Source organism: Apium graveolens, chromosome 10, assembly GCF_009905375.1.
Source record: "Apium graveolens cultivar Ventura chromosome 10, ASM990537v1, whole genome shotgun sequence".
Taxonomy (NCBI): Eukaryota; Viridiplantae; Streptophyta; class Magnoliopsida; order Apiales; family Apiaceae; genus Apium; species Apium graveolens.
The window spans coordinates 206664063-206722121 of NC_133656.1; the positions used below are offsets into that span (position 1 = coordinate 206664063).

At 38.5% G+C, this 58059-nt stretch overlaps 1 protein-coding gene and 1 non-coding gene across 2 annotated transcripts; both read right to left on the minus strand.

Annotated features, from left to right (window-relative positions):
• Positions 1–3774: 3774 nt before the first annotated feature.
• On the minus strand, positions 3775–30425 carry LOC141691720 (uncharacterized). The gene is made up of 8 exons (XM_074496478.1): positions 30362–30425; positions 7561–7647; positions 7355–7479; positions 7014–7154; positions 6764–6921; positions 6196–6490; positions 4463–6109; positions 3775–4365 (listed from the first exon to the last, which is right to left on the minus strand). The coding sequence occupies exons 1-7, from the start codon at positions 30423–30425 to the stop codon at positions 5981–5983; spliced, it is 999 nt and encodes a 332-aa protein (XP_074352579.1). The 3' UTR covers positions 3775–4365; positions 4463–5980.
• Positions 16165–16271, minus strand: LOC141694614 (small nucleolar RNA R71). Its single transcript, XR_012563903.1, has one exon. It is a non-coding gene; the product is annotated as a small nucleolar RNA R71 (small nucleolar RNA).
• Positions 30426–58059: the final 27634 nt, after the last annotated feature.

A 58059-nucleotide genomic window follows, 5' to 3' on the forward strand; every position in this document is an offset into this window, starting at 1 on the left:
GAGGAGATACATAAAAAGTTTGAACTTGTCAAGGAGCCAGTTAAGTCAGGCATCCATCACTCTCAAGTCAAGCAAATCAGTGTGAATGAGATGAGCATGAATTATCTGGAAAGAGGACAATCTTCCTGCATCAAGTCTACAAAGACTGAAATAATTCTTAAACCAAGGGCAAACTATCCAAAATCATCTTTGAAGAACCCCTTGGACACTGTGTATGAGACACCCAAGCCTGATGTGAAGAAGCTTCTATCAAGATCAATCGTCTTCTATAAAGATCCAGCTGATTCAGCCTCAAAAAGGAGAATTACTAAGATATTCAGAAATAGAAAGGAAATTTGTGTGGTAGCTGGACATCCACAATTTGCTCAAGCAAAAAAAGAAGAAAAAGCCAGATTAAAGCAGGAAAAGAAGCAAACTGCTCTAAATGCAAAGAAGACTAAATAAAAGAAAAAGCAGATTGCTATCTTGGCCAAGCTACAGGCTGTGAATTCATCTCAACAAATTTCCTCTCAACCATCTGAAGTTGCTGAATCAAAGAAGCAAATTGAAGAACAGAAGAAATCTCCAAGAAAGAAAGAATTAGCTAGAAGAACAAAAAGGAAACTGGATATTGTTGACAAAGGATTGGAAGATCAATTTCCTAAGGTACCCACACCAGCTACAACTCAAGCATCAAAACCCTCTGTGGTATTTGAAGATATAAGGGTGGTGGATCCCTACAGGAATATTCATGGTGAACCTATTGTGCCCAAGGATGAGCCAATAGAGTGGGATAACATACCAATTCCTGACTTCAGTTTACCAATCCTTAGCAATCCAAAAAGGACAAAGTCAAGGGCAGTGAAGAAAGTGAAGTTGTCACCTCTCAAATCCAAATCAGTAGTTAAAGCTCAACCCAAAGTCAACAGGGGAGACTACTTGTACTAGTGTGACATCAAAGAGTTTTCAGATCTAAATCTTTATCTGGATGAACTAGATGAAGTGAGGGGAATTGATGCATACAGGAACCTACCTGAAAGGTTAGTGTTCAAGTACAAAGGAGGAAAGGAGATTGTGTGGCCACTTCACAGGATTCTTCAAGAGAGCCAAGCTGTACTGATTAAAGTTTATTCATCCTTCAAGAAGAACTTTGGGTTCAATGTAACTGCAAGAAGACTAGTATTGAAGAAGATTGAAGAACTTAGGAGTATTAGAGCTAAAGATGCACTCCCAATGACTCTAATCATCCCATACACAGGAAGAAGAGTGCATCTAAGGCCCTACTGGCTGATGGAGTTCATGGATGATAAAGGTGTGAGAAGATTCTTCTGGTTAGAAGACCAATTGAGTATCTCTAGCAATGAGACTCTCTTGGAAATACAAGAAAAGCTAGATCTCTCAGAATCTGATGAACTGGAATTCCACAGGCAGCTCTAAAATCAGATTGATGAAAATAATAGGAAGCTTGGAAGAAGATCCAGACCTTCAAGAAACTAAAAAAATCTGCTCAGGCTAAAGGAGCATCTTGAAATGACTGTGAGCCAAAATTTGTACATTTTGATTATTTGAAGCACTTTCAGTATTATCTACTTGTCATTAAAGCTGTATGTTTAGGATGTTTTGTTATCATCAAGTATCTCTTAATTTATGCCTACAATTCCAGTAGACATAAATTGGGGGAGATTGTTGTGCATATGTTGTGTACTTGCTGATTTCATAAACAAAACATCTAAGTAGATTTTACTTAGTGAAATAATGTAGCACTCGACGGATAAGAATTATAGTCCCGACGGATAACTCATTATAGTCCCGACGGATGTTGACTTATTATCCATCGAGTGAGTAGCTTATGTAATAATGAGTCTGTAGCACAGTTCTGTATACATCTTTGTATAAATTCTGTAGTAGCCTATAAGTCATGTTGACTTTAACTAGATATGCAGAATAGGTTGATTAATTGTATATAAATGATGTCTTGTAATTCTGCATAAGTGAAATGAAGTCAAGTTCCAAAATAGCTACCGACGGATGATTAACAAAGCCATCGACGGATGATCAAATGACTATCAACGGATGATCAATGAAGCCATCAACGGATGTTCATAAAGTCGATGGATGATCATATATCCAACGGAGGTTCATAAAGTCCAACGGATGATCACATAAAGAATTCAAACAGCAGTTGAACAGTGAAAGCTGAGCACAGCCGTCGAGATGTATACAAATCTGCTGTGGAAGCCCATTAACTGGGTAATAGACGATGAAAAGTAGTAAAGCTTAAGACTGTTAGTTTTTATATTTATTCAGTCTTTTTGACTTTGTAATCTTGGTAATATATAAACCAAGAACGTAGCAAATAGATTGAAGTGAGCTGAGATACAAAAACAGAGAAATTTTTGTAAGCAGAATCTTTAGCATTTCCCTGTATTCTCAGTAGTTCAATTTATAAGCAGCTGTGAGCATTCTTGCACAAAAAGTCCTCTCGATATATAATATATATCTCTGGTGGAATTGTTTAAATCCACCAGAAAGTTTTTAAAGACTCTTGTTTTTAATTACTTATGTTTTGATTCAATTAAGTTTCTATTCCGCATTGTGCTAATCAAAACACTTATATTTATATTCGAGTTGAACATTTTTATTTCGAGAAAAAGGTTCAAGAATTCCATTCAACCCCCTTCTGTAATTCTTGCTATATTGTTAAGGGACTAACAAAAATCATTGTTAGGTGGAATAAATGTCTCCATTGGCTCTACCTATCTTATTTACTGCCTAAAGATGTAAGGCCAAGTAGACCAAATACTATGCTAACAATTCCTCCTGGGCTGGAACAGAGAAACAGGGAAGAAGCAGATAAACCGGTTTCAGTTACTCAAAATTCTAGAGAGCATATAAATTATAATCCCATTTATAAAAAAAATATAACATTTCTAAATCATGAGTAATCAGATTTAAATAACATTTTTTTTGTTAATTATTGCATGTAATTAGCCAAGCTATCATGATATAAACTGTGGCACATAATTTATTAGAATATACATAATTCATTAGCATGCTATTTTTAATATTTAACCTTAATTTTAAAAAGGTGGTTGTATTTTTTCATATTTTATAAAGGTAAAAGGGTAACCAGCATCCATTTTTAAGTTTATTTTTTACTTTAATATTTTACCTAAAGTATAATTTTTTATTAGATCATAGATAATCTGATTTTAATATATTAACATGATTCTAATGTATGGAAGTCTTGATTAATAAAAATTTAAGGCCTTTTTAGTGTTGTATATAAGCCATACCATCCTGACATGAAATATGTTTTATAATTTAATACGAAAATACATTTCAACGTATGAAATAAGGATTACAACAAATAAAACGTAATTTAAAATACAAATTAGATGAAAATGTAATATGAGCTGAATTATCAATTTAGTCTGATAAATTAAATCGACTGTAATTTAAATGAAAATACTATTATATATATATATATTTATTTAAAGTTTAATTATAATCACATTAATTGTTATTAAATTTATATTTAAAATAATTTATTTAATTACGGATTTCTTCTGATTGAATTTAGGGAGTGATTATACATGGGATAATTAGCACGTCCTATAGGACCTATACAAGCACACTCCCTCTATTTATAATTTCAGGACTATATAAATAAACAACACAGAAGCACATTGGCCATTGGTGAAGGTATTCTTGATCCAAAGTTCCTCAAAAAGTGATAATATTTAAACATCCGAAAGACATAAAGGGGGAAGAGAATGGAGAGAGATGGTGAAATGAAGCTATCAAAATTTAGGAGGACTTGTGTTTTATTGAACCAGTCAAAGATGTACTATAAACAAAACCGGAGCAGAGGCTAAAGAACTGCCACAATAGATATTTTTTCATTTTTAAAGAGGTCAATGGCCATTGGTGAAGGTGTTCTTGATCCATAGTTCCTCAAAGAAGGAGCGGCCCAAGGAGTGCGAGCTTGCATATAGGATTTAGCCACATCCACATGTGAGAGCTTGTTGACCTGGGCAAGTTGCATCAAGGCATCAACTTTAAATGCTTCTCACAAACCAAATCGTCACCAGAATAATAATGACAGTAAAAATACACATAAAAGAACTGTGGAGTCTACTTGACAACAATACTAACACGCACACACATATACATATCAACCAACAACAAGATACTGCAAACATTCCAAGGAAGCTGCTTGTTGTTATATAGCAATTGTAGCTTCAGAGTTACCGACATGCTGCATTGGATCATAGCCAAAATCAGAGTCCATTATCAGATGAAACCTGGAACCTGAGCCTGTTTTCTTTTCTTCAAACCAATATTTTGCTCCTATGGCCGCTTTACCGCATTGATCAGGAGCATCTGCAATATGAAAGATGTGAGAATATCTAGGAACAATATTCTGGAAACATGTTATACACTTTGTTGTTTATATTCTCACAAGTCCAAGAAGCAATACCATCAACATAACTTCTTCTGGGTGCCTCCATTAAACCAGCACCATGTCCCTCTTCCATAGTAGACTTAATAATCTCTATTAGTTTGTCAGGCTCTCCTCTGATCAAAGATTTTAAAAGTACAATAATTTGATTAATCATTAAAAGATCAGAAAGCTACCAATGACACAAGGGCAGCATTGGGAATATGCTAGACCAAAGATCTTTAGTATAAGGTGCAAGAGGAATGGTGCAAATCAAATCAATTCGTGTATATAGATGTGCACCCTTTAGCTAATTTTATTGCCTAGCAAATCTGAGCTCAACTAAGACAACGCACAGTTTTATATCCTCGAAGTTTTAAGTGGAAGCTTGGATGAGCGGAGAGGTGTAATAGTTAAGTGCTAATAAGCCACCATATTAGTCACATTCATTTATTTCACCTAACCTTCTCTCCAAGGCTTGGTGTGCTCTCTCAAACCTTAGTGTAGGATACATAGATTCAAGGAAATTCACATTTAGACCTTTACATTTCTTACATTTATCATTGCGAATAATAAGGCCAGCCCCTTATGGAAACACAAACTATATTACGCCAAAATGCCATATGATTGCATAAAAAATCATGTGTGCAAAAGAATAACCGGCAACCAATCATGCGCCTATAAAAAACGAACAACTGATTTCTGGAAAAATTATTTTTTTGAGTCCTGAATGCCACTGCCAACCAAAACGCATTGGATATGGCTTAAAGTGAATGGAAGGCTAAAAAATAACATAATATTAAAAATTTAACGCTAGTAAATTTGCCAATCCTGATAAATTTCCAGTTTGAGAACACATGAAATGAGGTGTTCAATAAGTTTACAGGGGTTGATAGCTTCACAAGTTCAGTATACAAAGAAATATCATAGTAAGGGAAGTAGCCACTCACAATTTACAATCACGATGGGAAGTAAACAAAGAATCAGAACAAAGCTTTCTAAAGAACTACGAGAACGCTGAAATAAGGGTAAAGATGCATAAAAGTCCTACCACTACCAGAGGATGAAACTGTGCACACTTATTTGTAACATGGTAGTATGAAGTACATTAATAAGAAAGTTTAGAAAAGGTTAGCAAGGTATGTCTTAATGAGATAAATGTAAGGTAGGCGACAAGTTCAGGAACAAACACTCAGAATATATAATATACAGAAACTGCTAAATATTAAACAACATTATAAATCTGCTAAAAAAAGAGCAGAAAGACCTAGAACTATACTGTATGCATCATTTTGCAGCAGAAGGGGAATAAATGATAAGGGGCCAAAATATTCAATTTAAATAGGCCAACACAATTTCCAAGGAAGTACTAAAATTCGAAAACAAATAAAAATATTACAAGCAAACCAGTCTTTATCATTGAATTAGTGGAGCATTAAAAGGTTCAATCCATCACAATACTAAAACAAAGAGGTGCGAGCAGCTATTAATTGGAAAAGGAAAAGCAGTTTTTTTTTTAAATGTTAGCTCCTCGCAGCAAGCATAGTGGGACCTGGGCTAAGGGGAGCCATTGTTGCCTTCCTCGGAAGCTTGAGAAGCTTCAATAACAGTGGACAACTTCCTCTTACGTTCACTGCCACCGATTGGTGTAGAGCTAGTGGAAGAGCCCTCAAGATTAGAAGAAGCCTGCAACATATGACAGTTAGAAACACTGGAAGTTGTTGGAACTGCATATAATTGTGGTTTAAGTAAGAAGGTAACGACAGACTGACCTGTGCTTGATCCTTCTTTTCATAAGCAACTTCCAGATCTTCAATTGGTGTGAAAACCGTTGATACACCATAGTCTTGCAGGCCTTCAATCAGATTATACTTGTTCAATTTCATCTTGTACATAAATTCTTTGCTCACAAGGGCTTGCAGCTCCAGGGGTATAGAAGTATCTCCTTCTGGCATTTTATTAATCAGTTTCTTGGCTGAGACGTCAAGTAATCGTTCGGCAGTAGAGTTCAGTAAAACAACAGTTGTAGTTCCGGTGTGATCCTCGACCTGAAGATTAATACAAAACCTGAAAGGGAGAGGAGGGCCACACACTTAGCACTATAAAAAATATCTGCCATTTAAGTCTAAAATTGTAGTATTTGGATGTACAAATGCATAAATGAATTCTTATGTCTATATTTAAGGTCTTTATATTAAAAGAAAGAGTGAGACAAAATATTGGTTAAATATTTAATTTCTTAACACTAAAAATGTGGTGCAATTAAGAACCCATGGAATGCGTAGATTATTGACACAACATAAACAAAATAATTAAGCTGTCAAACCTCATGCTACTTACATGGCCAGAGGTAACTCAATTGGTTTCTTGCAATTATTGCAGATATAGACCCCATCCCGGAGAGTGCCCCTCTTCACGCATGACTTGCACGATATATAATACCATCCAAAGCGATTGTTGATAGCAGTTATGGTGGCCTTTAAGGTCACTACTTCAACCTGCCACAATTTAAGGTTAAAAAGCTCTTGTAAGAACATGGTACATCTCATTCTAATTAATGCAGACTGATGTTAGATTGTTTGGCACATACCTGTAGTTCACCAGCACATGTAGCCCCGACCAGGGATTCAACAGTCATCTGATTAATGAACATTGCCTCTTCAGGGGTAACTTGGCAAAACTGTGCCCTTTGATAGTCACGACTTTTGGGGGTAAGGCCGAGAACCTCTCCCTTATGGAAGAGACATGATCAACTTTTGGGTTCACATAAATTTTTCTAGCGCTTATTGTAGCAAAGGTTAGAGCACCTGCGCATCTTAGTAAGGCTTTACAACTGCTCTATAACTATTGAGAAATTTAACATAAAATGCAAAAGAAACTTTTTTTGTGAGCTGACCATGCATTTTTACTACTTAGGAACAGAGTTCTTACGCTGATAGGTCTTGACTGTGACAGAGGAGACCACAATAACATACGGCGCATTATCCCCAGTATATAATGCGGGATCAAACTGCTCACCCAGTTTACCCCACAGGGTGACAGTGCTGGTGACAGAGCTAGTATAATAATAAGGAGTTAAACATGTCAGGATGATTAATTGAAAATAATAAAATTTGTGATTTGCAAGCGCTACTTACTACTCTGTGAAAATTCTAATATCCCTTTTTTGAATCCAGCTCCGACAACTTCAACCTCACCATAACCGCAAAAACACCCCACAATGTCTGCAATAAGAAAAAGGTATTAATTACAGTATGGTTTGTGTATCAGCAACATGGGTATTTCAATAAAATGAGTTACAATGAAGCCAATGCAGAATTTTATTGGAATATTCCTTATCTTTGCATTTTTAAAAAAATGAAATCTAAGTTTCAGCTTAAATAGTTAAATTAAGTATGATGATCTAATTTAAATTTTAAAAATACAAACTTCAAAACTAAATCCATTTAAATAGACCCTATATTGAAATAGTTCCATATTTTTTGAACTTTAGCACAACTCTATATTCTGCTAGGATGCTTCCAATATAACATAAGAACTAAAGTACATGTAGCATATCATGAGCTACACTAAGCTACATTTAAGCTGGATGAATCCACCTTTTCAAGGTTGGTAAGTGAGTTAGGTATCCTTAATTATTCTTAAATCTATATGAGATAATTTTCAAGTTGATACGCAGCCAGAAATTTAATTGATTTTTCAATCTTGGATGAAATTTTGGCTAAGTCAAAATTTACATCTCGACGGATGATCTTTATCCGTCGAGTTTGATCATCCGTCGGTATACTATTTGCCAATAAAAATCAATTATTTTTTTGAAATATTTTATGACTTGACGGATAACAGTCTATCCTCATTCGTCGAATTGTCTTAATCTCAGCCATTAATTCCCTGAACATTATCCATCGAGTATACTTATAGTTTGTAAGCATAACACGACGGATAATGGGTGGAATTTTTTCAGTTTAATTTTAAACGGCTATTTTAGGTAATTTTAATTGGTTACTTTATTTTACTTTATTATTTTTAGCAGTTATTTTTGAGAGAGTATAAAAGCTTATTTCATTTTAATTGCTTTTCTTTTATCATTCTCAAATCAACTGCTCAAATTTCTTTCTCTTTCAAAGCACTTACTCTTTCTCTTCAAGCTCTCATTCTCTAATAATGGCGCCCGTTGTCAAGATTATGTCTCAAACTGGGTTTATTTATGAGAAGAACAATTTCACTGCACTAGTAAACAAGGGCATTCTGCAATCTGGTGACTATCACAAGATGATGGACTTTGTGAAGAATTGCAAGCTTAGCTATGCCATGCTGGAATCACCCACAATCTTTTGTGAAGTTGTTGAAGAGATGTGGACCACTGCTACATACAACTCAACAGATAAGACCATCACTCTAACCATTAAAGGTAAATAATTATGTATCAACAGTGATGTTATAAAAGCATGTTTCAAGATTCCTAATAACACTAAGACCTCACCACACACTGACACTGATATAATCAATATGCTTAATTCCATGAACTATGCTCTTTCTACTTTTAAGTTAAGTGACATTAGGAGATTGGGTCTTAGGAAGGAATAAAGTTTTGTGTGTGATGTAGTGACAAATTTATTTTCGGGTAAAGTTAGTAATTTTGATTCAGTCAATATCTCCATGCTTAACATGCTCTACATGCTAGTTACAGATAAGTTCTATAATTTCAGTGACCTTGTTTTGTTTGAGTTGGGTTTCAAACTAGGAGAGTTAAATAAGAGAGGTAAGAATGTGTATTATGCTAGATTCTTTATGATGTTAGCTAACCATCTCTCTGAGGGTATTGTGCTTGAGAACCCTAACAACAAATTAGATTGTTGGGTTCAAGAGAGAAGGCTCATTGCAAATTTGAACAGGGCCAATCATCACAAGGAGGTGCCACTGTTCTATTTCCCTGTAATGGAAGCACCTCAGGTAGGTGAGGTAAGTTCATCTATTCCTACCACTATTCCAACCTCATTAATTTATTTGAGTTCTAGTGTGGCTATGGCAACTGTGTCAATGACCCAACAGTTGCCTACCCAAGCTACCAAACCTGCAAATATTTCAAAATCCAAATCAACGAAAGCCCCCTCTGGTATCTCTCAAAAGATGCCAGTTGCAAAATCCACCAAAACCAAAGAGGGGAGTGTGCAGGTGGGTAAGACAGGTGAGGGAAGGGGTGAACATAAAAGAAACCCTAAGGATAAGGATGGAAAGTTGAGTGTTTTCCAGTCTAGCCACACTGCAGTTTCCCAACAAAATGCAGTGCTTAAAAAGGATAAAAGCTCATTTCTAGCTGCATCCTCCCAAAAGGATGTAGTTATTGAACAAAGCTCTCAAGCAAGAGCACATGCCAAGAGGGTTAGGGACACAAGCTCACCCCAAACTTATGCCAGAAAGAAGAAATCTAAAACCCTTGGGGATGCACAGGGTACACACACTGTGCAAACTGGTGCTAAAGACACAGTCACTGCACCTTCACAAATTCAGTTTGATGTGACTCCAATAAATGTGGAGTCACAGCCAAAATCTCTAGTAATAAAAGCACCTCAAACACCAAACTCACCCACAAACTCACTGGATGTGGATACGATAAACACATCAATTCTTGATTCCCCTTCTTTAACTTTGTCGGGGAAGCCAAAATCTAGTGCAAGTGAGCATCATCTTTTAGATGATTGATAAGTGGATTTTATATCCACTTGGAATGCTTTATTACAAGCTTATATTGGTGTTTTGGACTCAAGTTGTTGGTATTTTGATGTATTTTTGTGTTATTGCATTTCAGGTATCAGTTAAATGAAGAAAAGAGCTTTTAAAGGAAATATGATGAAAAGTGATCAGAATTGGAATCCAAGGCCATTGTCAAGTTGTAGAGAATCTCAATAGCTTCGCGTGGGCAGTTGAATCGCCTAATTCTGACGAGTAGAACTCAAGTTATGGTCAAAACAAGATTCATCAGAATATTTTTCCAGTCAGTAGCTGAGCGCCCGCTCAGCAGAGCTGAGCGCCCGCTCAGGAGAGCTGAGCGGCCGCTCAGGGCGCGGCTGATCGCTGATTTCGCTGAAAAAGCCTTTTTTGAGTAGAATTTGACGATTTTAAGGGTCCAGGTCCACTAGGGGCGTATATATACTTAAAAAAAGGGTTTTCATCATCCAGGAAGATTGGGATACCAAGGAGAAGACCTAGAAGCACAGAACAACTCCGAAAAAGAAGATCTTGTTTTCAACTTGTGATTCTTTGAATTAGTTGTAACTTTGGATGCTCGTTTTCGTTCTTGTTGAACCTAGATCTCGTTTATTCGTACTTTGATTATTATTTAGTTTATTAAGACCTTGTTTATACCATGCTTTCATTGGAACCCATGGTGACGATGAGTTCGATTATGGGCTAATCGTTATCATGGGATTCTAGCGGATTTACTTATGGATTTCAATAGTTAATTGTTTCGATATCTTGGTGTGTGGTGATTGATTGATATCCTAGTATGGTTGTGCTTATTCGTCTTATGTGAGTAGCTATCATATAAGATAACGTGTTAATCTCTATTGAAGCGACAGTGAATATAGAGGTTTAGAACTTGCCATGCTAGCATAGGTTCATGTATTTGTTATATATGATTCGTAGGTAACTCTAACCGTTTTACTTGCCCTATGTAATCAAGATAGATAACTTGTTCTTAAACCGTTATGTTGTCAAATTCTATAGACATATAGGGTCTCAATATAATTGGTGCCTATTTAGCTTCTATCTCTTTTGTGGATGTCTGGTAGAATGGTACTCGTGCAATGAAAGTTGGCGTTTATCAGTTTCGTGTTATCTGATTAGTGTCATCACCATCACATGCTAAGGTTAAGAACAATAAGGCTATTGAATGAAGTATTTAATGAAGTTAGGATCCCATGTTTGTCATATATAGTAATTCAACTTCAATTCTCTTAGTTAATGTTATTTAGTATAATCTCTTAGTTTAATAAAAACCCAATTTGTTATTTGTCTTAGCATTGAGCGATAACCATACATTGTTGTATAGGTGCATAAATTGAACTTAACCTAAACCAGTCTCTGTGGGAACGAATCTGATTTATATCTTATACTACAAAAACTTGTTAGGGCGAAAACACGTACTAATATTCACGCAAGTATACGCGTTCGCAAGTAGTATAAGATATAAATCAGATTCGTTCCCACAGAGACTGGTTTAGGTTAAGTTCAATTTATGCACCTATGCAACAATGTATGGTTATCGCTCAATGCTAAGACAAATAACAAATTGGGTTTTTATTAAACTAAGAGATTATACTAAATAACATTAACTAAGAGAATTGAAGTTGAATTACTATATATGACAAACATGGGATCCTAACTTCATTAAATACTTCATTCAATAGCCTTATTGTTCTTAACCTTAGCATGTGATGGTGATGACACTAATCAGATAACACGAAACTGATAAACGCCAACTTTCATTGCACGAGTATCATTCTACCAGACATCCACAAAAGAGATAGAAGCTGAATAGGCACCAATTATATTGAGACCCTATATGTCTATAGAATTTGACAACATAACGGTTTAAGAACAAGTTATCTATCTTGATTACATAGGGCAAGTAAAATGGTTAGAGTTACCTACGAATCATATATAACAAATACATGAACCTATACTAGCATGGCAAGTTCTAAACCTCTATATTCACTGTCGCTTTAATAGAGATTAACACGCTATCTTATATGCTAGCTACTCACATAAGACGAATAAGCACAACCATACTAGGATATCAATCAATCACCACACACCAAGATATCGAAACAATTAACTATTGAAATCCATAAGTAAATCCGCTAGAATCCCATGACAACGATTAGCCCATAATCGAACTCATCGTCACCATGGGTTCTAATGAAAGCATGGTATAAACAAGGTCTTAATAAACTAAATAATAATCAAAGTACGAATAAACGAGATCTAGGTTCAACAAGAACGAAAACGAGCATCCAAAGTTACAACTAATTCAAAGAATCACAAGTTGAAAATAAGATCTTCTTTTTCGGAGTTGTTCTGTGCTTCTAGGTCTTCTCCTTGGTATCCCAATCTTCCCGGATGATGAAAACCCTTTTTTTTAAGTATATATACGCCCCTAGTGGACCTGGACCCTTAAAATCGTCAAATTCTACTCAAAAAAGGCTTTTACAGCGAAATCAGCGACCAACCGTGCCCTGAGCGGCCGCTCAGCTCTCCTGAGCGGGCGCTCAGCTCTCTGAGCGGGCGCTCAGCTCTGCTGAGCGGGCGCTCAGCTACTGATTGGGAAAAATATTCTGATGAATCTTGTTTTGGCCATAACTTGATTTCTACTCGTCAGAATTAGGCGATTCAACTGCCCACGCGAAGCTATTGAGATTCTCTACAACTTGACAATGGCCTTGGCTTCCAATTCTGATCACTTTTAATCATATTTCCTTTAAAAGCTCTTTTCTTCATTTAACTGATACCTGAAATGCATTAACACAAAAACACATCAAAATACCAACAACTTGAGTCCAAAACACCAATTTAAGCTTGTAATAAAGCATTCCAAGTGGATATAAAATCCACTTATCATACCCCCAAACTTGAATCGATGCTTGTCCTCAAGCATAAACAGACTCAAAACTACAAAACAAACCTAATACATGAATGCAACTATGTGAATGCAACTAAATGATAATGCAATCGATCCCCTCAGAATAACCATAACCAAATGAATAAGCCAATGCCTCTAAGAATGCAATAACTTGAAACAGAGTTTGAATAAATCCCACAAACCAACTCACAAACCAGAAACGTGCTTGTGTGGATGCTTAACAGATATACTCTCAATACTAGATCAATAACCCTAACTTATCTATCATTGAAACAATCAAAAGTTTATAAACAGAATAGATAATAAACGCATTATGACTCACAACACCTCCTTTCTACTAGAGTTATACAAGGATTCACACTATTATTGAACACATAGCAAAGATGCTTATTTAACCGTGCAATGAATGAGGTCCCAAAAGACTTATGCAATAATACCCATGTAGCGAGCGTTAGGTTAGTGGATCCCAGACTATAAAAGCCTTAGGTCACTAGGCACAAAGTCCCCTAAAACTTAATAACTCAAGTATTAAAGAGCTCACTCTTGATCAATTATGAATAAACACATACTTTTTTCTTTCTTTTTTTTCTTTTTTTTTCTCTTTTCTTTTTTTTTTCAATAATTTGTGAATGAGTGTGTTTCGCTCCATCTCATTCAACCCTAGACTACTCATAAAAATATGAGCCGGCTACTAGCCATTTGACACCTAGCCTTACAACAACTAGCAATGAAATCCAAGTTTTTCTCCAGATAAAAAGAATCAGTGTTTTTACGTCACTACGAGAAGATCACAAATTCTAAATATAACCAAGTGATTAAATCTCAACAACAAACAAGTATGATCATGATCTAGATCAAAAGCAACCCTATAAGACTTTGTGAAAATATTTGTTTCTGGCATGCAAATCAATTCATTAGGACTTAAACATCCCTCTATTCGTCATCACCACACTGAAATCAACATCAACTTATCAAATATCATAGTTCATCTTAAGGGATCATGCTAAATATGCATGAAAATGCACTATATGAAATTACATAAAAACAAACAAATATGTCCTAAATGAACAATCATACAAAAATATGAATGAACTACAACTAAACATGCAACATGAATCTATATGAATCTATATGGACACACACTACTAATCCTTACATTATCACCCCCAAACTTAAAATTTTCAATGTCCTCATTGAAGGTAATAATAAGGATTTCAGGCATACCTAGTCGTCGGAAAGATCACCCTCTTCGGGTGGAGGATCAGGTGGCCAATCAACCTCGCCACCAGTGTCTCGAACAACAGTACTGAAAGCATGTGTCAAATCTGCAGCAAAATGACGGTGAATGTCGTGCATGGCCTCCATACGCCTAGTTACTCGCCTGTACTGCTCATCACCAACACCAGTCCTATCAACTATACGCACTAATATTTGACATATAGGGTCTCAATATAATTGGTGCCTATTCAGCTTCTATCTCTTTTGTGGATGTCTGGTAGAATGGTACTCGTGCAATGAAAGTTGGCGTTTATCAGTTTCGTGTTATCTGATTAGTGTCATCACCATCACATGCTAAGGTTAAGAACAATAAGGCTATTGAATGAAGTATTTAATGAAGTTAGGATCCCATGTTTGTCATATATAGTAATTCAACTTCAATTCTTTTAGTTAATGTTATTTAGTATAATCTCTTAGTTTAATAAAAACCCAATTTGTTATTTGTCTTAGCATTGAGCGATAACCATACATTGTTGTATAGGTGCATAAATTGAACTTAACCTAAACCAGTCTCTGTGGGAACGAATCTGATTTATATCTTATACTACAAAAACTTGTTAGGGCGAAAACACGCGCTAATATTCACGCAAGTATACGCGTTCGCAAGTAGTATAAGATATAAATCAGATTCGTTCCCACAGAGACTGGTTTAGGTTAAGTTCAATTTATGCACCTATGCAACAATGTATGGTTATCGCTCAATGCTAAGACAAATAACAAATTGGGTTTTTATTAAACTAAGAGATTATACTAAATAACATTAACTAAGAGAATTGAAGTTGAATTACTATATATGACAAACATGGGATCCTAACTTCATTAAATACTTCATTCAATAGCCTTATTGTTCTTAACCTTAGCATGTGATGGTGATGACACTAATCAGATAACACGAAACTGATAAATGCCAACTTTCATTGCACGAGTACCATTCTACCAGACATCCACAAAAGAGATAGAAGCTGAATAGGCACCAATTATATTGAGACCCTATATGTCTATAGAATTTGACAACATAATGGTTTAAGAACAAGTTATCTATCTTGATTACATAGGGCAAGTAAAACGGTTAGAGTTACCTACGAATCATATATAATAAATACATGAACCTATGCTAGCATGGCAAGTTCTAAACCTCTATATTCACTGTCGCTTCAATAGAGATTAACACGCTATCTTATATGCTAGCTACTCACATAAGACGAATAAGCACAACCATACTAGAATATTATCTTATACTACTTGCGAACGCGTATACTTGCGTGAATATTAGCGCGTGTTTTCGCCCTAACAAGTTTTTGGCGCCGCTGCCGGGGACTCGGTGTTAATTTTTAGTTTATGTGCTTGTCATCAGTGGTCGTTAAAGTTCACTGACTCGGATTCTTTTACTTTCACGGTTTATTTGTTTGTGTTTCAGGTACTCATTACAATGGGAGATCCAGCAGCACGAACGAAAGCCTTGATGGATTTTTCTCAACCCAAGATCAATGACATTCAATCTAGCATTGTCCGGCCAGCTATCACAGCTAATACCTTTGAGATCAAGCCTGGCATAATTCAATGGGTACAGACTTCAGTCCAGTTTGGGGGTTCTCCAACGGAAGATCCCAATACACACATTAGGGATTTCATTGAAATATGCGACACCTTCAAGTTCAACGGTGTTTCTGAAGATGCTGTGAAGCTGAGACTGTTCACATTCTCTCTGAAGGACAAGGCTAAGAGCTGGTTACACTCTCTACCAGCTGGTTCGATTACTACTTGGGAAGATCTTGCTCAGAAGTTTCTTACTAAATTCTTCCCTATGGCGAAGACAGCTGCACTTAGGAATGCTATTACTCAATTTGCGCAGCAAATGGGAGAATCGCTAAGTGAAGCTTGGGAGTGCTACAAGGAGATGCTTAGGAAGTGTCCTCATCATGGAATTCCTGATTGGATGATTATCACTTGTTTTTACAATGGGTTGGGAGTACAGTCCAGACCCATGCTCGATGCAGCATCAGGCGGAGCATTATGGGCAAAGAGCTATAAGGAAGCTTATGATCTAATTGAACTGATGGCTGCTAATGAATATCAGTATCCAACCCAGAGATATCCACAGGGCAAGGTAGCAGGAGTTCTTAAAGTGGATACAGCTACAGCTATCACTGCTCAACTAAAGGCGTTGTCTATGAAGATCGATTCTCTGGCTAACTATGGTGTTAAGCAGATAATTAGTGTTTGTGAGCTGTGTGCAGGTCCGCATGCGACAGAACAATGCGCTATATCTAGCGACTCAGCTCAGTTTGTGAGCAACTTTCAGAGATTGCAGCAACCAGTTCCAGACACTTATCATCTTGACAACTGGAATCATCCTAACTTCAGCTTGAGCAACAATCAGAATGCGATGCAACAGCCATTCCAGCAGTTTGCAAATAAGCTATTTAACCCTCCTGGTTTTCAGAAACAATTTACACCAAGACAACAACTCCAACTTCAACAACAAACTAATGATGCAGGTCTATCTTCGAATGAAAAATATGAATTGGAGGAGTTGAGGCTTATGTACAAAAACCAGGCTCTTATATGCCAAAGCCAAGCTGTTTCTATCCAGAATCTGGAGAACCAAATAGGGCAAATTGCTAATGCTTTAGTTGAATCGACCACCATGAACGCTTCCTAGTGATACAGAAACAAATCCAGGCAAGAGGGAAGTTGAAGAACATGTGAACGCCATCACCTTAAGGTCTGAAAAGGTCGCAAGCCCCCAAGTTCAGCAAGACGAAGAGCCAGAAAAATCTCAAGATTCAGAAAATGCAGTTGTGGCTGAAGAAGATGTGCAGAAGGAAGTAGAGGTGGAACCAAGGAAGACTACTGTGGAACACACTCCTCCTGAGGGTAATACAGGGGAGAAACAGATTTATCCTCCACCTCCTTTTCCTAAAAGGTTGCAGAAGAAAAAGCTGGATAAGCAGTTTGAGAAGTTTCTGGAGGTGTTCAAGAAACTTCATATCAACATACCTTTTGCTGAAGCACTTGAACAGATGCCTAGCTATGCGAGGTTTATGAAAGGTATTCTCTCTCGGAAAGTGAAGCTCGATGACTTAGAGACCGTTGCTCTCACGGAGGAATGCAGTGTTGTGCTGCAACAGAAGTTGCCTCTGAAGCTTAAAGATCCTGGAAGCTTCACTATTCCTCGCACCATCGGAAACTTGTCATTCGACAAGTGTTTATGTGATTTAGGAGCTAGCATCAATCTGACGCCCTTATCTATCTTCAAGAAGCTTGGTCTGCCTGATCCGAAACCAACATACATGTCATTGCAACTAGCTGACCGTTCCATCGCTTATCCACGAGGTATAGTGGAGGATGTCTTGGTCAAGGTGGATAAACTCTTCTTCCCTGCTGACTTTGTAATTCTTGATTTCGAGGAAGATAAGAAGATTCCCATCATCTGGGGAAGACCATTCTTGGCTACAGGCCGAACTATGATTGATGTGAAAAAAGGAGAGCTTACGATGAAGGTTCACGATCAAAAGGTTTTGAATGCACCTCTGTGGAAGAGGAAGTTGGATGTGCCATTCGATTCTCTTGGGTTAGCAGAGCTGAAAATTTCTCAGGATCGTCTCGAGTCGTCTATTGAAGATGCTCCTACACTTGACCTCAACCCACTACCAAATCACTTGAGTTATTCATTCTTAGGTGCACCCCCTGACAAGGGGTTGGGATATATCTTTGATGATGTAGAGGGTAGTCGAACGGATCCTCCAGTGCCTATAGAGGGTTCTTCTCATGTGCAGCAGGTAGTTTATAGGACCGGTGTTGGTGACGAGCAGTACAGGCGAGTAATTAGGCGTATGGAGGCCATGCACGACATTCACCGTCAGTTTACTGAAGATTTGACACACACTTTCGATACTATTTTCCGAGACACTAGTGGCGAGGTTGATTGGCCACCTGATCCTCCACCCGAAGAGGGTGATCTTTCCGACGACTAGGTATGCCTGAAATCCTTATTATTACCTTCAATGAGGACATTGAAAATTTTAAGTTTGGGGGTGATAATGTAAGGATTAGTAGTGTGTGTCCATATAGATTCATATAGATTTATGTTGCATGTTTAGTTGTAGTTCATTCATATTTTTGCATAATTGTTCATTTAGGACATATTTGTTTGTTTTTATGTAATTTCATATAGTTACATTTGCATACATATTTAGCATGATCCCTTAAGATGAACTATGATATTGGATAAGTTGATGTTGATTTGAGTGTGGTGATGAGGAATAGAGGGATGTTTAAGTCTTAATGAATTGATTTGCATGCCAGAAATAAATATTTTCACAAAGTCTTATAGGGTTGCTTTTGATCTAGATCATGATCATACTTGTTTGTTGTTGAGATTTAATCACTTGGTTATATTTAGAATTTATGATATTCTCGTAATGACGTAAAAACACTGATTTTTTTTTATCTGGAGAAAAACTTGGATTTCATTGCTAGTTGTTGTAAGGCTAGGTGTCAAATGGCTAGTAGCCGGCTCATATTTTTATGAGTAGTCTAGGGTTGAATGAGATGGAGCGAAACGCACTCATTCAGAAATTGTTGAAAAAAAAAAGAAAAGAGAAAAAAAAAGAAAGAAAAAAAGTATGTGTTTATGCATAATTGATCAAGAGTGTGCTCTTTAATACTCGAGTTATTAAGTTCTAGGGGACTTTGTGCCTAGTGACCTAAGGCTTTTATAGTCTGGGATCCGCTAACCTAACGCTCGCTACATGGGTATTATTGTATAAGTCTTTTGGGACCTCGTTCATTGTACGATCAAATAAGCATCTTTGTTATGTGTTCAATAATAGTGTGAATCCTTGTATAACTCTAGTAGAAAGGAGGTGTTGTGAGTCATAATGCGTTTATTGTCTATTCTGTTTATAAATTTTTGATTGTTTCAATGATAGATAAGTTAGGGTTATTGATCTAGTATCGAGAGTATATCTGTTAAGCATCCACACACGCACGTTTCTGGTTTGTGAGTTGGTTTGTGGGATTTATTCGAACTCTGTTTCAAGTTATTGCATTCTTGGAGGCATTGGTTTATTCATTTGGTTATGGTTATTCTGAGGGGATCGATTGCATTATCATTTAGTTGCATTCACATAGTTGCATTCATGCATTAGGTTTGTTTTGTAGTTTTGAGTTTGTTTATGCTTGAGGACAAGTATCGATTCAAGTTTGGGGGTGTGATAAGTGGATTTTATATCCACTTGGAATGCTTTATTACAAGCTTAAATTGGTGTTTTGGACTCAAGTTGTTGGTATTTTGATGTGTTTTTGTGTTATTGCATTTCAGGTATCAGTTAAATGAAGAAAAGAGCTTTTAAAGGAAATATGATGAAAAGTGATCAGAATTGGAAGCCAAGGCCATTGTCAAGTTGTAGAGAATCTCAATAGCTTCGCGTGGGCAGTTGAATCGCCTAATTCTGACGAGTAGAACTCAAGTTATGGTCAAAACAAGATTCATCAGAATATTTTTCCAGTCAGTAGCTGAGCGCCCGCTCAGCAGAGCTGAGCGCCCGCTCAGAGAGCTTAGCGCCCACTCAGGAGAGCTGAGCGGCCGCTCAGGGCGCGGCTGATCGCTGATTTCGCTGAAAAAGCCTTTTTTGTGTAGAATTTGACGATTTTAAGGGTCCAGGTCCACTAGGGGCGTATATATACTTAAAAAAAAGGGTTTTCATCATCCGGGAAGATTGGGATACCAAGGAGAAGACCTAGAAGCACAGAACAACTCCGAAAAAGAATATCTTATTTTCAACTTGTGATTCTTTGAATTAGTTGTAACTTTGGATGCTCGTTTTCGTTCTTGTTGAACCTAGATCTCGTTTATTCGTACTTTGATTATTATTTAGTTTATTAAGACCTTGTTTATACCATGCTTTCATTGGAACCCATGGTGACGATGAGTTCGATTATGGGCTAATCGTTGTCATGGGATTCTAGCAGATTTACTTATGTATTTCAATAGTTAATTGTTTCGATATCTTGGTGTGTGGTGATTGATTGATATCCTAGTATGTTGTGCTTATTCGTCTTATGTGAGTAGCTAGCATATAAGATAGCGTGTTAATCTCTATTGAAGCGACCGTGAATATAAAGGTTTAGAACTTGTCATGCTAGCATAGGTTCATGTATTTGTTATATATGATTCGTAGGTAACTCTAACCGTTTTACTTGCCCTATGTAATCAAGATAGATAACTTGTTCTTAAACCGTTATGTTGTCAAATTCTATAGACATATAGGGTCTCAATATAATTGGTGCCTATTCAGCTTCTATCTCTTTTGTGGATGTCTGGTAGAATGGTACTCGTGCAATGAAAGTTGGCGTTTATCAGTTTCGTGTTATTTGATTAGTGTCATCACCATCACATGCTAAGGTTAAGAACAATAAGGCTATTGAATGAAGTATTTAATGAAGTTAGGATCCCATGTTTGTCATATATAGTAATTCAACTTCAATTCTCTTAGTTAATGTTATTTAGTATAATCTCTTAGTTTAATAAAAACCCAATTTGTTATTTGTCTTAGCATTGAGCGATAACCATACATTGTTGCATAGGTGCATAAATTGAACTTAACCTAAACCAGTCTCTGTGGGAACGAATCTGATTTATATCTTATACTACTTGCGAACGCGTATACTTGCGTGAATATTAGCGCGTGTTTTCGCCCTAACAATGATTTGTTGGCTCACTTGCCCATTCTTTCAGGAACTGTTGAATCATCTGTGCCCAAAATATCTTCAATCAGCATAGAGTCCACAATAGTTTCCATTCCTAGTTCATTTATTTCTACTCTCTCGATGGATATTGCTCATCCGCCGAGTAGTGATTGTATCCCGATGGATAAACTTAACAACAGTTATCTGTCGGATAGCAAAACCACTCACCCGATGGATATCACTCATCCTTCGAGTATCTCTGCACAACTTTAAATTCATTTATTTCAAGTGTAGAAGAATTAGTGGTGGTGCAGTCACTATTAGGATTGAGAGAGAAGAGTGTTTTGAGTGAGAGTCTGGGTTGCTCCCAGGAAAAAGGAGAGGAAATGAGTGAAATTATGCAATCCATTTCTTCAGGTTTGGCAAAAGAAAGTGAGAGGAGTCCCACCTTAGAAGGTGAAGGTGAGGGTGTGAGGGTGGGGAGTCAGGGTGAGACCCTGATGCAACAAAAGAGAGAAAACGAGAGAAATGCTGGTACTGGAGCTATAAGGATGGATGTCATTGCTAGTGAGTCAATGAATGTCCAGGATGCAGACATGGAGGGACTATCTCAGCAACCTAAAGTTGTTATAGATTCCACCTCCCTTGATGCTGAGGCATTTACTCACCCTGTTCCAGCTTATCAACTTCTAGCTGAACAGGGCAATGACAATGCAGAAAGGATGATCAATCTGGTGCATACCACATAGTCTATGATAAGAGCTAAGGATGCCATCACAGCTTTGCCCTCTACAGCTGGTGATGTGGATTATGAGACTTGTGGCTCAGCTGATTTCTTTGGTGATGAAAGTGGGGATAGTGAAGATGAAGCAATGGACATAGGGGGAGAAGCAGGTTCCAGTTCAAGATCAGGTATGCCATCATGGGCATTTTCAAAGCACTGTGATGAGCACTACTTCAAGACAACCCTAATCTAACTAATCAATCAGACAAATACTGCTCTTCAAACCACTTCAAATGCCAGCACCAAGAAGCTCCTTCAGGCACATCTAGCCTCTCTGCAACTTCAACAAATTCAAGGCTTCCAACATACTAGGGATGTAAACACCATCAAGGGTGATATTGAGGAGATGAAGAAGGCCATTTCAGACAAGATGGATTTTAAGCTTCCAGAAGCTACAATGCTTGACATCAAGAGGCAATTAAGGAAAAATTCTGATCTTGCAACCAAGATAGATGCCTTGGATACAAGAATGTCAGCCCTGGAAGCATCTTTAACAGCCATTCATCTTCATCAAGCCCAACAGACAGATTTACTTCAAAAACTGGTGGCTGCTCAAACCCCCTCCTCTACTCAACTTGATGATAACAAAAAGGGGGAGAAAGGACCAAGTGAGGGGGAGAAGCTTCAAATTCAAATCAGTAAAGTAATTGTGCCTTCAATTACTATCTCAAAGCCACCAGTTATAGACAGTATAGATCTGATAAATGTAGCAGCAGCCAACATCAGAGCAGCTGAAGTGAAGCAGTTGAAGCCAATCAACTGGGAGAAGATTGATGAGGATATACAAAAGAAGTTTGGACTAGTCAAGGAGCCAGTAAAGTCAGCCATCCATCACTCTCAAGTCAACCAATTTTTTGTGAATGAGATGAGCATGAACTATCTGGAAAGGGGACAGTCATCCTGCATCAAATCTCCAAAGGCTAAAATAATTCTGAAACCAAGGGTAAACTATCCAAAATCATCATTGAAGAACCCTTTGGATACTGTGTATGAGACACCCAAGCCTGGTGAAAAGAAGCTTCTGTCAAGGTCAATTGCTTTCTACAAATATCCAGCTGATTCAGCTTTGAAAAAGAGAATTGCTAAAGTTTTCAGGAATGGGAAAGAAATTTGTGTAGTGGCTGGACACCCTCAATTTCTAGAAGCAAATAGAGAAGAAAAGGCCAGATTAAAGCAGGAAAAGAAGCAAGCTCCTCTAGATGCTAAAAAGGCTAAATAAAAAAAGAGCAAATTATTATCTTGGCCAAGCTACATGCTGTAAATTCATTACAACAAATTCCTGCCCAGCCATCTGAAATCATTGAATCTCAAGATCCAAAGAAGCAAGTTGAACAACAGAAGAAGTCTCCAAGAATCAAGGAATTAACTAAAAGAACCAAAGAAAACTGGACATTGTTGATAAGGAATTGGAGAATCAGTTTCCCAAGAAATCCACTCCAACTACAACTCAAGCATCAAAACTCTCTGTGGTATTTGAAGATATCAAGGTGGTGGATCCTTACAGGAACATTCATGGTGAACCTATTGTGCCTAAGGATGAGCCAATAGAATGGGAGAACATACCAATTCCTGAATTCAATCTGCCAATCCTTAGCAAGCCAAAGAGAACAAAGTCAAGAGCATTCAAGAAAGTGAAGTTATCACCTCTCAAATCCAAATCTCTAGTCAAAGCTCAATCTAAAGTCAATAAAGGAGATTATATGTACTTGTGTGACATCAAGGAGTTTTCTGATCTAAACCTCCATCTAGATGAACTAGATGAAGTGAGAGGAATTGATGCATACAGAAACTTACCTGAAAGGTTAGTGTTCAAGTACAAGGGAGGAAAGGAGATTCAGTGGCCACTTCACAGGATCGAAAGCCAAGTTGTACTGATTAAGGTTTACTCATTTTTCAAGAAGAACTTTGGGTTCAATGTTACTGCAAGAAGATTGCACTGAAGAAGATTGAAGAACTAAGGAGTGTTAGAGCTAAAGATGCACTCCCAAAGACTCTAATCATCCCTTATAGAGGGAGAAGAGTGCATCTAAGGCCCTACTGGCTGATGGAGTTCATGGATGACAAAGGAGTGAGAAGATTTTTTAAATTAGAAGACCAATTGAGCATCTCTAGCAATGAGACTCTCTTGGAAATGTAAGAAAAGCTAAATCTCTTAGAATCTGATGAACTGGAGTTCCACAGGAAGCTCCAAATTCAGATTGAAGAAAATAACAGAAAGCTTGGAAAGAGATCCAGACCTTCAAGGAACTAGATAAATCTGCTTAGGCTAGAGGAGCATCTTGAAAATGACTGTGAGCAAAATTTTGTATATTTTGTTAATTGAAGCACTTTTCAGTATTATCTACTTTCTTTTAAAGTTGTATTTTTAGGGTGTTTTGTTATCATCAAGTATCTATTAATTTATGGCTACAATTCCAGTAGACATAAATTGGGGGAGATTGTTGTGTATATGTTGTGTACTTGATGATTTCATGAACAAAATACCTTGGTAGATTTTACTTAGTGAAAATGTAGCACTCGACGGATAAGGATTATAGTCCCGATGGATAACTCATTTTAGTCCCGACAGATAATGACTTATTATCCATCGAGTGATTAGCTTATGTAACTATAAGTCTGTAGCACATTTCTACATACACATTATTTAGAATCTGTATTAGTACCTAAGTCATGTTGACTGTAACTAGATATGCAGAATAGGTTGATTAATTGTACATATATGATGTCTTGTAATTCTGCATAAATGAAATGGAGTCAAGTGCCTGATTAATACCCGACAGATAAACAACAATGAATTCGACGGATGATCAACAACCCGACGAATGATCATTAACTCAACGGATGATCATAAACCCGACGGATAAAGAATTCAAATATCTGTTGACAGTGACAACACAGTCACATGCGTCGAGTGTATGCAAATGGAATGTGGTAGCCTATTCAACTGGGTTTTCGAGAATAAAGAAGCATTACCATTTCCATGCTATTATGAAGATATTCAAAGATGCTGGAATAGAGTAATGAAGTAGCATTGTATTAGACTTGATAATTTTTATTTTATTATTCTGTCTTATTACTTTGTAATCTTGGTGATATATAAACCAAGAAGCACCAATAGAATAGTAACTAAGGAACTAAGCAACCAAGAGAGAAACATTTGTAAGCTGTATACTTAGCATTTCTCTCATTCTTAGTTGTTATCATTTTGTAAGCAGCTGTGAGTTTTTTGCACACAGAGTTCTCTCAATATATATTATATATCTCTGGTGGAATCATTCAAATCCATCAGAAAGTTTTTAAAGACACTTGTTTTTAATTACTTGTGTTTTGATTCATTTCAAGTAACTATTCCGCATTCTGCTAATTAATTCACACTTATATATATTTGAGTTAGAACATTTTTATTCAAGAAAAAGTTTCAAGAATTCCATTCAACCCCCCTTCTGTAATTCTTGTTACATTGTTAAGGGACTAACAAAGAGCACGCCACATGTCCCAACAAACCATATTTTAACAAATCCTTCATTTTAGTATTTTCAAGATAGATTTAAATCACTACTTTGTTGCTGAACATCTAGTCCCACGGTATCTAAGAGTAATTCTTCCGAAAGCAATGAAGATTTTTTATTGATAGTTCCTCTTCTTGCTTTATCTTCCCGCCTGCATAATGTACAAAGATTACGTTCTTTGAGTAATTGCTATGTAGTGTTGACGGAGGAATCTGGTAACAACAGAGATTGAGGTTTTCTCGCTGAAAGTAAGATCTATGACGGTGGTTCTTTGCCGGAAAATCAAGCGGTGTGTGGTGGTTTGGGGTTATTTTAGGCTGAGATTGATCAGAGTAAGTAGTGGCTGCCTTATCAGCTCTCAACTTCTTACCCCTCTCAATGTGACTACGTACCCTTTATATAGGGATCAAGTCTGACGTAGTTCTTGGGGAACAAGAAATCTAATGGGATTAGACTTCTTATTCCTAGGCCCAATAGAAACCCATCCAGAGTCCATCTTCCACTAGCTTTAGGAATGTCCAACTATGAGGCCCAACCGCGAAGGCCCAAGGCTCGTCTGTAATCGTAAGACTTCACGGATAGTGCATCTCCCTGCGCAAGGATAACACCCCGCTACAGCTATCTCCCTTGATTTACGAACGCAGGTATAGCCACGGTTCACCCCAAATGTCAAACGCGTCCCTGTCCCCCGAATGAGGATAACCCACCAAATAACATGACAGATGATCCCAAGCTCTTGGGTGCAAAGTGCAGGATGACTCCAAAGTTCTCCAACGAGGACACCCGTTGAATACAAGAACATAGTTCCTAAAGCACACACCAAAGTTAACCCAGCATCCCCAACGAGGACACCCGTTGAATACAGGAGGAGGCCTTCAATCATCAGGCATACCCCTAGAGGCCTTCATGCTTTTCATGGGCATCCCCCTCATTGATCATCTCAAGGAGGGAATTCTTCAAAGAGTACCTGCAACAAATACGTTAGTAAAAATAATCTCCACTGCTCCTTTCCATGCATGTTTTGTCCTGAGGTCACCCTTGAGAATGTATTGACCAAACACAAGACGCGTCCTAAGACCCTGGGTACGTCCTCACCTTTATGAAGCCTGTATTGTTTCCTCAACAACCGCCTCTCACAGCATTCCACACTGACATGACGCGTCCTAAGCAGGACATGCGCGTCCTCCAGCTTCTGTTAGGGCGAAAATACGCGCTAATATTCACGCAAGTATACGCGTTCGCAAGTAGTATAAGATATAAATCTGATTCGTTCCCACAGAGACTGGTTTAGGTTAAGTTCAAATTATGCACCTATGCAACAATGTATGGTTATCGCTCAATGTTAAGACAAATAAAAAATTGGGTTTTTATTAAACTAAGAGATTATATTAAATAACATTAACTAAGAGAATTGAGGTTGAATTACTATATATGACAAACATGGGATTCTAACTTCATTACTACTTCATTCCAAGTCATTGTTCTTAACCTTAGCATGTGATGGTGATGACACTAATCAGATAAAATGAAACTAGTAAATGCCAACTTTCGTTGTACGAATATCCTATTACCAAGCATCCACAAAAGAGATAGAAGTTGAATAGACACCAATTATGCTTAGTCCTTATATGTCTATAAGAATTGAAAACATAACGGTTTAATGCGCAAGTTATCTATCGTGATTACATAGGGCAAGTAAGATGGTTAAAATTACCTACGAATCATGCATAACAGATATATGAACCTATGCTAGAATGGCAAGTTCTAAACCTCTATATTCACTGTCGCTTCAATAGAGATTAACACGCTATCTTATATGTTAGCTACGCACATAAGACGAATAAGCACAACCAATACCAGGATATCAATCAATCACCACACACTAAGGTATCGGAACAAATTAACTAAAGAATTTCATAGTAAATCCGCTAGAATCCCATGATCACGATTAGCCCATAATAGAACTCATCGTCACCATGGGTTCATATGAAAGCATGATAATAACATAACGATATAAGGCTGAAAAATACTTAATAAATAATGAAGTACGTCACAAGAGTATTAAGGTTCAAAGCATAAAGAAAACTAGCATCCACTGTTACAACGAATTAAAAGAATCACGAGATAAAATAATGCTTCCTCTTCTTCATTGTTGCGTGCTAAAACGGTCTTCTCAATCTTCTTGCCTTTGCTCCTGTTTTTTAGAAAACGTCTTCCCATAAGGTTTATATAAGAGTCCAGGAGTCACCGCGCCAATAGAAGCCCAAACAGAATTGAAAACAAACAAACCAGAATCTGAAATTCCGCATGCACGCGGTCGCATGCTCCTAGCGCGCGGTCGCATGCTACCCTTCTGGAAAATTCTTCAATTTGCTCCTGTTTATGCTGATTTCTTTGCTCATCACCCCTAGACTAATTCCAAACACTTCCTTAAGCTTTATTTGATGAAAACTACCTATCTAAGCAAGTTATACCCTGAAATGCAAAAACACTAGAAAATGCGTTAAATACACAAAATACTTGAGTCCAAGACACCAATTCAAGTTGTTATGAGATGCTCTAAGTGGTATAAAATGCCACTTATCAGCTTCCATTGCCAAAAGACCACAATTGCCCGATACTTTCACCATGGTGGACGCGTCCACAATGCCTGGGCGCGTTCTGCCCTAATCATGTACCTTCAAGCTTTCTTATCATAAAGCCATCCTCTACAAAACACACTCTCAAAGTTGGGCGCGTCCTGTATGCCTTGACGCGTCCTCACCTTCTACAACGCAATACCGAGTTTGACCGTAATTAGTCCATGTTTGACCCGCATCAATCAAATGCCAAATTTTGGGTATAACAAATACCCCTCAAATTCCATTTGCAGTTGAAAAAAAATTGGAATTTTACTTAAAACCATAAGCAAAATTTGGATTGACCCATTTGTAATACATGAGGACGGGCGTCCTGTTTCCTGAACGCGTCAAACCTTTAGACATTCAATATCGACCGTTGCATGACAGCTGGTGTACACGTCATCATCCTTCTCTCTATAGATATCCTAAAACACTACCCCATCAATATTTTACTTTCTCTCAACAACCGCCATCGCCACCCTTTCAAGCAGGAGTCTTAAAGTTCAGAAATCCGGCGATTTATCTGGCAATTTCTCGATTTTCTCAGCTTAATCAAATCCCCAACTCACAAGGTACGTGAATCTTTCATTGTTTCTTAATTTCATCGATCAAATCATCCGTAATAGGCAAAAAACCGTTCGTATACTTCGCCTACCCATGAACTGTTCTTCCTCTCTTTTCATTGTATGTATATGTGTATCTATCCGTAAATAGGCCATATTTTGCCTCTTTGATCTTGAACTAAATATTTTTAGGGTTTAAATGAATTTCCCCCAAATTGATTATAGTCGATCAGAATTCCACTGCATTTTTGCTAGTTTAGGACGCGTCTACCATGTAGGGCGCGCCTTAGTGCTTGTTTATCGCATAGATTAAGGATACGCGACCATGCCAGGACGCGTCACACTCTTATGACGCGCCTTACTAATGAATTTCTTCCTTCCACTTTCTTTATTACTATTATTATTATTTCTTTTGCAAAATTGGACGCGTTCTCAAAATTTTCTTCCTTCTTGTTTCAGCTGGTGGACGCGTCTTCATCTTCTCCTTTCCACCCGTTCAAGGTTCTCAACAAACACCTTGTGATTTCTTCCCCATCTTATATTTCTTTCACACCTGAGCTCCCTGAACTTCATAGGACAAATTCCTTTCTTGGAGCAAAAATACGCGTCTTTGAACTCCTCAAATCAAAAAACCTCAATAATGTCAGATTCCAGTTCCGATTCTATGGATCATGTCCCCATAAGCTCTAGAATGAAAAATAAAGGATTAAAACAAAAAAGAACTCCAATTCTTAATACTAGGTCAGCCATCGAAGATTGGTCTGATGATGAAATTGTCCCCACAACCAGCCAACAGTCCTCACGCGTGATTGTTTCGGATGAGGATGCGTCTCCCGCTCAGGACGCGTAACCCTCTCAGGATGCGTCCCCTCTTAGCTTGAGTGAATTTGAGAAGAGGGATCCTGACCCTGAAAAATATCTTGTGTCCCCTCAGAGATCCGATTCTCCCCTAGAACATTGGGAACCTTCAGATGTCGAAGTTGATTTTGACTGGACAGAACTTGATCCCTAACAGAATCAGAGAAAAATGCTCGGAGGAAAAAAAAGAACAAGCTAGCTTGCGTAGCTCTTGACTCCACTGTAACTGACTTGGAGATCCAGTGGTGCATGAAATACTACGATATGGAGGGCATCTGGGCACGCACTCTTCAAAAAATGAGGCCACACATCTTTAATATTGGAAATCAAAGGATCACCAGAATGGTGCTTACACCAAAATTGATTTCCTTAGGCGTGGGCGCACCCTTACACCCGTTCATCAAGTAGATTCTGAGATGGTATGACGTGGCCCTTGTACAAATATCTCCTAACTCTTACAAACTTTTTTGGGCTTTGTATATGATGTATCATAATCTCGGACTGGGCGCGCCCTTCATAAAAGAATTCAGCTTTATCTATAGTATCAGAAAATCCATCCCAGGCTATCACTTCCTTGTGGTCAACAAATGGCTGAATAATAAAGGATTTAACGAGGGGAAGATCAGCCATGAACGAGATTGGAAGGAGCCGTTCTTCTATATTTTTGACGTGAAACAAGCCCATGTTCATTTTAACCTTGAGCCAAGTAAGTTTTACCTTATGGACGCGTCCTATACTCATGACGTGTTTTCTTCTTTTTTCACACTTCGTTGTATTATTTACTTTCCTTTTCTTTTCTTCTAGACAAAAAAAACCCAAAGAGAACTAAAAGGAAAAAAGAAGAAGAGAGCAGATAAAGTCTTAAAATATGCAGAGGAGCATTTTAATCTCAAGGATATGATCACATAAGACAACCTCAAACTAGTGGGCGCATTGTCCCCCCATGTTGGTTTTTTCTGCAAATTCCGCGAGTTTCATAATGGCAAACCTGTCCTCACAACCTCAGAAAAAGCCAGGGGCCTTAGTGCTGCAGAAGTGGTTGAGATTGACATCAGTAAGAAATTTGGCTTAGAACAAGGTAAGTATATGTGAGAAAGGACGCGTCAACTGTCTTTGGACGCGTCCAAAGCTACAGAATTAGCTTCTCATTTGAAAAGTACCAACTCACCAAAATTCTTAGAACGCGTCATATTTCAGTGACGCATCATGCATATGTTTGTCATTCCTTTTACACGCATAACTTAATCTGATTCGTAGACGTTTCCCACATCCTTATTTTTTGGATTTGGACGCGCCTTAGTCCTAGGACGCGTCTTCTTATTGGGACTTATGTTATTTGTCTGTCACTTATACTATCCTCATAGTCCATGTTATAGTTGTTGTGTCCTCTATATAGGACGCGTCATAAGATTTGGACGCGTCATTGCTTGACATATATACATGCATTCCTCATATCTCTATCTGCATTCTACTTGACATATATGTATTGGCAATTTATAAATTTTGTTCACGGCGCGTCTTACGCTTAGGACGCGTCTATATGGTTTGGATAACACTTTTTCATATTTATGTCACAGATATGACTTCTCTTCCAAAAGGATTCGCTATTGGGGCCACCAAGAAACTGAGAGCCAGGAATCAATCTCCTACGAAGTCTGATCCAAAGGCCAAGAATCCTACTCCTGTGGTAACTCCTTCCCCTCCACCAAAAATCATTGAAACTACAGTGTTGGACATCCCTATCAAGAAGGATGCGCCTTCCAAGCATCAAAAGACACTTCCAGATGATCAATCCTTCATTCACAGATATTTCTGGGCATGTCCTCGGCTAGCGACTTCACTGAAGATGAAGTTCGAGGCTGGACTTTCAGGACAGAGGAACAAACAGAGCAAGCCATGGTGAGAGCTGCAGCCGAGCTCCACTTGCATGTCAGGCAAAGTGCCAACATGGCAGCTAGGCTCAGGGCGCGTCTTGTTGTCACCGATACTGCTAAAAGTCAGGCCGAAGACAAGATCAAACTTCTGGAAAGGAACACTACTCTGCTCATCCAGGAGAAAGATGCTGAGATCAAGCGGCTGCAGGAGGACAAGACGCGTCTTGAGGGTGAGAAGGCGGTGCTGGAAGGTAATTTCTCCTCTGTGGAGAAAGTCATGGAGAGTGTAGTCACTCTAAATTCCACCATGCAGCTGAAGCTTGACACTCTGAATGATGACAGACTGCATGGTTGGAAAGAAGAGAAGAAGCTAGTGTATCAAAATGGTTTTGCAGTCGGGTTTGAAGAGTGGTGTTCTGGGTTCATAGCCAATGACCCATAATACACCTTTTCCAAGTTTGATGAAGACACCCAGAAATGGGTAAATGATTTCAGAATCAGGGTTGCAGATTTCATCAAAAACAAGAGGATCATCTTTGTCCTGGAAGAGGATGACGTGTCTCCTGCGCCTGCTCCACTTTATACTCAGCCTCCTCCACCAGATAACCAGGACAAGTCTTAGGACGCGCCCCCGGCTTAGGACGTGTCTTATGTTTATTCATGCAATTTTTATCAGAACTACTTTAAGGGTACGGGCCCTTTTAAGCCTTGCAAGTTGTAAACTTTTATTGTTTTCTGAATTTCATCTGCTGGTACTTTTACAAAGCTTTTCTGCCTTAACCATGCAGATTTTTACTTTCTTGATTATCTTGTTATGTCATATATTTGGGCGCGACCTATGCTGAGGACGCGTCGCCTTTTACATCTTGCTATTACTTCCCTCATAATCACAAGTCAAGCAGATGTCCTGAAAGGGCGCATCCTCGCTACGTGGACGCGTCTTTATTTATTTTGATAGTACATTCTTCCCAACCATGATATCACGCTGTAATTCTGTTTTTAGGTTAGGTACAATACACGATGGGAGCGTCCTACTGTCTCGACGCGTCTACCCTTTACTTTTGAAGATAATATTTTTAACATATCAGGCTGGACGCGTCCTTAAATGGACATGTCCTTGTTTTCCAGTTATGGGACATAAATTAAAGAAACCTAAAATTAAAGAAGCATCAACCAAGAGTACTTGGGCGCGTCCTTAGTCCCAAGACGCGTCTTAGTTCCATTTTTACTTGAGTTCTATTGTTCCCTTTACCAATCATTGCTTTCAAAAATATATGTATAGAACTACTCATTAGGGCGCGTTCTATGGTTAGGACGCGTCATATGACCAAGCAAATCAACAAGTAAACAGCCTTTGGAAAATTTCGAAGTTTTTATTGATAATGCGCTCTGGTGTCAAAAGTGCACCAGTCCCACGACTACTATGCTCTGTGGGGAATTTATTCAAAAAAATGATTCTTCAAATAGTCCCAAGGTAAGTAGTACACGCACTACCCCCTAGGCTAGGAGGAATTTTATTGCTTTTAGTCTATAATCTGGGCATAGCCCTAAGTACATAATGAAAAAGATATGTAAGGGGCCAAAGTCGCGCCTTACTGATAATACTTTCAGAGATGTTCCGCGTTCCACGCTCGCAGAACCAGCTTTCCTTCCAAATCCTCAAGATGATAAGTCCCCTTCCACAAGATTGCTTTTATCTTGTATGGTCCTTCCCAATTAGCTCCAAACACTCCATGCTGGGGATTCTTTGTATTTGGCATCACCTTCCTAAGCACCAAATCTCCTACCTTCAGTAGCTGTCCCTTTACCTTCTTGTTATAATACCTTGCGGCACGCTGTTGATATGCCGCAAGCCTCTGCTGGGAAATTTCTCTTGTTTCTTCCAAAAGATCCAAATGAAGCCTTTGATTAACTTATGCATCTTCCTCCGTGTAATGATCTCTACGAAGCGACCCTGAACCAACTTCCACAGGGACCATAGCCTCATAGCTGTAAGTCAGCATACACGGAGTTTCTCCCGTAGTAGATCTTGGAGTAGTGTTGTAGGACCACATCACTTTTAGGAGTTCTTCAGGCCAATTCCCTTTGCGCTCTTCCAGTTTGGTCTTGAGGGTATGCTTTATTATTTTATTCACAGCCTCTGTCTACCCATTGCTTTGAGGATGATAGACCGCCGCAAACTCCTTAATTTTCAGATCCTCACATAATTGCCGCAACTCCTTGTTGTCAAACTGCTTTCCGTTGTCAGATACAAGTTTGTAAGGGATTCCAAACCTGCACACGATGGAGTTGAAGACAAAATCTCTGATTTTCTTTACGGTGATAGTCGCCAACGATATTGCTTTTGCCCATTTAGTAAAGTAATCAACCGCGACCACCGCATACTTGACATCCCCTTTAGCCTTGGGCAGTTCTCCAATAAGATTTATTCCCCACATGGCAAATGGCCAGGGCTCACCATAGGTGTTAAGATTATCGCCGGCATAGAAGAATAATTTGCAAAGCTTGGCCAATAATACCCTTGGCATAAAACTTTCATTGCCAAGGAGCTATCCCCGAGTGATTACCACAAATTCCTTCATGCACCTCCCTTAAGATGTAATTTCCTTCTTCTTCATCAACACATCTGAGCAGTGGTTGATTGAAGCCTCTCTTATACAGAACTTCATCATACACCACATACCTTGCAGCCTAGTAGCGGAGTCGTCGAGCCTTGAACTTATCCTCGGGGAGTGTTCCCTTATGAATATAAGCAAGAATGGGCGTCATCCACGTTTCCTTGAGTGCCTCATCCACTTGCATCATCTCCACCTCCGGGATACTAGGAATCTCCTGGATTTCTAGAGGTATAGATCCCAATAACACAGCCTCCTGCTGTGATCCCATTTTTGCCAAAGCATCTGCGTTGCTGTTCTTCTCCCGCGGTACACATTCCAACCTCACCTCTTTAAACTTTCCACTCAGGCGCTGCGTGTATCTCAAGTACAATTCTGTCCGCGGTCCTCGAGCTTGAAACCCCCCATTCACATGATTTACCACCAGCTCTGAGTCAATATTCGCAATTAGGTTTCGCATTCCTATTTCCAAAGCGATCTTTAGGCCATTAATCAATGCTTCATACTCCGCATCATTATTCGTTGCATAAAACTTGAAGTGAATTGCACTCATCAGGTGATGGCCTTCGGGAGACACGAGTACTATGCCCGCGCCTGCTCTTCCATGTTTAACTGCCCCATCTACATGTAAGATCCACCAGGGATGTGGGAACTCTTCTAAGGATTCTTCATCACGAGGAGGCTGGAGCACTACCAAAGCCTAATCATCAACAGCAGAATCAAATTCCAACAAAAAATCGGCTAAGGCTTGTCCTTTAATTGCTGTATGGGGCATGTATTCCAAGTCAAACTGACCCAACTCCACAGCCCATTTTAACATTCTTCCAGATGATTATGGCTTGTGAAGGACTTTTTGTAGAGGATACGCTGTATGGACTTCAATTCTATGGGCCTGGAAGTATGGCCGTAACTTCCTTGACACAAGGATCAAAGCGTAAACCAGCTTCTCCATGCTTGTGTAGCGAGTCTTAGCATCGTGTGATCGCTTGCTCACATAATACACTGGTGACTGTTGCCCATCTTCTTCTCTTACTAGGACAGCGCTGATTGAATACTCAGACACTGCAAGGTACAGTATTAGAGATTCTCCATCTAACGGTTTTGACAATATGGGAGGGTTTCCCAGTTGCTCCTTGATCCTTCTAAAAGCCTCTTCACATTCTGGTGTCCATACGAAGTCTTTCCCTGCCAACTTAATTGCCTTAAAGAATTCCTTGCATCTGTCGGACGATTTGGAAATAAATCGATTCAGCGCGGCGATCCTCCCAATTAAAATTTGCACCTGTTTCACATTGGTGGGTGACTTCATATCCAGCAGTGCCTTGATTTTTGCGGGGTTGGCTTCGATTCCCCTATGATTGACGATGAACCCAAGAAACTTGCCCGACTCCACGCCGAATACACACTTTTGTGGATTCAACTTCATGCTAAACTCCCTCATAATGTCAAACATTTCCCTAAAGTGCTTGATATGGTCATTTGCCTCCTTGGACTTCACCAACATATCATCCACATACACCTCCATGGTTCTCCCAATCTGGTTCTTGAACATCATATTTACCAACCGCTGGTAGGTTACGCCAGCGTTGATCAACCCAAACGGCATCCCTGTGTAGCAGTATAGCCCCCTATCAGTGATGAAGGATGTATGCTCCTGATCGGGACCATACATGGGAATTTGGTTGTAACCAGATTATGCATCCATAAAACTTAGTAAGGCATCCCCCGTCATCGCATCAACCAACTGATCAATTCGTGGGAGCAGGAAACTATCATTTGGACAGGCCTTGTTGAGATCTATGAAATCTACACACGTCCTCCACTTCCCGTTCGGCTTTTTCATAAGCACTGGATTTACGAGCCACTCGGGGTGGAAAGATTCTTTGATCAACCCCACTTCTAGCAGTCGGTCTACCTCTTCCTTTAATGTTATTGCCCTTTCCCCACTCACTGGGCGACGCTTTTGTCGTATGCCCGTGCAATTAGGAAAGATGTTCAACCGATGAAACATTATCCTTGGGTCGATTCCCACCATGTCTGAATGATTCCATGCGAAGACATCAAGATTTGTAATCAAAAAACGGGTAAGGCTTTCCCTCATCTTATCACTTAGCTGAGACCCCACCTTCAAAACCTTGCTTAAGTCATCTTTCTCGACCGAAACAGATATTGTGTCTTCGGCCGACCCCGGTTTCTCGGCAGGCATAGGGATCCTGGGATCCAGATCAAAATCAAAGTCTCGGGGGTCCTCGACCTCTATTCTTGCATCCGAGGGTGCGTACCCATGTGTGGGAACATCCACCTCAGAACAGGGTATGACTTTGTGTAATGCAGGTGTGAATGGCGTGTCCTCGTTTTGAGGAGCATCAACCTCAATTCCATTTTTACTCTTCAAGGGTGCGTCCTCGTTTTGAGGAGCATCCACCTTGAGACTACTTTCGAGACTTTGTAAAATCCCACTTCTTCCTTTCAATCTTTCTCCGTTAACCTCCTTTCGCACGATCCCTTCCATATGGTTCATCACAATTTCTTCCATACTACGGATCCTTGAAATAATTCCCCTCGTCAAACTAGGGGTCTCGGTAGCAGGATTTTCTCTTCCTCGGGGCCTTCCGCGAAATAATGGGCATAAACCTCTCCACTTGGTTTTGTCTGAATGTCCTCTGCATCTTCAAATGGAAGACCTTTTCCCTCGTATCTTCTTCTATGAAATTCTTTAACAGCCTTGTGGTAGCAGTCGCGTGACTCATATTGCGACCCTCTTAGACTGCCCACTCCATTGGGTGTTGGGAATTTTATCATCAAGTGATGTATCGAGGTTATCACCCTGAATGCTTTCAACCAAGGTCTGCCCACCAACACGTTGTGCGTGGAGCCTTGATCCAGCACTTTGAAGTTTATCATCTAAGTGACAGACAGAGCTCCTTCCCCAAGTGTGACAAGAAGCCTAACCGAACCCATAACTCTCACTGCTTCTCCCGTAAAGCCATAGACGTGTGCATCTTCAACATACATGTCGCTATCCGTGAAACCTAGTTTTTTGTACGTGCTGTAATACAGGATGTTAATAGAGCCCCCATTATCCAAGAAAACTCGATGTACATTCATTGCCCCAATAAGCATAGTAATCACGAGTGCATCGTTATGGGGATGATGCACCCACCTTGATTCTCTTTCCCAGAACATAATATCAGCAGACTCCCCTTTGAATATTTTTGGAGGTCTATCTTCAAAGCTATGAATGTTGGTGAGCGGCGGGTGTCGCGCCTCTCTTGCATTTATTTCCAACGCCCGATTACTATCACCGACAAATGGGTGTCCTCCAAAAATTGCCCTGATACTACCAGCTCTTTGGAATTTAACCTCTGCTGTATTTTTAGCATCTTTCGCCCGCGGGGGCTGCCTTTCATCTTTCCCCTTGTCATCACTTCCCCTGCGTCGTTTCACCTTGTCAATTCATTCTCCCAGGTATCCCGCCTTAATCAATTCTTCAATTTCATCTTTTAGGTGACGACACTCGTGGGTGTCATGATCGGTGGACTCATGGTAATCACAATACTTCTTTTTGTCTCTACTCTGCCATGAAGTCAGACGGTCTGGTTTCTTGAAGATTCCTCTATCCTTATTTACCTCGAAGATGTGATCAATGGACGCTGCCAGTGGAGTGTAATTGCTTACCCTCCTTTCATAGTTTGACGGTGGACTTCATTCACTCCGCGTGTTCAAGGTGTTCACCCTATTAGGGCTTCGAGCATTCTGCTGGTAATCTGGACTCACAGATCTATCTCTTCTCTTAGATCGCCCTTTGAAGTTATGAGTATTATCATTTTTCTTTCTTTCAACGAGTGATTATTCAATTGCTTTGAAGGACTCCGCCTGTGCAAGTACATCATCTAATGACACAGGGTCCTTTCCTTGCAAGTGCTTCCAGAAATATGTTCCCACGCGCAGACCAACTATAAGGAGTATTTTCAGTGTCTCATCAGTCGCGCCCCTTACCAAGGTAGACTCTGCATTGAACCTTTTAAAGTATGAGGTCAAGCTTTCCCCTTCTTTCTGTTTCACGTTGGCCAGTGTGGTAACCGGTGGTGTATACTTTACTGCAGCTTGAAATTGAGTTAGAATAAAAGTTTTCATCTATTCCCAAGATGTGATCACCCCTGGACCAAGTTTTTGGAACCATTATTGAGCGCCTTCTCTGAAGGTAGCTGCCAGGAGATGGCATCGTGCCAAGTAAGGCACCTGATACACATCCATCTCAATGTTGAAACGCCCTAAGAACTCTATGGGGTCGGAGTTCCCATGAAAATGCAAGTCATTAGTTGTGTTTATGTATCCTGCAGGCAGTTGCGCTTCCCTCACAATAGGCAGCAAAAAGGGAAGGAGCTTGCGCAGTCGCTGTTACCCTACCTCCTTGAAGATGGTTGAGCAACCTCTTAAGATCGTTCACATTAAATGTCCCTACTCCAGTAATGGTTTGAACATTGAGTTATTGAGGTTTCCCCGTAACTTATTGTTGTTCCCCTTAGTTACCCCCGGGTGTACCAGTGGATCTTGCCACCCCTCGCCCTGAGGCTGCGGCTGTGGTTTATTGCCATCTTGATTTCAAATATTGCCTCGTGCACAAGGTTCCTCCTGGCCGTGCCTCGGTATCTCATCATTGTTTTTCAATCTTTCTTGAATCCGCACGTCATCCCGGTCATAAGGACGCGTCCTGGACCCATTGCCTGTAACACTGTGGGAAGCTATAGGAACAATGACAGGAGCTTCTTCAGTGGAGGGCGTGCTATCTCTCCTTCCATTGTAGGGTGTCCTTCCATGTTGGTATCCCATCCTTCCTCGTCCATTCCTTTGATAGTCTCGGCCATAATTCCGAAATCTTCCTCGCGGAGGGGCACGCTCGTGTTCGCGGTGCCGCACCCTATCATCCCTTTGGTATGTAGGGGGCACACGCATTGTATCACGGGGCCTCACTTCTCCAGCATTTCCTTTCATTTGTCATTCTACCAACAACATTCTCAAATCGTCATCTTTCAACCTTATGTCAAGCCTTCTCTTTAGGGTCAAAAAATCCCCTCTTTCCTCATCTTGATTCTGAATGTTTTCCGCACGACGACACTCGTCCATCGTACGCCCAGACCTATGTGGGTGTGGCACAACCTGGTTGCCAAGAGGAGGCCTCTCCCTACCGTCAGTGTCCTCATCGACAAGCTCCGCAATAGGTTCTTTATCATCAGAATATTCCAAGCGCTGCGGAGTGATTCGAGGGTTTTCTCCGCTGGCCTGGGCATCTCCTTCAACCATGGGTGCCTTCCCCACGGCGTGGCTGCGACGGGGAAAATAACGACCTCTCCTCATCCTGCGAAGCTCCACCGTATTCAGCCTTGAGTGAAAACTGTTAAGAGTATACCCCATACGGTACAACTGCTCCAAGATATCAGCGTTGCTGATGAGAACCGGAGGTGTTCCTCCCACATCTGGAGCTCTCGGTGGATCTGCCATGTTTCTGGGCACGTAGGGTTCATGGTGAGTGTAGCCTCCCTCGCCTTCTCCTTCAGATCTGCTATCACTTCCATCATAAGAGCTTCCATCATGACTGTAAGACATCTTTTCCTCCCAATATTACGATCTTAATCAACACCCCTCCTTCTAGCGCCAATTTGTTGATGGAGGAATCAGATCTATCACGGTGGTTCTTTGCCGGAAAATCATGTGGTGTGTGGTGGTTTGTGGTTATTTTAGGCTGAGATTGATCAGAGTAAGTGGTGGCTCCCTTATCAGCTCTCAACTTCTTACCCATCTCAATGTGCCTACGTACCCTTTATATAGGGATCAAGCCTGACGTAGTTCTTGGGGAACAAGAAATATAATGGGCTTAGACTTCTTATTCCTAGGACCAGTAGAAGCCCATCCAGAATCCATCTTCCGCTAGCTAATGTCCAACTATGAGGCCCAGCCGCGAAGGCCCAAGGCTCGTCTGTAATCGTAGGACTTCACGGATAGTGCATCTCCCTGTGCAAGGATAACACCCCGTTACAGCTATCTCCCTTAATTTACGGACGCAGGTATAGCCACGGTTCACCCCAAATGCCGGACGCGTCCCTGTCCCCCGAATGAGGATAACCCACCAGATAACAGGACAGGTGACCCCAAGCTCTTGGGTGCAAAGTGCAGGATGACTCCAAAGTTCTCCAACGAGGACACCCGTTGAATACAAGAACAGAGTTCCCAAAACACACACCAAAGTTAACCCCGTATCCTCAATGAGGACACCCGTTGAATATAGGAAAAGGGCTTCAATCATCAGGCATACCCCTGGAGGCCTTCAAGCTTTTCATGGGTATCCCCCTCATTGACCGTCTCAAGGAGGGAATTCTTCAAAGAGTACCTGCAACAAATACATTAGTGAAAATAATTTCCTCTGCTCCTTTCCATGCATGCTTTGTCCTGAGGTCACCCTTGAGAATGTATTGACCAAACACAGGACGCATCCTAAGACCCTTTATGAAGTTTGTATTATTTTCTCAACAACCGCCTCTCACAGCATTCCACAGGGACAGGACGCGTCCGGACAGGCGCGTCCTCCAGCTTCCATTGCCAAAAGACCACAATTGCCAGATACTTTTACCATGGTGGACGCGTCCACAACGCCTGGACGCGTTCTGCCCTAATCATGTACCTTCAAGCTTTCTTATTATAAAGTCATCCTTCACAAAACACACTTTCAAAGTTGGGCGCGTCCTGTATGCCTTGGCGCGTCCTCACCTTCTACAATGCAATACCAAGTTTGACCGTAATTAGTCCGCATTTGACCTGCATCAATCAAATGCCAAATTTTGGATATAACATGTAGCACTCTTCATGATTTGCTAATCTGACATAAACTTTTGACGTTTTGTTATGTATCTGAAGGCGTGCGGTTAGGGAATCGCTGTATCAGAAGGACATGCTCATAAGTTTTAGGTGAGTACTTTAACCATGTTTCCTGAAAACATTTTTTTAAAAAAATAATTAAGCGCACATAGGGGCAAGGTCTGAGCTTATCTCAGTTATCACCCTTTGGAAACTTTTAAACAGTGTACTTTTTGTTTCAAGTTTAGTTCAGTTTTTTTTATTATGAAATGTACTTGAGGTTTCTTCTGATTGTTGAGATTTTAATGCAGGGGAAGAGTTCTGCTATGGTTCAAAGATTCGAGAATGTTGTTATTAAGGTAGCTGTTGTTGTCCGTGAAGAGGCTCATTCTTTTTCAGCAGGTAGAGAGAAGGCAAGATTTTCAAGATCAGTAAACAATAAGAAACCTCATGACCCAGTGCCAAAATTCCATTATTATGGACCCAGGACTCACAACTCTAGGAACCACTAACTATCCAAACTCCAGTACATAGATATTCTATGTCTAACTAGCTAGATTTAGTTATAGATTTGGGATCCAAGACCATGGAGACCTTGTAGACTAAAGACCAGTTTAACTGCAAGTATTTGCTTTCTCTGTTTAGTTTGTTAAGTTAGAAAGGTTGTCACTTGTCACCAAACTTGTAATATGTATCTGCAAATTAACAAAAGACTGATCATATATTTTACATGAAGTTAGGCATACACATTTATTTTGGTGCTTCAATATTATATGTAACACCTCCTTCATCAATTTGCAGGAACGAATAGAAAACTCATGATCAAAATAACCCCTGCTTCCCAGGTGAATAATATTAGTCTGGGTTACTCTAGAGCTAGTCTTTGCGCGTGTATTATTGGTGCAAACCCTTTTATTTAAATCTGTAAGGAAAGTGTATCCTTCTCTGAAAAATCAAGCCCCTATGCTTTTTGCCAATAATATGTGCGGAAAGTTTGCTCTAACTAACGTTTACTCTAAAACTTTTGTTTGCATCATGTGTTACATCTTACAATATATAGTATCTTTTATAAAGATTATTGTAATTTTTGAATGACTTTAGTGTACAAACAGAAACTCGAAAGGAAAATAAATAGCAGCAAAGAAAAGTTCACCAATACACAACTGAGCCTTAATTACTACGTACTAATATTTGATTAGAACAATTTGGTATTGCTGTTGCACACAGCTACATCAACTTTTTGCTGAAAAGCTGTCAGAAAGATATTTGGTAAATTCTAAAAACTGCTGTCTAGAAAAGCGTTTTTGTTCAAAAAGTTGTTGTTAGCAAAAACATGTCCCCCGTGAAAAAAGTTGTTTTCACCTTTTGTAAAAAATAGATATCATTTTCACCATCAAGCCTTCTCAAAACATTATTTTTATATATTATGGGTGTGTTTGGTATTGCTGTTGCAGACAGCAACAGCAGCTTTTCGCTGAAAAGCAATTAAAAAACTGTTTGGTAAAATTTAAAAGCTGCTTTTCGGAAAAGTGCTTTTGGCCTAAAAGCTGCTGTTAGAGAAAGCAAGTCCCCCATGCTTTTAGAAAAAGCTGCTTTTCAGCTATTGCGGGAAGCAGATGTTGATTTCACCATCAAACCTTACCAAAAATATCATTATTTTTAATTTTTTCATCAACACATATACATATCAAAAAAATTACCAAACAGTCATCTGATTTTTACAACAGCACTTTTTTCAGCAGCACTTTTTCTAACAGCACAGCAATTTTTAACAGCAATCCCAAATAGAGCCTATATCTCAAAATATGTATAATAGTCATCTAATTTTTCTGACAGCATTTTGTCACGGACATTTTTTCTCACAATACAATAATTTTTAACGGCATTTCCAAACAGAGCCAAAGACAAGCCATTACAACAATATGACAGGGTTTTAAAGTTTGGAAGGTTCTGACTTGGTTGTTTAAATTCAATATTTAAACACTTATTACAAAATAAACAAAACTGCTTAGGAGTAATCTTCTCCTTTTTTAAGGTTGCATATTTACTTATTTAGAATTAGAGGTCTTCTTTTGTAATTATAATTATTTCTGATTGTGCAAGCCCAACGACAGAAAATTAATGTAAAAGCCTTCATTCCCATCGGCCCAATTTAACAAGAGCCCAATAACATCAAACTTGCCAACTTGAAACAAAATAATAAAACCAAAATAACAAAGGGTGAACACGGATCGGTTTGGGCGTTTTGAGGCAAAAAATGACCCAACCCAACATAATCATTTTACAAAAAATATAACCCATTATTCAAAAAATATTTGGCAAACCCAACCCTATTATTATTATGTCGGGTCGGGTAAGGTTGAATTAGTTGGGTTTCATTTTCCTGTCAAAATTGAAACTAAAAGAATCAAAATTTCCAAACATCTATATATATATATATAAAGGAAGAACACGCGTGATTGTCGTGGCCGATCCTGAACCTGCTTTTCTCATTTCCTAATTTCTCCAATTTTTGCCTTTAAAAAAAATTAATATACATTTATCTATGCTTTGGTCTTTGATTACAAATGGATGAACCTTTCAGCCTCCCTTCCACCATATTAAAGGCAATTAAGAGCCTTTAAATCCACTGCCGGTTACAACTCCCCGTATCCCCGGCAACCAATATATATATTGTGCCGCCATGCCACTACTTAGCTGCACTAGATTGTTTCACGAGCCTATCTCATCAAAATTAAAAAGGTAATATCTTCTTATTTATTCCTGCTATACTTATATTGTTCACCCCTCGACGTTAATTTTGAATTTCAGTTTATATTCTGAGAAGAGACATTAGAATATATTAGCGTGAAAGTGTGTGTTGTACTAGAGAACTAAATTGTTTTGTTGAAATAGATTCAGTTATGTAAAGATTTGTTGTGTGCTTCTTGCTCTCGCCTTTATTGATATGTTTGGAAGATAATATTATTGTAACTACGTTGTATACAGAAAGTTAATTTCACACAGACGTTTTGTGAAACGGTGGTTTTTTATTTAGAAATATACTATATTCGGATACAAATTATAGTAGAGTCTCAAACCCGTCTTTAAATCATCATGTTTAGGTATGGTCTAAACTTATATCATTTGTAGTAATTTCTGTTGGTTCATGCTTTTCTCTAAACTTGCATCGTTTGTGGTTATTTCTGTTTGTTCGTGTCATGGGTAAGTTAAATTAGGTACGGTCTTATGGTGTATCACTTTGGTGGTGATGTTTTTCTTTGTTATAAACTGATGTAGTTATACACTTTTCAAAACTGATACCGTTAAGCTTTGTTGTGAACATGTAGTTATGGAGTTTACTTATCTTTCCGATATTGAGGGTGATGTGGAAGACTGGTTGATTAAGGTCCGCATTTGTAGGCTATGGGACGCTGTCAACACAAAGGATAATAGCTTGCTTAGCGTGGATATGATCCTGGTTAATGAAAAGGTATTTATTCTTTGGTTGCCCTATGATGGCCTCTGCCACTTTAGGTCTTTTGTTTGTGTTAGATATATTTGATAATGTCATGGCTAATATGTTTTATGTTTAGCTTTCAGATCTTACTTGAACAGGATAAATCAGTACTTAACTGTTGATCAGTAGTTATACTGGAAGTCAGGACTTAAGAATATCAGTACTTATGTTATCAGGAGATAATCATCAGAAGATAAATATCAGAACTTAAGTGCTGAAGGACAATCAGATAAGGACAGTAGCTGATTAAAGGAAAGAAGATCAAGATAAACATAAGAAGAGATATGCATGAAGAAGGAATTCTGTAAAGAATGGAATACTTGGAAGAAAAGATATCTGATTCATATATTTTAGGAAGCAGAATTATATTCCATATCAATTAGCGATTATCTTGTAACTGCGTAGTATATAAACACAAACATAGGGTTTACACTATAAGTGTTATCATTATTAGAGAAGATTATTCATTGTAACCCTAGCAGCTCTCGTGATATTTGTTCATCACTGAGAGGTAACAGTTCCATACTGTAACAGAGTTTATTGTTTCAATAAAGTTTGTTTTCTGTTACTTAAGTTCTTAAAGTTCGATTTGAGTGTACTATACACTGTATTCACCCCCTCTACAGTGTGTGTGTGACCTAACAATTGGTATCAGAGCCTATCTGTTAACATACATACAGTTAAAGATCCAAACACAATCATGTCGGACACAGAAACTCCAACTAAGCCTACCAAAACTGAGGAATCACCAAAGACACAAATTCAGAGTCGGTATGAGACCATCAGAGTTCCCATACTGAGACCATCTGAATATCCCATATGGAAGGTAAGGATGACCATGTTCCTGGAAGCAACAGATCCAGAATACCTTGATAGAATCAAGGAAGGCCCTCACAAACCAACCAAGCTTGCTGTTGCAGTTGCAGGTGAAGCAGCAAAGACCGTACCAAAAGAGAAGAGTGATTATACTGCTGAAGACATAACATCAATTGCTAAGGATGCTAAGGTACGACACTTACTGCATAGTGCCATTGATAATGTAATGTCAAACAGGGTAATCAACTGCAAGACTGCTAAGGAGATATGGGATGCTCTGGAAACAAGGTGTCAGGGAACTGACACAATTAAGAAGAACAGGAAGACAATACTCACTCAAGAGTATGAACACTTTGACTCAAAGACTAATGAGTCATTGAATGATTTATATGATAGATTTGTCAAACTTTTGAATGATTTGTCATTGGTTGATAAAGAGTATTATCTTGAAGATTCAAACCTTAAGTTCTTGTTAGCTCTTCCTGAATGCTGGGATTTGAAGGTAACGATAATAAGAGACAACTACAATCTTGATGAAACAACTCTTGACGAAATCTATGGAATGCTCAAGACTCATGAGCTGGAGATGGAACAAAGAAGCAAGAGGAAAGGAGGAAAGTCAAGGACAGTTGCTCTTAAGGCTGAAGAAGAATTCCCCAAAGCAGCTTCCTCAAAGAAAGATAAGGGTAAAGCTCTTTTCATAAAGTCTGATACTGAGTCATCAAGTTCTGAGAGTGATGATGACTCAGATTCTGAAAGCTTGCCTGAGACTGATGCTGATGAGGAGATGATGAAGCTGTGTGCTCTTATGGTGAAAGGAATCACAAAGATTGCATACATGAAGTTCAGGAAGGGAAAGAAGTTTTCCAGGAAAGGCATAAGTTCTGATAAGAAGAATTTCAGAAGATCTGAAGGCAGAGGAGGAAAGTCTGACAGAGGAAATTACACCAATGTTAAATGCTATAACTGTGGTGAGAAAGGCCACATATCTCCTGACTGCAAGAAGGTAAAGGGTGACAAAGGCAAGGCTCTTGTCACAAAGCAGAAAAGCTGGACAGACACCTCAGACTCTGAAAGTGAGGAAAACTATGCATTGATGGCAAATGCTGATAAAGAAAGTGCTAAGAGCAGTTCTGAAGCTGCTGAAACAAAGGTACCTCAGACTACTTATGCTTTTCATACTGGTGATATTAATGAGTTGAGAAGATATCTTAAAACCATGTTTGTTAGTTATAGAGATCAAACTTTAACATGTGAAAGATTAACTTCTGAAAATCTTGCATTTAAGAAAAGAAATGATTTCTTAGAAAAAGAGTTAGTCATGTTCCATCAAACTCAGAAGTGCTAAAATTAAATGAATCTCTAAAAACTGAGTTAGAAAAGGAAAGAGAGATTATCAGGACTTGGACTAACTCTGGCAAAACAATTCAAAATTTGCTAAGTAGTGGAAACTGGAAAGAGGGCTTAGGTTATGGAGAAGATAAGAAAGATAAAGGAACTGAAGAAATTAAGTCTGTTGATAAGCAAAAGCCAAAGTTAAAACCTGTTAAGTTTGTAACTGTAAAGTCTGAAAATGAAAAATCAGAAGTTACAAAGAAATTAACTTCTGACAAACTAAAACAGGAAAAGACAGCTGAAGTGAACATAGGCTTAATGACAAAGAAGCAGCTTAAGCATAAGCTGAAAGATGTCAAGAATGCAAACAAGGTAAAATCACCTAGGAAAAATAGGAATGGAAAGGAAGGTGTGAATAAAAGCAATAATTATAAACCTGTTCCTGATGCTTCTTGGAAAACATGTCATAACTGTGGAAGTTCTAACCATCTGGCTTCTTTTTGCAGGAAGAATAAGAATATTAACTCCTTACCTTCAAAGTCAGGAGTTAAGAGTCAGTCTGTTAGATACAAACCACAAAATCCTTGTTTTCATTGTGGTAGTTTATGGCATTCCATTTATACTTGTAAGGAATATCATAGCTTGTACTATGATTATTATCAAATAAAACCTTTTTTGAAGAAAGTTTCCATTGTTCCTTCTAGTGTAAATTCTGATTCAAAGTCTGATAGTGTAAGTTCTGATAAGAAAATTGTTAACATAAACTCTGATGCTAAATCCGCTGCAAATGTTAATAAACTTAATAAGGCCAAAGGATCCAAGCAAGTCTGGGTCCTTAAAATTAATAATTAGTGGTCTTGTAATTGCAGGGCAACAGGAAAAATATTCTAGTTCTGGACAGTGGATGTTCAGGACATATGACTGGAAATAAGGCCCTGCTATCAGATTTTGTGGAGAAAGCTGGCCCAAGTGTTTCTTATGGAGATGGCAACATTGGAAAAACATTGGGATATGGCAATATTAATCTTGGAAATGTCATAATTAAACAAGTAGCTCTAGTCTCAGGACTTAAACACAACCTACTGAGTATAAGTCAAATATGTGACAGAGGTTATCATGTTGATTTCTTTGAAGAACACTGTGAAATTGTTAGTAAATCTAAAGGCAAAGTTGTTCTGAAAGGATACAGGCATGGTAACATTTATGAAGCTAAGCTTTCAACAAGTACTGATGGTTCTGCAATCTGTCTGATGAGTAGAGCATCAATTGAAGAAAGCTGGAATTGGCATAAGAAACTCTCTCATTTAAATTTCAACAATATAAATGAACTGGTCAAGAAAGATCTTGTGAGAGGATCGCCAAACACAGTATTTGCTCCTGATGGTCTTTGTGATTCATGTCAGAAAGCCAAACAAAGAAAATCTTCATTCAAGAGCAAGATTGAATCATCAATTCTTGAGCCTTATCATCTACTACATGTTGATCTATTTGGTCCAGTAAATGTCATGTATATTGTAAAGAAGAAGTATGTGTTGGTCATAGTGGATGAGTTCACCAGATACACATGGGTGTATTACTTGCATACAAAAAATGAAACTGCATCAGCCTTGATTGATCATATCAAACATCTGGATAAAATGGTCAAAGACTCTGTGAAAGTTTTAAGGAGTGATAATGGCACTGAGTTCAAGAATTTGATAATGGAAGAGTTCTGCAAAAGCCATGGAATAAAGCAGGAATTTTCTGCTCCTGGAACTCCACAGCAAAATGGAGTTGTTGAAAGGAAGAATAGAACTCTCATTGAAGCTGCACGTACAATGCTTGAAGAAGCAAAGCTTCCAACCTATTTCTGGGCTGAAGCTGTGCAGACTGCTTATTTTACTCAAAATGCAACACTCATTAACAAACATGGAAAAACACCATATGAGATGGTGAAGAAAAAGAAGCCAAATCTGAAATATTTTTCATGTATTTGGATGCAAGTGTTTTGTTCTCAAGACTCATCCTGAACAGCTATCAAAGTTTGATCTAAAAGCTGATGAAGGAATCTTTGTTGGATATCCATTTTCCACAAAAGCCTTCAGAGTCTATAATTTGAGAACAAAAGTGGTCATGGAATCTATCAATGTCTCTTTTGATGACAAAAAGATTACTGGTCTTGAAGATTTCATTGACCATGATCAGCTGAGATTTGAAAATGAAGACTCAAATTCTGATACAGAAAATCCTGACAGTCTAAGTCCTGATACTGTAAACTCTGATGGATTAAACTCTGATGTTATTGAAACTATGGAGACTACGTCAAAGGAAGATGCACCTATGCAGGGGGATCATACTCAAGATACTACCACATCTCAAAAAACATCAGAACATGCATCTGGCTCTTCAAGTTCTGATTCGTCAAGTTCTGATAAGCCAAGTTCTGATAGTGCTGAAAATCTAAATACTGAAGAATCCAACTCAAAGAGCATAGTTTCAGGGGGAGCATCAGAAAATGAAAATGAAAATAGCATGGATCATGGGGGAGCATCCAGTTCTAGAGAAAACCTTCCATCTGCAAGGAAGTGGACAAAATCACATACACCTGATTTGATAATTGGAATCCTGATGCAGGTGTCAGAACTAGAACAGGTACTTCAAATGAATGTCTTTACAATTCTTTTCTCTCTCAGACTGAGCCAAAGAAAGTGGAAGAAGCTCTTCAAGATGCTGATTGGGTGCAAGCAATGCAGGAAGAGTTGAATAAATTTGAAAGAAACAAAGTCTGGACCCTAGTGCCAAGACCAAAGAATAGATCTGTTGTTGGTACAAAGTGGGTATTCAGAAACAAAACTGACAGTGATGGCATAATTATAAGGAATAAGGCAAGGCTGGTTGCAAAAGAATATTCTCAACAGGAGGGAATTGATTATGATGAAACATTTGCACCAGTTGCTAGGTTAGAAGCCATAAGGATATTCTTGGCTTATGCTGCTCACAAAAAGTTTACTGTCTTTCAAATGGATGTGAAAAGTGCTTTTCTCAATGGAGAATTGGAGGAGGAGGTATATGTTGAACAACCTCCAGGTTTTGTAGATACCAAACATCCAGATTATGTCTACAGGCTTGATAAAGCACTTTATGGACTTAAGCAAGCTCCTAGAGCATGGTATGAGACTTTAGCTCAGTTTAATCTGGAAAGTGGATTCAACAGAGGGACAATAGACAAAACACTGTTCTACCTCAACCATGGAAAGGACTTACTTCTGGTCCAGATTTATGTTGATGATATCATTTTTGGATCTACAAATGACAAACTTTGCAAAAAGTTTGCCAAACTAATGCAGTCAAGATATCAGATGAGTATGATTGGGGAACTTAGCTATTTTCTGGGCCTTCAAATCAAGCAGAATGAGGAAGGCACTTTTATTTGTCAAACCAAGTACACCAGAAACTTGCTGAAGAAATTTGGAATGCAAGATTGTTCAAGTGCATCCACTCCAATGGCCACTGCGACAAAACTGGATAAGGATACCGGTAAATCAGTAGATATTACTGACTACAGAGGTATGATTGGCTCTCTACTCTATCTAACTGCTAGTAGACCTGATATCATGTATGCTACCTGTCTTTGTGCAAGATTTCAAGCAGATCCAAGAGAACCTCACTTAACAGCTGTAAAAAGAATCTTTAAGTATCTTAAAGGAACAGCTGCTCTGGGATTATGGTATCCTAGAGAATCAGATTTTAAACTAATAGGTTACTCAGATGCAGATTTTGCAGGTTGCAAAATTGACAGGAAAAGCACAAGTGGAAGCTGCCAATTTCTTGGAGGCAGATTGGTTTCTTGGTATAGCAAGAAACAAAAGTCAATTTCCACATCAACTGCAGAAGCAGAGTATATTGCTGCAGGAAGCTGTTGTGCACAGATTCTTTGGATGAAGAATCAGTTACTGGATTATGGGTTAACATATTTCAAAATCCCTATTTACTGTGATAATCAAAGTGCTATTGCTATGACAGGTAATCCAGTTCAACACTCAATGACAAAGCACATCAGCATCATGTACCACTTCATCAGGGAACATGTGGATGAAGGTACAGTGGAATTGCATTTTGTTCCCACAGATCAACAACTAGCAGATATCTTCACAAAACCACTGTATGAAGCTACTTTTACAAGATTGGTAAATGAACTTGGAATGATTTCAGGTTCTTTCTCTAAATCTGCTTAGTCTTGTTCTGTGTTATCAGACTTTATGCTCAGTATTTACAGAATTAATCTCATTGTGTATTCTGTGCTTAATTGATAAATGTCTTTAAGTACTGATTGTTGTCTGATATATGTTTCTAAACTCTGATAAGTGATATGTCTGTTCAAGTACCTATTCAATCCTATGAGGATAACTGTGCTAGATACTGACCTAGTAGTCTTCAATAAATAAATGATTCCATGTAAGAAGTAATTATTTCAGTGGAAACCCTATGACACTAGCAAATTCTGATAATTGAGCTTAGTTAAGTTTACTTTGTATATCTTATTACTAAGTCACAAATTAGAATAATGCTACTCATCTGTTAAGTTCTGATACTAGTAAAACTGCTGAATGTACTAAGTGCTGATAAACCTCACTTATCAAAAGAAAAAGCAAAAAGATCAAAGAATAAAATCAGGTACTCCTTTGAGATCTAGAGTATAAATGTGGAAGGGACAACCCAAGTGCATTGCTGGTATTAAGTAGATATGCATTAGAAAAGCAAAATATTTTCTTGGTGACTTTTCACACTCTATGATTACTGGAGAAATACTCTGATAATAGCATAAATTCTGATAAACAGTCGTGACTCACTTACACTGAGAAGCCACTGTAAAATAGAATTTCAAAAGATGCATAAAATTAGCATAAAACAGTTGAGGTGGACTCAAGCATGAACTCATTCATCAGTAGGTTTCAGGACAATGACAGCTCTTTAGCAAAATTTTAGTTATGCCTTATTTCTAAGATGTACTGAAGTGAATCAGACTTTACTCTTTGTCTGTTATTTAGCTTAATGCACACACTAATCACTCCATCTGAATGATGAAAATTTCTGTGGTGGTCTATGTTATTTTAGATAAATAGTCATTATGTCATTTTTGCACAAATTCTGAGGACAAGTTCTAGTTACACGTTCTGATGATTAAGTTCTGAAGTCTATAACTCAGAACTTGTATGAGGATTTACTAAGATGGGCATTCTTTTTCGAGTTCAGAAATTATGTTCTGATGACTGTTAAGTTCTGGTATAGGTCTAAGTTCTGATTTCTCAGTCTAATCCTTTACTTGGCTTATCTGTGAATAAAATTTGATAACAGTCTCAGTTCGAAATAGAATATGTTGAAGTGGAAGATTAATAGTCACTATGATTAGGATTAATGGTATTCGTACTTGAACAGTCCACTGTTTCTTGTTTCTTGTGCGGTTTAAACCATGATTCCTCTTTCCAATGAATGTTATTCTTTTTCAAAGTCTAGGGAGACGAGGTAGAATTAATTCTACCTGTCAGCATTCAATTTCTTTGCGTCTCCTGGCATTCTCTTGCCTATATAAGCAGCCACTTCACATCAGTCTTTCCATCAAATTCTTCTCACACACTTATCTTCATACTTCTTCTTTCAAAAACACAATGGTCAGATACAACATGTTTTTGAACTACCAAAACTTCAATATGGAGCTAAGCTGTGCCGAGTTGCAGCAGGAATGGCATGTCACAACCATTCTTGAGGAGATATGGGACTCTGTCCCACAGGAGGTACTGACACACCTTCTGTTCTTCTATATGGACTACCATCGCCATCTGGAGCGATTGGAGGAGGAAAGGCTGGAAGCTCTCCGCCAGCAAGAGCGAATCATCAGACTCGCCATTCTGTTTGTCGAGAGTAGGAAGAAGAAGATGACTTAATCTCGTCTTCTTCCTGTTTTTCTTCATCATCAGCTTTGTCAGGCTTCTTAGCTAGGACTAAGGCTGTTGATGTTAGGTTTAGAAGCTTAGGGAAAATCTTGTATAAGTATTGATGTAATTTCCATTTCATAAATGTATTGTCTTGATATATTAATGAAAGTTGTTTTTACTTCAAGATTTTGTCTCTGAGTTATTTTATCTTGTGTTGATAAATCCTGATTGATATTCTGATGACCATATAAATTTTGTTTTATATTAAGTTCTGATTCATTTTCAGCACTTACTTATCTAATTTATCTTGGTCATTTTCATGTGATATATTTTCAGAATATTAATGATGCAGTGAAAAATAATTCAATCAGTGCTAACGGTTTAAATTTCGAATTAAAACTGTTTCTCTTGATAAATGGAACGGTTTTTCCTTGAAACTAGGCAAATGGGTAAGTAATGATTCTTGTTTTCTCGAGCCCAGTAACTGTCCGTTATTACTGCATGTCTGACAGGTGTCCAACGGTAACATTTTTGTTCCGAGTATAAGTACAACAGAGAGAAGATTTCTTTAATCTTTTATTTTCTTCATATTTTATCTCTCTCCTTACTTTTACTCTCTTTCTCTTTATTTCTCACGTTGGTTTTTCATACAGACATTATCTCAAACACCTAACAGGCATACTTGAATCTCATTTTTTTTTACATGGCACCAAAGGATTTAATCTTGATCACACTGAAGCTCCATCTGAATTGCACTTTGTGCAAGATCTTCTTGCACATAGTGAGGTTGGGTATGCATTAACACAGCCTGAATTCTTTTCAAGCCAACAAGTTCTGAGGTTTTGGAGGACTGGACTTTTTGATGATGGTGGTCAACGTGGAACTCCCGGTATTATCTTCCAAGTGGGTGATTCATCCTTTGTAGTCACTCCTGGTACAGTACGCAGGGCTTTACATCTTCCAGAAGATTGTACTTTCTCAATTCCAGAGGACTCAGCCCTTCGGGAGTTAATGGCTGAATTGGGATATGAAAAGAGTCTGACGAAACTTGGACAGTTGAAACGGGCTAATATCAGAAGAGAATGGAGTTTCTTCTTTGATTGCATCACCAAAGCTTTTGGGAACAAATGTTCGAATTTTGATGTTATTCCAATTATGAGTCAGCACATCGGGTATGCAATTATCAATCAAACTCATTTTGATTTTGCAACTGCTTTAATTGGTTTTATTGGGGATAGGATGACAGAGGATCGAGATGTTATTTATTTTGCTAGATTCTGTCAACTTATTTACACTTATTGTACTGATGAACCTCATTTAGTCAGCACTCAAACCCCACCTTTTAAGGTTGCAAAACGATACTTTAATGACCTGGTAAATGCTAATACTAAAAAAAAAGTGGTTAGACCATTACAGATTCCTAAGTCTGTAAAACAGATCCTGGTAAATGCTAATCCTGATACTTATAGATCTGTTTACTCTGATGTCCAACCAACTCCAAACACCCAAAATCCATCAACCTCAGTACCTACCTCTCATTCTACTCAACCTACCCTCAGAACATATCTCAAATCCTATCTCTCCACTTCACAGACTGCTCGACCTTCATCTTCAGCACCTACTGTGAAATCTTCATCTTCCAAGTCAAAGAGGACAAAGAATGTTCCTCAAACATCTCAAAAGAGAAGGAGGATTGCATTGAGCGATGAATCTAATTCTGAGGAACCGGTTCCTGCTAGAGAACCTGTTGTATCTGAAGCTGAGAAAGAGATTTCTCAGAAGGATTCTGAAATTGGGGGTTCTAGGCTTCTCAAGAGGCTTAGACGAATGACAGTTCTTGAAACTCCCAAGGAATCCAAATCAACAAGGAAGTACAAGAAACAGAGGGCACAAAGGCCAGTTTTAGATGATGAAGAGGAAGCAGCTAAGGAAGGGGATCAGGAATCTCTGATCTCACAAGACAAGGAATTTGCTCCAGTCACTTCTTCTCCATCAACTCCATCTCAGGAAGCTGTATCTGACAAGGCTAACTCACCATATGTGTCTCTTGTTGATCCAGGCACAAGTGTTGATATTGATGTTCAACACTTGGTTGTGTCTGAAGTATTTCTCTTAGAAGCTCCAACAACAAATAATCCTTCCACAACACCTGTTACTGATGCTGTTCAAACTCCAGAGTTATCAACAACACCTTCTCTGCATCAAGATGCTGATGATCAAACTTTAGGTGAGCATCAGGATATGGTTGTTGATCAGAACTTAGTATCAGATCAGCAATTAGAGGATGTTGAAGCCTCCATTGCTACTCACACTGTTGTCTTATCAGAAGATACTGATTCTTTAAGTTCTGATGCTGCAAATGCTGGAGATACTGGTGATGCTGCTCCAACTGTAGATGTTGATGAAGCAGGTCCTTCAGGACATACTCCTCAACAGACTCTTCCTAAGTCTAAACTGGTAAAGAAGTTTGTTACCGGGGATGCACCAGTCCCTTGGAGTGAAACTCCTGCAGGTCAGGAGTGGACTAAGGAATGGAACTCAGTTTCACTGCAATACATCTTGTTGAGCACTTGACTAAAGCTGATGAAATGTTAAATTCTGATGATTTAAAAACCCAGCTTAGAGTCACTGCATTGAGTACTAAACATCTACAAGGTCTTCATTCAACTACTCATGCAGAGCTACACAAGATTCAGGAGAACTTTATCAAACAAGAACAAGTTTGGAAAATTGATAAGAAAAAGTTTTTTCAATCTACCATTGACAGGATTGCTTATATTGAGAAAACTCAAGAGAAACAACAAGCTCAGATTGATGAAATTCTGACAAATCAAGCTTCTCAGCAATCGCAACTTACTGAAATCCAATCCTCAATGGAATTACTTATCTCTCTTTTACTACCTGTTGATGCCAAAAAGGGGGAGAAGGTAATTAAGTCCAAATGCAACACTAACAAGACACTGCAAGGAAAGGATGATGGAAATAATGATCAAGGATACTCTGGAATGGGTAGCGGTCATAGTCAAGGTAGAAGGTTTACATCAAGACAAGCTAGTCACAGGACAAGTTCTGATACTGGGAAAAGAATAAGTTCTGCTGCTGGTAAAAGGATAAGTTCTGATGAAATTCTAGATCTTGATGAGGAAATGTCAAGACAATTATTTCTTCAAGAAAATCCAGGAATGGACTTGGAAAGTTTAAAGGAAGAAGAAGCTAGACTTAAATCAGAGAAGGTCACATCTAAATCTGAAGCTTCTGGTAAAAATTTACTTCCAAAACTCAAAGGCATTGTGATCAAAGAAAGGACACATACTAAAGCAACGTTGGCTAGATCACAACCACAGATAGATCCAAGATCCAAGGGTAAAGAAAAGGTTGGTGAACCTATCAAGGTTTATGTACCTCCTGAGGAAGAAGAAATTACTGATGAAAAGTATGATCTTGCTCTGACTTCAAGAAAAGTTCTTAAAACAACCTCTGACATGGCTCAAGTTGTTCAGAGTCAAGAAATTGTAAGTTCTGATATTCAGAAGAAGCAAGTAACCTCTGACAGAGCTCAAGTTAACTTGATATCAGAAAATAGATCAAAGACACTCCTACCAGGATTCACTAAAGCAAAACAGACTCAATCTTTGAAGACTACTGCAAGTGGTTTTGAAGCAAGAGTAGTTACTGGAAAGGAAGCTAGAGATAAAACTGGATTGGGAAGTGCTGATGAAAGAAGAGTACACAACACTACCAATGATCCAACTTCCTTGAGTGAACCAGGTATTGGAGCAACTCCTGAGAGATTGAATCAACTGGAATCTGTACAGATGGTTTACCATACCTACTTGAAAGAATACATCATGTTGTATTTCATGACAGATGGTAGGGTTTATCATATAAGACAAAATTCCATTCCATTGAAGTATTTTGAAGAATTGGAGCATGTACTTTTCTTACTTCAAATGGATGACAGAATAACAGAGACTGCTGCAAACTACTTAAAAGAACAGATTCAGAGACAGAAAAGGCTTTATTCTGTTAAGTCTGACAGCATATATGTTCCAAAGTACAGAGATCACAATGGTGATATTGTTGATATGAAGCCTAATACTGCACAGATCAGAACATATCTTGGTATTAAGGGACTTGAATTCAATCTGGAGTCTGACAAAGCTTATGTCATAAGACTAGATCGGGAGTTGAGAAAAGCAAAGATCAATGATCTCAGAGCTGCAATCTTTCAAACTGGTGAAGATACTGCAGAGTTTAAAGATGTTAAAAGGAGAATGATTGATGAACTAAGATATGCTGAAAAATGTTTGTTGAAGAATTATCTCAGAACAACTCCTGACATCAGAGAGATCAGAAAATGATGAAGCCAAGTCGAAGATCTACAACTGCTTAAATTCTGATATTTATACAAACTGAAGTTGTTATCAGAAGTTGAAATTGGTAAAAGCTTTAAGGACTGTAAGTTGTAGTTATCTAGTCTAAATCTCATACATTTGTACTTAATGTTTTTGACATCATCAAATATCTGTTAAACTTGTATATTATGTTAATTTACAAGTTGGGTGAGATTGTTAGATATATTTGATAATGTCATGGCTAATATGTTTTATGTTTAGCTTTCAGATCTTACTTGAACAGGATAAATCAGTACTTAACTGTTGATCAGTACTTATACTGGAAGTCAGGACTTAAGGATATCAGTACTTATGTTATCAGGAGATAATCATCAGAAGATAAATATCAGAACTTAAGTGCTGAAGGACAATCAGATAAGGACAGTAGCTGATTAAAGGAAAGAAGATCAGATAAACATAAGAAGAGATATGCATGAAGAAGGAATTCTGTAAAGAATGGAATACTTGGAAGAAAAGATATCTGATTGATATATTTTAGGAAGCAGAATTATATTCCATATCAATTAGCGATTATCTTGTAACTGTGTAGTATATAAACACAGACATAGGGTTTACACTATAAGTGTTATCATTATTAGAGAAGATTATTCATTGTAACCCTAGCAGCTCTCGTGATATTTGTTCATCACTGAGAGGTAACAGTTCCATACTGTAACAGAGTTTATTGTTTCAATAAAGTTTGTTTTCTGTTACTTAAGTTCTTAAAGTTCGATTTAAGTGTACTATACACTGTATTCACCCCCTCTACAGTGTGTGTGTGACCTAACAAACATCCAACTTCCTTTTTGTCTTTTAGCCGTTCTTTCTTTCTTGGGGATTTCTTCTATTCTTTAATCTTCTTCTTGATTCAGTAGTTTGAGATGGTTGAGAGGGAATTTGTTGAGAGAATTCACAGCCTGTAGCTTGGCCAAGATAGCAAACTGTTCTTTCTTTTGTTTAGACTTCTTTGCATCTAGAGCACTTGCCTCTTTTCTTGCTTCAATCTGGCTTTTTCTTCTTCCTTTGCATGAGCAAATTGTGGATGTCCGCTACACACAAATTTCCTTCCTATTTCTGAATATCTTTGCAATTCTCTTTCTTGAGCTGAATCAGCTAGATCTTTGTAAAGGAGAATAGATCTTGACAGAACTTCTTTTCATCAGGCTTGGGTGTCTCATACACAGTATCCATAGGGTTCTTCAAAGATGACTTTGGATAGTTTGTCCTTGTTTTAAGAATTATCTCAGCCTTTGTAGTCTTGATGCATGAAGATTGTCCTTTCTCCAGATAGTTCATGCTCATCTCATTCACATTGATTGGCTTGACATAAGAGTGATGGATGGCTGACTGATCTGGTTCCTTGACTAATTGAAACTTTTTCTGTATTTC

Excerpts from the sequence above, each read along its gene's own strand:
- LOC141691720 (XM_074496478.1), bottom strand. The coding sequence starts at position 30,425 with ATGTCAATCTCAACCACTTCTGCAGCACTAAGGCCCCTGGCTTTTTCT. Across the intron at positions 7,480-7,560 it reads ATTAGAATTTTCACAGAGTA|CTCTGTCACCAGCACTGTCA; the intron begins GTAAGTAGCGCT and ends TTATTATACTAG. Across the intron at positions 6,110-6,195 it reads AAAAGAAGGATCAAGCACAG|GCTTCTTCTAATCTTGAGGG; the intron begins GTCAGTCTGTCG and ends CATATGTTGCAG.